This window comes from Ictalurus furcatus, chromosome 24 (genome assembly GCF_023375685.1).
Source record: "Ictalurus furcatus strain D&B chromosome 24, Billie_1.0, whole genome shotgun sequence".
NCBI lineage: Eukaryota > Metazoa > Chordata > Actinopteri > Siluriformes > Ictaluridae > Ictalurus > Ictalurus furcatus.
The window spans coordinates 132,835-200,473 of record NC_071278.1 but is presented as its reverse complement, the minus strand read 5'-3'; the positions used below and the strand labels follow the sequence as shown (position 1 = coordinate 200,473).

Here is a 67,639-nt window from a genome sequence, read left to right as displayed (position 1 = left end):
TCATTCTGCTGCTACCATCATGATATCTATCATCCATTAATTCAACTCGGTTCACTTCAGTGTTATTAGTACAGTGTGTTTAACAGTGGACATTGTCCCAGAGCAGCGTTACAGAAATATATACATTCAGGATATAGATGTTAAATGTATGTATTTATCTCTAATGAGTAGCCTGAGGAGACGGTGGTGAGGAAAAACTCCCCGAGACGATATGAAGAAGAAACCTTGAGAGGAACCAGACTCCCATCCTCATCTGGGTGACACCGGATAGTGTGATTATAAATAAATACACCCCTTCTATAAATGTGCTAATACTACATGCTCTAATAGTGCAGTTGTGTAAGCAGGAAATTCATTACAGTTTCTACATGAAGTCTGTTTTGTTGAACTTCTCCACTGTTCACTGATGGAGATTTGAGAGTAGTCATTGACCGCTGGGATTTTTAAAGCAATTTTACAGGAAAATATGAAGTAAAATTTACCACAAATTTGAGATTGTGGTAATTGTAGTGCTAAAGCTATCTAAATGGTTTCTAAGTGTATCTTTAGGCTGTCCATTTGGGAATATTCACCCAAAGCCCTCTTCAATTCTTGTGCATTGAAAATGAGTACATCAGAAAGGTCTCATTTAACAACAAATATCACTGGAAAAGACCGGGCCAAACAATTTTATGCTATTGCGATTACACCAGTTTACATAGTTCGTGCTTCGGCAACTCCGCAAGTTGCATCACAAATTTTGAAAAAAGCCACAGCAAAATCAAACATTTTTGTCTGCAACAATCACACAAAAACTCGACGAAATCCTGTACGGACTGGTCAATAGCAGTATTTAATAATCAATGCAAAAATCGTTCCCTTAATGCCAACAACATTTTCTAGTCTATCAAGGAGAATAGTGTGATCTATAGTATCATAAACTGCACTAAGGTCCAGTAACACAAGCAATGAGACACAACCCTGATCAGAGGTCAGTAGAAGGTCATTTACTACTTTAACTAACGCTGTCTCTGTGCTATGATGAGGTCTAAATCCTGACTGATACATTTCATGAATGTTGTTCCTATGTAAGTACGAGCATAGCTGCTTTGCTACAAACTTTTCTAAGATCTTAGAGATGAAGGAGAGATTTGATATTGGTCTATAGCTGGACAGTTGAGAGGGGTCGAGGTCAGCGTTTTAAATCAGGGGTTTAATAACTGCTAGTTTAAATGATTTAGGTACATAGCCAGTGCTAAGGGAAGAATTGATTATATTTAGAAGAGGTTTCATTACATGTAGGTAAGGGATCTAATATACAAGTTGATGAGTTTGATGAAGAAATTAATTAGATTAGTTCGGTCTCTCTAAGGGGAGTAAATCGTTGATCTGATATTGTTTTATTATTATCTGCAGGGCCAGGATTAGTTATAAAACTGACACCAAAAAGGAAGTAAGGCTGTATCTCAGCAACAGCCTTGCACACTGACACAAATGTTGGTAGGCATCTTCATGACCATGCCCTGAGTCTATGCATCAGATTTTGTGCCAGTGCCACCTACTAGTCAAAAGTTACAACAACATGCCAAAAATGTTTCCATCTAAGTGCCATTTTTGCTACTCCTCTAAAATTTGTCCAATCTTTTCCATCATCTTGAGACCTGTCTGAACAAAAGTTATCAAAAGAAATCATATTCAGGACCGTTCTCACTTAATGGACAAATACGTTAAGCTACAAATCAATCTTGAATCCCTTTGAATGCTTATGCAATGATTGTAGCACATCCCTGAAAGTGCAGCTCACCGTGTGTTTGCCCCAAAATACTACTTGCAGCTTTTATTATTATTATTTTTATTATGATATTTATTATTATCTTTATTATTATTATTATTATTATTATTATTATTATTATTATTATCTTTGCTATTTGATTTATTCTGTTTATTGGATGATGGTTGACATGTGATGTTGACGGTGATTCATATTTAGAGATTTGAATTTTTCCTCATATTTAAAAAAAATAATAATTTCATTATTACCAAACTGTCACACAAATGCCAGAATCCACCAGAAACTCCACCTCCCAGAACCCACCTACAAACATGGCTGCCACAGACTACAGTCCCCAGCCCAACACTCCACCTGCACCAGTGACGTGCGGTCAGGGGAGGCAGGGGAGGCAGTGCCTCCCGTGTGTCATCATGAAGTGTTAAAAACAAATAATGATTAAAAAAATAAATAAATATTTGTCCACTGATCTGTGATAGAAATGTAATTATTGTATGATTCCAATCATTTCAATGATTTTTATAGTCAATATTGCTGAATTTGTGTATTTTTCTGTTCAAATACGGGGGAAAGATGCGAAGGGAGGCAGCGACGAGCTGAGCCTACTCTTGGATTGCGCAATCCCTCACAAACTGGATTGAACTGCTCTTTTTTTTTTTTTGCTCAACTTGAGCACGTGCAATTGATGTCTCTGTATGTCACTAATGTAATGTTTGTACACAATTTTATTATATGTCCTCACATTCCATAGCCTAGGTCATTTATTTCCCATTTGTGTATAACTTGGTCTTGCTGATCTGACAGGAGGGGAGTAGGAAGGGAGCTAGCCAATACCTCTGCCTCACTGAAGGGGGCGTGTGTGAGCATACAGGCTTGTTTGCTATTGTTCTTCTTCACATATTACAGACAAATGGCACTGTGGGTAATATGCTTTTTTATTGTAATATTGCCCTGACTGCAAAAATGGAAGATTATATAGATAAGCTAAAACATTTCTCAAAACTGGACTTTCAATTTAAACTGGAAGTGATAAATAATGGAAGACCGATGCCGGAGCTAAAAGATTAGCTCCAAACGAAGGGACAGAAGATAACGCTCTTTTCAGACGGAGTGGTACACTCGAAAACACTGTCTGTGTGCTTGTGCTTCGAGAAGCCGCCTTTTCTGCTTTCCCTGCCTTTTGTTCTCAATGAGTCACAATGTCTGGACTACAACGGGAAAAATATACCAAGAATCCTCAGCAGACATGAACTTCAACTACTCATATTCAAAGCCAAATTGCTTAAAAAACTTTTGGAGGCGCAAGGATAGATTTGGCTTTGAACGAACAGCGGAGACTAAACAGTAGCGCCCACGATGCTAAGGTAAAGGAAAACCTAAATATTTTAAAAGACCTCATTAATGCAACTTTCTTCCTAGCCGAACAGCAATTAGCATTTCGTGCTAATGATGAGAGTACGAGCTCGTCTAATCCAGTCAGCTCTGTAGAACTATTACATGCTTTTGCTGAGAAAGATGATGGGTTAGCTAGACATTTGGAGAAATCCACTGTGTTTTCTGGCTTATCAAACAGAATTCAGAACGATTTAATTGAAGCAATAAGTGATGTGATTAGAAATTCTATAAAAAAAAAGGAGATTAATGCAGCTCTATTTGTTGCTGTAGAAGTAGATGAGACAACGGATGTCACAAACAAAGCCCAGATCTGTCATTTTGTGTTCTGTGGCATGAAGTGAGGTGTCCTGTGAGGTGAAGTGTACTGTGAAGTGAGGTGTACTGTGAGGTGTCCTGGGAGGTGAGGTGTCCTGTGAGGTGAGCTGTCCTGTGAGGTGAGGTGAGGTGCCCGGTGAGGTGACGTGAGGTGTCCTGTGAGGTGAGGGAGGCGTTTTTGGGATTTGATGATGTGAGTAATGACAGACGAGTAAAGGTAAGACCATGCATACACTGTTGTACAGTCCACGACTAAAATAAAAGACCAGCCCTTTTTGTAATAATAACTAAAAAAATTATATAAAACAAGATAAGAAAAAATTAAGTTATTTTAAAGAATAAAACTACATTTGTCTTTTTGATGTGGACTGTATATACTTTCATTTGTATTGAATGAACATGAATTGTGGAATTGTGATGGCAAATTAAGAACACACGAAGGGTGCAGAGCAAATGCGCTCTCTCCGAGCCGCTATAAATTTAACGTTCTACCTTGGCCAAATATGTACCTTACCTATGTGTGTGTAAAGCATGCTGATATGGGATATGAAACATAGCCATTAGTAGGGATGTCATGATACCAAAAATCTAGTAGTCGGTACCGATACCAACAAAAGTACACGATACTCGATACCAAAGTTGATACCACAGTGTGTACAAATAAATAAATAAATAATACTTAAACATTAATTCCTTTATTTAAACATTTGAGCATTATATAAAGCAATAGTGGCAACAGTCACATAATATAAAAAAATCAATTACAAAATAGATATATAATAAATATGTAGGCATAAAATGTTTTTTCTCTGAGATGTTCAGAAATGAGGTCTCTGGTTTCGGTGTATAGTTTGGGGATCTCTGTATACATGAAGTAATTTCTGCTTGGTAGCTGGTATCTGGGGTTGAACTGCTGAAGCATTTGCTGGAATCCATGTTTTTTCTAACTTGGTCCATGCATATGCATTCAGCAACTGCCCTATCCAGTTTCCTTTCTCCGTTTGAGTTTTTGTCATATTTTCTGTGTCTTTTATAAGCTTCTCTTAAGGTTGGCTGTGTTAATGTTTGCTGACTTTGCTGACTCTCCTGGTGGACATCCTCCTCTGGCTGATACTGGAGAGAGAGGGAGAGAGAGAGAGAGAGAGGGGGAGAGAGAGATTTTAGTTATCAAACACTGTCTGACAGTGACTGAAACAGTGGAGTCTACAGGTGCTAAGATGCAATCCTAAACACACACCTTATACACTGAATGCAAGCATTAGTTTAAATTCACTGACATGGTCTCAGGCCGAAAAGATTTATTAAAACCATTAAAATTAAAATAACTATTTAATCTAGTGACATTAGGCTACATTTAGCTGACAGGACACGGGCTGAATGGTGATGCATGGTGGCCCGTTGGGAGGTAGTTTATAACATTGCAACGCGTTAGCATCGTTAACAAATAACTGGCTATCGCTAACATTACATGGAGCATAACGTTAGCTGTTTTCACAGCAACAATGCAGCTGCCTCAAACAAACATAATATAGGACCGTCTTTCAGGATAAGGATTAGAAGTTTTACAGTTTGTTTGACGTTAATATAACTTGAAACTCACCCACCTTGAATTGTTTGAAGAGATCGGGGTGCCTGTCTTTCAGGTGCTTTGCCAAATTCGAGGTGTTTCCTCCCTTTGTTTGAAGTGTACGATGGCATCGTTTGAAGTTGTTTGCATAGAAAAACTTTTAGAAAAACATAGATACAAACAGGAAAAACTTTTGTAAATTTTCCCGGGTGCGTAGTTCTTCTTCTTTACCACTTGTGGACTGACTAAAACACTTGCGCATATTTGCTGCCTCCATCAGGTTCGGAAGAATCACAACCTCGTTACTTTCTGTACTTTCGTTACAGTCGGTACCAATGGAACTGCAGAAAAACAAGTACCGTCATATTTTAAGAATGTTGGTACCGAAGTATCAGTTCTCGTGACATCCCTAACCAGTAGTCAATGTGCAAGCAGCCAGTTGAATGGTGAATTTATGCTACTCTATTGTATTCATATATTTGTAAATCTGACTTTGAAAGAGTCAGTGCCTCCCCAGCCACGAACCTCACCGCATGTCACTAACCTGCACCCTCACAGTCTCCTGAGTTCTAATCAGGCACACCTGTTCCCAGTTACACTCACATCCTATATAAACAGACCTTGGACAGTTACCAAATTGTGAAGCTCAGTATGCTCGTACCGGAACACATCAACTCTTGTGTTCTGTGATGCAGTATTCTGGTTTTGCTCTCTGGTTGTTGGTTTTTTGCCCTTGCAGTGTTGTTTGTAGGTTGCCTGACTTCTTGATTGTCTCAGTTTATAATTTTTGCTGCACGTTTTGGATCTGTTTGGCAGTGTTTCAAGAAAATCTCTAAACTGCATTCATCTCCAGCTCCACTGCATGAACAACCAAATTATACACAAATATAAAATGAAATCAAAATTCAACACTAATATTTGTGAAGACTTGCTGTTTAACTCACCAGTAAATAATCTAAAGTGCTAAAACATTGCAGTACTGTAGAAAATAAAGAAATATTCTATTTAAGGTTATAGAAGTTTATCTACAGAGACCCTGACATTTACTTCTGCTCTCAGTGTCAACATGAAGGTGTCAATAAAGTTTATCAAAAATATTTGTTAAATATAGGTGTGCAACAATTATTGGCACCCTTTTAAATTGTTGAACAATTTCCTGTTCCTAGTCACCCAGGTGTACCAAAGATTTAAAAATATCAATGGGAATATACTTCAAATATATTTTCTCATATAAATGCACAGGGGTGCCAATAATTGTTGCATATCTATATTTAACAAAAATTTGTTTTTGGATAAACCTGTGTTGTGTTTGCTATTGTTTGATATCCATGAGAGCAGAATGTTTTTGTCAATTGTTTAAACCAAATTTCAAAAGGTAATAGAGAGGAGAGAGAAAGAACACTGCAACAGAGATTCATCAGAAATGAGAGAAAAAGGGGAAGAGAAAGGAGACTTGGGGAAAGAGCCATTGATTCAGGGCTGAGTGGATGAAAGTTGTTATCAAAATCTGAAAGCATTCATGAAATGTTTATGATAATAAATGTATAACCATTACCCATATAGAATGCCACAATGTATCATCCATCCATCCATTTTTGCTTATCTTACTGGGTCGTGGGGAACCTGGAGACTGTCCCAGGGAGCATGTGGCACTAGGAGGGGTACACCCTGGATGGGGTGCTAATCCATCACAGGGCAAAATCACACATTCTCACACATTACGGACAATTTGGACATGCCAATCAGCCTACCATGCATGTCTTTGGACTGGGGGAGGAAACCGGAGAACCTGGAGGAACCCCCGTAGCACGGGGAGAACATGCAAACTCCACACACAGAGGTGGGAATCGAACCTCCGACCCTGGAGGTGTGAGGCAAATATGCTAACCATTAAGCCATATTATTATTATTATTATTATTATTATTATTATTATTATTAGTAGTAGTAGTAGTAGTAGTAGTAGTAGTAGTAGTAGTAGTAGTAGTGATGTTGATAAGGATCATGTTTTAACTGTTAAAAATTACTAGGTTTTTAAAAAAAATATTTCTACTGAAATGATGACAAAAGGAAATAAGGACGTCTTCTGTAAAGGAACTTAATGTGACCCTCAGATAAGAAGATCAAGTGGCATGAATTCACACATTTCATAATTGCACAAGGGCTTTCTAATGATGACTTTTAAAAGATGATAGCTTAAGATTAGCTACAGTAAGGATGATTGAGTGTTTTTATTCTCACAGCCATATCCATGGCTAAAATGGTCTATTGGCCCATTTTAGGAATAAGATCCCAAGATACATAAACTCCTCCAGCAGGAGTAAGGTGTCTCCTCTCACCTGAATGGACCATCCTGTACTATTCCTGGACAGACCGATGGTCTCAGATCATCGGAAGGTGCTGATTTTCATCAAAGCTGCTTCACACTTGGCAGTGAAACGGTCGAGTGTGTGTCGGAGGTCCAGTTCAGATTGTGCCAAGAGGAAACCATCATTTGTAGAATGAGGGACGTTACCTCTAGCCTCCAATTCTTGACACCTCTCCATCCTTGACTCTCTCAACTCTCTTCACCTGAGTGTCCAGAACACACAGCCTCAAACCTGATGATGCGATCATAAAATCAGTCATTGACCTTTGACCCAAGGTTCTCCAGTACCAAGTACACAGTTTCAGATCCTCACAATCATGTCTATTCTAGTAAATAGTGTGAATGAAAAACTTATCTAATTGTTCCTTGGAAAATCCTTTTGTTTGTTCTTTTAAAATAATACAGTGCTCCAGGAGCTCAATGAGTGTATACTGGATTTTATAATTATATTTATAATGATTATTATTATTATTATTATTATTATTATTATTGAAAATATACACTAATTTCAAATCTGATGACTGCAACACACTCCAAAAAAGTTGGGACAGTCGACTGTTTACCGCTGTGTAACATCAGCTTTTCTTTTAATAACACTTATTAAGCGTTTGGACACTGAGTGAAGACTCCAGTTGGTTAAATTTAGCGAGCGGAATTTTCCCTCATTCATCCATTATACATTTCATCAGCTGTGCAACTGTACAGGGCCACACGTTCTCAATGGGAGACAGGTCAGGACTGCAGTAGGCCATGCTCACACCCACACTCTCTGTTTACACAACCATGCGCTTGTAATCTGGGCAGAATGTGGTTTGGCGTTGTCCTGCTCTGGATGGCAGCGTATGTTGCTTCACAATGTGTACATATCTTTCTGCATTAACACTGACACGCCTCCAAACCATGGGCACTGACACACCCCAATACCATGACAGATGCTGCCTTTTGGACCTGACTCTGATAACAGCTCGGACGGTCCTTTTCCTCTTGTCCGGAGAACATGATGACTGTTTTGTCCAAAAACTATTTGAAATGTCGTCTTGTCGGATTCCACTGTGCTACTGTCCATCTCAGATGAGACCGAGCCCAGAGAAGTGGGTGGAGCTTCTGGACAGTGTTGATATACGGCCTCTGCTTTGCATAGTAAAGCCTTAACCTGCATCTGTGGATGCAGCGGCGAATGGTGTCGACTGACAAAGGTTTACAAAAGTATTCCCGAGCCCATGTCAGGATCTCCATTACAGACTCGTGACAGTTTTTAAGACGGTGACGTCTGAGGGATTGGCAATCACGCACATTCAGAAGTGGTTTTCGGCCTCGCCTTTTATGCACTGAGATTTGACCGGATTCCTTGAATCTTTAATTATATTGTGCGCTGTAGAAGGTGCAATGCCCAAAATCCTACCGATTTGTCTTTGGGGAATGTTCTTCTCAAAGTGTTGGATTATTCACTGTTCTGTTGTCAGATCGGCGAGCCTCGACCCGTCCTTGCTCTTGAAGGACTCGGCCTTTTTGGAGGCTCCTTATATACTATGATTAGACAATTGCCTCACCTGTTTCACAGCACCTTCTTATTTCAACTCGTCACATCGGGATTAGTCCTAAATTGCCACTGTCCCAACTTTTTTGGAACGCGTTGCATGCATCAATTTCAAAATAAATGTTTATCTTCAATAAACGATGCAGTTGATTAGTTAACATATCAAATACCTTACCTTTATACATTTTTATTTAAATACAAGTCAAAGTACTTTTACACATCACTCCTCTTTTAGCATTTTCCATACTGTCCCAACTTTTTTGGAATAGGGGTTGTCGGTTTTGCATAATTTGAAGCAGTGCTTTGGGACACTGTCCTGTTGTAGGATGAAATTGTCTGGGTATGGCATGCAGTTGCAAAATGGACTGATAACCTTTCATGTTTAAGATTCCTTTTACCCTGTAAAATTTTTTCCCCTTTTCCAGCACCAAGCACCCCCAGACCATGACATGTCCTCCACCATGCTTGAAAGATGCCTTCAAGCATTCTTCCAGCATCTATTCATTTGTTCTGTGCCTTACAAATGTTCTTCTCTGTGATCCATTCACATCATACCTAGATCCGTCTGTCCATAATACTCTTTTCCAGTCATCTGTCTGTGTTCTTTTTCCCCATTTTAAACTTTTCCATTTATTGGCCAGCTGAAAATGTGGCTATTTCTTTGAAAGTGCCTAGAAGGCCAGCATCTCTGAGTCGCCTCTCCCAGTGCATTGATTCCCACTTCTTTTTCTATCCTTGTTAGAGCAAGTGTGCACTGTTCTATAAAGGGAGTAGTATTGTACACACCTTTGTAAGATATCTCGGCAATTTTAGACAGGGAATAGTCTTCATTTTTCAAAACATCAATACAACTGACAAGTATCTGAGGAAAGCTCCTTCTTCTTCTTCTTCTTCTTCTTCTTCTTTTTCTCCTTCTTCTTTTTCGTCTACTTCTTCTTCCTCCTCTGCTTCTTCTTCTTCTTCTTATTGTTGTAATGTTTTAAGCTGTTAGAAGTTGAGAGTTTTTTTTTTTTTTTTTTTTTTTAATATTTCTACTGAAATGATGAGAATAAGAAATGACTTCTTCTGTAAAGGAACTTAATGTGACCCTAAGATAAGAAGATTAAGTGGCATGAATTCACACATTTCATAATTGCACAAGAGATTTCTAATGATGACTTTCCTTTTAAAAGATGATAACCTAAGAGTAGCTGCAGTAAGTATGATTAAGTGTTTTTTTCTCACAACCTTTCAAGATCTGTCAAGTTTTTAGAAACTTTATAACCATAAGATCCTTTGGCACAGAAGGGGGTGGGCCGGAGGTGGGCAGAAAGTGGGCCAAGTGGAGGCCTCCATGATGTACCAGTCCATCTTGGGAATAAGATCCCAAGATGCATAAACTCCTCCAGCAGGAGTAAATAGTCTCTATTATGAGGTGTGTTTAATATATATATATATATATATATATATATATATATATATATATATATATAATTTCTACTAAATGTTGACAGTAAGAAATAATATAATCTACTAGGAAGAACTTAATGTGACCCTTAGATGAGAAAAGAAGGAAATGTACTTTTCCTGTAAAACATCTCAGTGTTAGAGGAAATGTGTAGTTTCAGTGAGAGTTCATGTTGACTTTGGTTAGCCGATTTAACCACAATGATTATTGTGTAATTCAATCTGAGAGGATGAATTCAGCAGCATCACGTCCTCACAGGAGACTGGGCCTCATTGTGTGTGTAAATGTTGTTGTGGCCAAAGTAAAGCTTTCTTTCAGTTTGATTTTCTTTGTACTCATGTGCATATATTTCTAATGAATGCTAATCACCTGTAAAGTGCAAAACTCGTTCATGCCAATGTTCATGTACATGTACATTTACATTTATTCATTTAGCAGACGCTTTTATCCAAAACGACTTACAACTCTCTTACTTACTTACTTTAACTCTCTTTAACTTTTTCACCTCTTTTTGACGTTCTATTGTTCAGGTTTAAGGCTAGACTTTTATTTTACTTTTATTGTCTATATGTGTGTCCGTACTTTTTCATGTTGAAGTTGATTTTGTTTGTTTGTGTGTGTGTTCATTGTGTTCATGTGTATTTTTTTGGACCCAGTAAGATTATTCGGACAATGCTCCTGAAGTGCCATCCTAGAGTTTGTTTATTTGGTACAAAGTAAAGAACTGTGAGCGTCCTCTACGTGTGGTGATTCAATGATTTGGGCCAGGGGTAGTAATACATTAAACAATCCAGATTAGCGCGTTATCTTGTAAAACACTGGTGTAATTATCCCAATGTGTGCGAAATCCCCCAAAACCAACAAGCAAATGGTCATCAAGGGGAAATGATCATGATCACGTTCAGACCCTTAAAAATGAAAGTTTCAGATAAAATGAGCCGAATATATTCCAGTTAAAAGTTCTGCATCATGAACTGACTTTAATCCGGTATTTAGATTTTTCCTCTCATCAAACCTGGACATGTTACATTCATATTGCACAAAGCTATAAATATTGTTGTTTTAACTAAAATCAAAGTGGAGAGTGTGTGTAGCTTTGATCAGTGGATCTCTGAGGGGGAGAATACATGATTTCAGTTTTTACAACTTTTTAATTTGAATAAGATGAGGGCTTAATAAAAATATATATTTAAGATTTGATGAAAGTGTCACATTATTATATACATCTGAATATACAGTAATGTTTATTATTTTAGAAATGTCCACTATGTGGTTTTGTAAAAATAAGATTATTTGAATATTTTCTAATTCAACAGTTTTGTAATTGTAGTTTCACTTTTACAGAAATGAATGAAAGAATTAAACCGTGATTTTTATTTACAGAATCTTATTATAACATTAAATATTACATTATTATGTGTAAATCATGTTATAATGTGAAAGCATCAGGTTATTGAATGAAAATACGGTTTTATTAGCAGAACATTGCATTATTACATTATTACATGTCCTGGACACAGCTGAGGAATCCAGTTCTCTAGCCGGTGGTGATCAGGTGAGAGCTCCACCACTCTCTTCACCTGAGTGTCCAGAACATACAGCCCCAAGTCTGATAATACAATCACAACATCCATCATTGACCTTCTCCCAAGGTTCTCTGGTACCAAGTACATCAAGTTCAGATCCAGGAAGTCGTTCCTCCCAATCCTGCCTAACCCTAAGATTCCTCAGAAAATCATTTTATTCTGCCTTATCTTATCTTATCTTATATTATCACACTTTCCTCAGAAAATGCGTGTGTGTGTATGTGTGTGCGTGTGCGCGTGTGCGTGTGTGTAATTTCCAAAGAAATGTCATGATACTGCATCACTGTGACAGTATAAATGTTGACTTTACACTGAATCTAATACGAGTCAATCTGACTACCTGCTGAAATATTATGTAAATTGTGTAAATGATTGTGTAAATGCGTAAGTTTTCAGATTTTCAATGTGAACCTCAAAAAGCCAGCATAGATAAACTGTGCCCAAAATCCATATCTTTCGTTCAGATGGTCATCTGTAAAAAGACAAGGCAGGATTGTGTCTGTCCCTAAAACTTCTTTCCCTTCGAAGTGCCCTTCTTAATATTTTTGCTCTGCGCTACACGGGATTGTCCACAAACGGTGAAACCTTTGCTACAAACACTAAAGGGTTAAATTGTAAATAGTCTGCACTTATGTAGCACCTTTTAACCTTTAGTGGTTTTACAAAGTGCTTTACACTGTTTCTCATTCTCTCATTCACACACACACTCACACAAATGCAAGGCGCTAACCTGCCATTGGGAGCAACTTGGGTTTCAGATGACAAGAATGTAAATATAGTATAAATTACATAATAAAATATAATATAAATATAAACATATAAAAATAAATATAATCATAAAATGTAGCCAGGTTTTAAAACTGCTAGAAACCAGTCCACCTTGTTGAGACTGAAAACACAGAGTTTGCTGTGTTGCTTATGGGGCAGCTGTGGCTCAGGTGGTAGAGCGGGTTGTCCACTAATTGTAGGGTTGGCGTTTCGATTCCTGGCCCGCATGACTCCACATGCCGAAGTGTCCTTGGGCAAGACACTTAGCCCCAATTTGCTCCAGATGGCAAGTTAGCACCTTGAATGGCAGCTCTGCTGCCGTGAGTGTGTGTGTGAATGGGTGAATGAGACACAGTGTGAAGCGCTTTGTATAATATATAAGTTTGTATGCTACATAAGTGCGCCATTTACCATTTGCTCAAACTTACCTGGTTGCCACCGAAACCAGCTTCATGCCACAGGCCTCAGAGTGTCTACTTTCATATGAGCCACACTGTTGAGTCTGACATCTCAAATAAATTAAATGCTAAACATGGGCACTTCAGAACTGATGGAAATTCCATTGTTTAGCCTTTGGTAAAACAGTTAATCATATAATAATAATAATAATAATAATAATATAAAGTTTGCTCTTAGCCCTTAGTTACAGGAAACCAGTAGAGGGATCACAGCATGTGGGAGAACTTGGGGAAGTTGAAAAAAATGTCATGAAGCTGCATTCTCAATCAGTTGCAGGAGTTGGATGGCATGCAGATGAAGACCTGCCAGGATCGAGGTGCAGAAGTCCAGTTTCAAAATGACAAGGGACTGAACAAGCACCTGAGTGGCCTGTGTGGATAGAAATCGATTAATCCTGATGTTGTAAAGAAGAAATTGGAATGAATGCATGAGTTTAGAGATGAAAAGCGAGAAAGACAGTTGGTTGTCTTGGAGAAATGTCCATCGAGATCACAAGATCTCGATATGTGGGTGCATCTCTGGGGATCTACAGCAACTCAGTAGGGATTTATTTTCAGATGGTGAGCTGACATCCATGAAGACATCTGCTAGATATTCTGAGATTCATGCAGAAACATGAGTGTCTGAGGGAGGAAAGGACATGATGAGTTGAGTGTCATCAGCAAAGCAGTTCAGTTCAGTGTTATTAGTACAGCGTGTTTAACGGTGGACATTGTCCCAGAGCAGGTGTACAGAAATATATAAATTCAGAATATTGATTTTAAATATATAAATATATCCCTAATGTGCAGCCAGAGGCGGCGGTGGTGAGGAAAAACTCCCTGAGACGATATGAGGAAGAAACCTTGAGAGGAAGTGTAAGGGTGTTGTGTATAAAAAAATGAAGGAAATAAAACACAAGGGTAATAAAATAAGGAGAATGAAAATTTAGTGAGAATATAGGAAAGAACAGAGTCATGCTCTCTTCCTTATAGACAATGTCTCTTAAAAGATAATTATAGCAAGGCATAGGGCCTGACCAAAAAGAGGAAGTGCAACAAAGCACACACACCCAAGAGCATGAACTCACTCATACACAGACCCAGAGTAGTCAGAATAGCAAAGTAATGGCTAATGATAATTTTACTAAATCATACAGCACATATGCTAATAACAATGCAGAAAAAGCATTCACTTACCCATGATAAAGGAGAAAAAGCACACAAGTGATAAATGTCCTCACTCAAAACAGCTCAGACATGCCATAAAAAGCAGAAGTTGGTCTTAAAAAACAAAGCATTTAAAAGTGCAAATGCAACAGGTCTCGAGATGTCTGAGGCGAAAAATAACCCCAGATAGGACATCACCCAGACATCACATGTAATGGTATTTTGGACAAACCAGGGGTGTTTCAACAGTATAAAAAGAGAGCCCCATTTCAGGGGACTTTCAGGTCACTCTGGGACGTCCCTCTGTGTGGATCTCCTGTGGTGAGCAGCAATAAACCCTTGCTTTTCCCATTCACGGCTCTCTGTGATTTTGTCATCCTCAAACTGATGTAAGTACTTGATAACTTATGTGTTTAACTTTCTGGAAAATTAGAAACAACAGTGAGTGTGTGTGTGTGTGTGTGTGTGTGTGTGTGTGTGTGTGTGAGAGAGTAAGGGTGTGTGTGTGTGTGTGTGTGTGAGTAAGGGTGTGTGTGTGTGTGTGTCTGTGAGTGTAAGGTTGTGTGTGTGTGTGTGTGTGTGTTTGTGTGTAAGGGTGTGTGTTTGTGTGTATATCTGTGTGAGTGTAAGGGTGTGTGTGTGTGTGTGTGTGTGCGCGTTTTCTCCAACAGGAAATAGACTTCATTAAAAATTCATCATGATGCAGAGTTGTGAGAGTATAAATATGTGGACTTTACAGTGAATCTCGTACGAGTTTGGGCTGAAATATTCTCACTGCAGAACTCTTGAGAAACTCGTCTGAATCACCTGAAACATCATGTCTACTTGCATACCTGGAGGCTGGACTGAATGGAGGATAACTGATGATGATGTGAAGAAAATCTGCGAGTTGGTAAACACCTGTTTATATTAGCTGTTACCTTAATAATACTAATGGGGCGGCTGTGGATCAGGTGGTAGAGTGGGTTGTCCACTAATCGTAGGGTTGGTGGTTTGATTCTCAGCCCGGGTGACTCCACATGTCGAAGTGTCCTTGGGCAAGACACTGAACCCCACATTGCTCCCGATGGTAAGCTAGCGCCTTGCATGGCAGCTCCTGCTACCATTGGTGTGTGAGTGTGTGTTTGAATGAGACACAGTGTAAAGCGCTTTGGATAAAAGCGCTATATAAGTACGCCATTTACCATTAATAACAACAACAACACCAACATTATTATTATTATTATTATTGTTGTTGTTGTTGTTGTTATCAGCAGTGTGCTTTGTGTGATTTTAATTACATTTATTTACATTTAATTTCAGGTGAAACCTGAAGCTGAGGAGAGGGAAAAAACAAAGTTTACTGTTTACGTCCCCCTGAACTACCGCAGCCAGGTTGTAGCAGGAATAAACTACGAAATGAAGGTGTGTGTGTTTTCATTTTACTTGACCGGTGTATATGTGTTAGTCTATAACATGTGCTCTTTACTTAATATATTTTAGAGGTTAATGTTCATTAAAAGAAAAGATTTAAAAAAATAAATAATGACAATATAAAGGAAACCTGAGATTAAAGATACTATGAAACCAAAAGTTTAAATAAAATTAAATCACCATGTCAAGGATTACATGTTTTTAAATCTGTTTATGTGGATCATCCACTGTACACATCCCTGTGAATGAGATGTTATGGTGGAAACGATAACATATTAGAACAAGCACATTACAGTTTCTCAATTGCTTAAGCACAAATGTAAACATTTGCACATTTTTTATTCCTTAAATAAAATTATTCTGCCCCAACATCCCATCTTTGGTCTGGGACAGGCCAGAGACTCTCGTCAACATCACAGGCTATATCGGCCCAAGCTTCTTCCATGGCCTGGAGGAGGTGAACATGTGGATGTGAGGTTGTCGGTCATACACTTTCCAAAAAAAAAAAAAAACCCCTCCTCTATCAGGTTTAGAAAGGGAGAATATGCAGGCAGAAAGATGGTGGAAAACCTCTCAAAGCAGCTTTACAGAAATATATAAACATAGGAAACAGATTTTAAATTTGTGAGTTTATCCCTATTGAGCAATCCGGTGGCGACGGTGGTGAGGAAAAACTTCCTAAGATGATATGAGGAAGAAACCTTGAGAGGAACCAGACTCAGAAGGGAACCCGTCCTCATCTGGGTAACAACGGATAGTGTGAAAGTAAAGGAAAGTTCATTATGGTTTTAACATGAAGTCTATGTTGAACTAGTCCACTGAAGCGGTACCATCCTCAGCAATCTCCAGGCTGTAGCCTCCAGTTGATGAGAGCTCCATTCATCAGGATGGATCAGGCTGGTCTGGAGAGGTCAGAAAGGGTCAGGATCACCGGCATCTCCATAAAATCATGTGTGACTCGACAGAAGACCGGTGGCACAAGACCGTGTTGTATCAAAATTTGCCTATTACCCAAAGACAACTGATATTTAACATAGAAACAGATACTCACATACATTAACCAGTTGAAGGACGAAAGTAAGACACTGGGCCCGTGAGTGAGGAGAGGCAAAAGGTTCAAGTTTATTGTTGCGTGAGATCACACAGTTGAGACGTCCCAAGGGTGATCCCAAAAACCCAGAGCTGAAGCTCTTCTATTTATACAGTTTTCTTAGGGTCAGGATGACCCAGACACCAATATGTTTAGAGTTAGCTGTCCCGGAACACCATTACATACATCAATTGGCACTGTTGAGCGATCCTTATCAAGCAGGTGCAGTTCCGGCTCCAAAATATATTTTGTCTTGTTTCACTCTTTAAAGATAACTTGACCTTGTCTGTGTCGCTTCCTGACTGGATTTTCGTCGAGAAAGGACACTTTCAAACACACCATCTCTACATTACGAGTAAATTTTATGTTTGTTCGACATTTCTTTTTTTTTTTATGGTGCTTGCATGTACATTACCCTATAATAGTTTTTCATGAAACAGAATATGAAACAGAATAATTTCTGTTTTCTGCATACACACCAGGCCTCTGTGTGTGTATTTCTTAGTTGACCTTCTGCCTGCGTGCAGTCGTACTCCACCTACGCTCTGAGGCCTGCCGCACTAATCAAATACATGTATTGTTATCCCCCTGTGCATTGCTTATCTGTGTGTTGTGTCTTAGGTGAACATCCGTTCTCACAGTCCACCAGCCCAGTGAATTCTCAATAAGATTACATATTACTCATACTAGGTCTCCCTCGTGTTTATTTCATGTATATTTTATATACAACAACCGTTTAGTGCTTTATAGGTTAATAGTAGTATTTTATAATCAATGCGAAATTTTACTGCTGTTATGGTTGTTAAATTTTAGTTCAAAAGCCTGGTTATAGTGTTTAAGCAATCGAGAAAAACTGTAATATAAACCTGTGATGTGCAGCTTCACTACTGTCAGAGCTGCTGCTATAGAAGATTAATCAACACCTTCTGACCAATCATTGTGTTTATCTCTTCCTCTCTCTCCCTCTCTCTCCCTCTCTTTCTCTCTCTGTCTCTCTTTTTCAGGTGTTTGTGGGAAATGACTCCTGTAATGACTTGTGTCTTCTTCTGAGAGTTTTCCAGGGACTCGGTCCTGATCCTGAACTTGTGCTTCAGAAAACTACATTGGTTCCACTTCCCAGCATCATTACCCATTAAAATCCCTGAATAATGATCTGTGTGTAATGAAATGTTCTTTACCATTGCTTCATGTTTGTGGTAAAGAGACAACTTAAAGACAATAATAAATTTCTTCAAATGATCAGTACAAATGTTGGTTTGAGTGTTTCATGTTCACACTTTGTTTTCACAATATGTTGTTGATGATGACCTTTACAGCATTTGGCAGACGCCCTTATCCAGATCGATTTACATTTAGCTAATTTATACAGCTGAGCATATGAGTATTAAGGGCCTCTCTCAAAGGCCCAACAATGGTGGCTTATTGTATAAATATGTATAGACATAAGTGCAAACTCTATATACATTATATAATTCTGTTTAATTCTGAGATGCTTTTCTGCTCACCACAATTGTACAGAGTGGTTATCTGAGTTACTGTAGCCTTTCTGTCAGCTCAAACTAGTCTGGCCCGTACGAGCTCTCTCATCATCAAGGTGTGTTGATCTACAGAACTGCCCCTCACTGGATGTTTTTTATTTATTGCACCATTCTGAGTAAACTCTAGAGACTATTGTGTGTGAGAATCCCAGGAGATCGGCAGTTAGAGAAATACTCAAACCAGCTCATCTGGCTCCAACAATCACAGCACACTATAGTCCGAGGTTATTAGATCACTGCATGAATGAGTAGGTGTACAGGTGTTTCTAATAAAGTGCTCTGTGAGTGTATGTCTATGTAAGAGGCTGTGCTACACTGCTGGCAGCCAGCAGAGGGCAGCAGATGCACACAGTGAGAGCAGCATTCCAGAGAACTCAGTTGCCCAGAATCCTCCAGGCTGATTAACCTGGATTGTGTACATCTGCCAGGCAGGATATTTAAGGTCAGTCTATCGCGCTGTTCTTGGTTGCACCTTTGTAGAGGGGTGACTGGTATGGCAATGTATGGCGTGGCATTGTTTGTAATTGAGCAATGACTCAAATAAGAGGAGAAACTGGAAAGAGAAAAAGATAAAGGGGTGTAAAAAGAGAAACAAGATGGAAATGGAATGAAGGAAAAACAAACAGATAAAAATATCCCAGGTTATATATATATATATATATATATATATATATATAAATATATACAAAAACTATCAATCCTGAAGAGCTCCAAGTTTTGATGGCCTGTTTCCCTCTATACTATTTTATTTCTCCTGATTCAGTAAAGGAGAGTCTTTTGTTTGAGTCTGCGGTTGGGTCCACAATTGACTGTCAGGTTACACTTGAAGGTTTATTTCAGTTATAAAGAAACAAAAAGGTGTCTATGAAAGGACAGGACATATTTCACTGCTGAGTTTTTACTGCCAAGCAGAATCCTTCTGATGGAACCTGTGAACTTCCCAAAGCTAGCCAACTCCTTATCACCTCATTTTTCATCAATGGAGGCACATTTTAGATTGCGGATTTGGGTAGCAGGTGTTAATAAAGGTGAAACTGGTACTATGTCATTCACCCCTATGAACACCACCATAGACTTGTTCATATGGGAGGTAGAATATATATTCTTACAACTGACCTGCTCTCCCACCACCACCATCCTCCACCTGTATTCCACTCTCTGGTACACACCTGTCACATCTCTCCACCAACCTCAGAGGCCATTTCATCTGCTCACAATCACTGTTTTAACATCAGTTTACTGTCTTTATAAGTAATTTTGCTCTTCTCTCAGGAAAAAGAAAAAAATAGAAAAGTTGGCCAAGTGCCACAAAGCTTTCTGTGTGTTTCCTTTATACTCAAAGCATGTGCATATCTTTGATATTTATGTGTGGAATATATAACGATAGATTTTGACAGTTGAATGGACTATTGTGCATGAGGTGATTTGGAGAGTACGACTCTGAGAAGCAATGCATTTAGTTTTGATCAGCGAGACATATGCATTTGGTAATTGTGCAAATTGTAGACTGTTGTGCTTATTTCTTAGCATAGATGTGCTAAAACTTGTGAAATTTGCTTATAGGAATAAGAAATTAAAATCTGTTGTGAACAAGTGACCATCAGTGTAGAGGTTTAAACAAGTGAAGATGTCAACACGCATGTAACACCCGTCCCATTCACAAAGCGCCAGATTTCTCGGGATAAAATTACATCATGAGGAAACAGTTATTGGTTAATTCAAGATGAGGAGAAAACAGAAAAAATGAATAATTCATGGCCGCTTAGGCTCTTGATTTAAATCAAAGAACAATTTAATGTTTGAGGCAGTCACCTCCAGGACGCCAGGGGGTGCAAACTCACCTGCCGCTGATATGAACCGCGCATGCGCGTTTCAGTCTGCAGGAGGAGCGAGGAAAAGGCCGAACTGTTTATGTGAAACTGTGAGTTTAAACTTTTTATTGTGATTTTTATTCTTTATAAACTGTTACACTGGGAGCTGATAGCGCGCGCTGCAGATTAGTTATTAATAATTATATGAATAAAGTAAATATTGTTATGCTGTTTGTTATCGGCTGTTTAATGATGCTATTGACCTAGCTTAACATGTATTAGCCTCCTGGGCAATCGATTAATAACAACAACTATTATTATTATTATTATTATTATTATTATTATTATTATTATTAGTCCTGGATGTTTTCTGTCGCAAAGAGGGGTTTGTGAGTTGCTGGAGAAAATCACTATGAATATGCTTTTTTTTTTTTTTTTTTTTTTTTTTTTTTTTAAAAAAACACATTTATAATATTTTAGTATTGTTTACAACATTGTGTTTAAGTAAAACTCACTGAAACGGTTGTGTTACAGCTGTAATTGTTAAGAATCAGAAATGATTTAGACTAGTTTAAAAAAAATAATCGTGGCAAGTTAAAAAGCACAAATTTTAATTAATACTTTATTAAATAAAACGTATAACACAGCCAGAGTAAACACTTTAATTATAGTAACTTATTCATGAGCTTATTCATGCATGTTAATATCAGAAGTAATGTATTTGTTTTTAATCATTTGAGTGTGTGAGTAAATATTAGATACTGAAACTGTGAGTATCCCCTGATTCTCAAACCCATCTGATCTTTTTTTTTTCACTCTTTAAAGACTAAATAAGATTTAAATGCTTTTTAATGGAAACATTTCATGTAAAAGATACAAAGAAAAATGTGTAGCTAAAAAAGTGACGTAGAAATCAGCAGCTTTTTAACGTTTTGTTAAACTAAAAAATAGAAATACACAAATCTCTTACATGGCAAAAAATAATTTCATATAATAAACTATAAAATACAATACATAATAAAATCAATAACAAAAAGGCAATGTTATGTTACAGGATTAGAGCAGCTCAGTGCTGTCTGTGGTAAATACTGTATGACCACAAGTATGTGGACACCTGACCGTCATACCTGTTGATTTGTCTGTGTATGCTGTAGCATATTATTTATTTATTTATTTATTTATTTATTTATTTTGGTAATTCTATAAAGCTTGAAAGTATCTTGATAACTTGATCAGTGTAGATTAATATCTTTCCCTGATACCCACGATCTCTCAGTCAGGACAGTACTGTATCTATCAGCCACAGATTTAAGGTAGACTTTAAATGACCAAGAAAACCTTTTTGTTTACTTTTTAATAATATTCAGTCATTTATCTTATTACTCAAAGCTGAATAAACACTTCCTACCATGAAATGTGTGTTGAGGAGCAACAGATGAATAACTTTACCAGGAGAGGATTGAAGAGTCCCAGTGAAGAAGGTTAAGATTAAAATGTAAATGTAATGAGAGAGAGACTTTCTCAGTCTCACCTGCTGGAAAGCTTTTTGTCTCTTTTTTTTAATGCTGCTGCTGTTGTCGTCGTCCTTCAGTTTTACTCAGAACCTGAATTCCTCCAATTAGTCCCCTATTAAAATAACTTGAGAAACAAAGTTCCAACAACAAACTTGACAATTTGTCTAAGAACTAAGAGGAACCCAAACACTGTTCCAGCACGACACACCGTGCACAAAGTGAGCTCCATGAAGTCGTGGTGTGTGAAGGTTGGAAGAAGGTAGAAGATCTTGAGTGTCCTGCACAGAACCCTGACCTCAACCCCACAGAAGACCTTTGGGATGAACTGGAGTCTCCTCACATCATCAGCACCTGACCTCAACCTCACTAATGCTCTTGTAGCTGAATGATCACTAATCCCCACAGCCACGCCCCCAAATCTAGTGGAAAGCCTTCCCAGAAGAGCGGAGCACATTATAACAATAAAGGGGAATAAATCTGTAATGAGATGTTCAACAAAGAAGGATATATGGGTGTGATGGTCAGGGGTGCACATACTTTTGGCCTATTTAGTGTATGAGGGATACACTGATCTGAAACCAGCCTCAAACACTGGATCAGCGTCCAACACATTTTCCAGTCCAATACTGATTCTCTCTAATTTAGTCATGGCCAGTTTCCACCCATCAGGCAGCTCTCCCTCATCACATGACCGATATTAACCAATCAGGGTGAAGGCTAAGGTGTGCTTCCTCCTAGACGTGCGAAGCTGATTGGATCTTTTCGAACTGTCAGGGGGTGGTGTAACACACACGAAGGAAAGCGTTGTTCCCCCAATTCTGCCTGCATGAACTCACGGATGCCTATGATTGGCTGTAGATGCAGGAGAGACCGTAAACTCCTCCCACCTTGAGAGCACACCCAGTTTTGCTCTATTGGACTCCTGGCTAAGGAGATTTCTGTGGCACCATCGGGATTCGAACTTGTGGTCTCAGGATGGTGGATTTTTAAGTGATTCTGTAGTACCATAAACATAAATAAACCAACTCATAACAGTATATTATTTTTATATAATCCTTTTAGAATTCGTTTGTCCCGTATCCACATGTGACATCTGCGGCTGCTTATAACGGTGAGAAGGAGAGTGCTGATCAATACCAAAACAAAAATATATTTAATCACTTTTTGTGTCATCTTTAGATAAAAATGTGTACAGTGTGTGTAATGTTAGCCAAGTCCAATATACTGATGGATTCAGTCCAGAGCGTGGGATGTGAGGAAGGGGGCAGGGCTCCCAGGTAGTGTCAGATAGTATCTGAGAGTTCAGAATACCTATGCAGGTGATTCCATACTCACATGTTGACTGGCTGTTCTGTTTTATTGGAGAGAGAATACTGCTCTGGAATATTTTTGAGTGAAACTCTGGACCTGCATTAGTCGCTCTTATGTTTAATAATATGAAGATTCTCCACAGGAGGATGCTGTCATCACAATCACATCACTACCTCTGTATGTGTGTGTGTCTGGATTTTATTTCCAGATGCGCTCTTCTGTGAATATCTGAGTGTCTCTCACACTCGCACACGCTGCAGGATGCCGATCCCTCCCCCACCTCCGCCCCCCACCTTCAGCCAGGTGAGCATGTGCATAACTAGAAAATTAGCAGCTAGTACATTAGTAATGTAGGTTAGCTCCACATGCTGTGAGGTTGCACTATGTTCAGTGGTTCATTTTTACCTCTCAACAACTTCTGACAAACACCAACGAGGGTCTCGGATTCTAACCTGTCAGCGGGCACCTTTTTATCATCACAGCACAGGTTTATGAATATTTATCAACATAATGCTATGAACATATCCACACACACACAAGTAACAACACTTTTTCTTTTTTTTTTTATATAAAGGGAAGATAAATTTAATTGGCTTCATCTAAAGCAGAAATAAAAATGTACGTCTAAATCTAAGTGATTTGCTTACATTGGTAAATGACTCCTTGTGTGATTCACTTACCGAGTGTGACCGACTCTTGTAGACATGTGCTTACATTTGTATATGACTGAAAATATCCATCCATCCATCCATCCGAGTCGAGTCCACTTACATTTGTTATTGACACACAATGGGAGCTTCAGTCTGACTGGAACAGTCCCCCAAACTCCTTTTGGTTTTTTGTGGTTTTATTCTTAGAGTTTTCTATAATCTGTTTGAAGAAACATGTAGGTAAGGGATCTAGTACACAAGTTCATGATATTTCTTAATCTTTTATTCACCTCTTTGTTTTTTTAACCTGTGTGTATTTATTTATAAGGCGAATACAACTCCGCCTAAATTGTCTCAGGATGAGGCGAAAGGCAGAGGAGAGCTACTCTCCGATATCTGTAAGGGGACCAAACTGAAGAAAGTGGGCGTGATTAATGACCGCAGCGCTCCCATGATCGAGAGTAAGAGAGTGAGCGTGTTTAATGAGTTCAATAACACATGAACACAGAATGATCACTCTTATATTCTCTCATAGAACCCAAAGGGGTCGGAGCTTGCAGTGGAAGTGGACCCAATGCTGGGGGTGGGGCTAATGGTGGAGGTGTGTCCACAGGAGTGCAGCAGCCAATGGGAGGCTTGTTTCAAGGTGGAGTGCCTAAACTGCGACCTGTGGGAGGTACAAGAAAAATGCAGACAGTTCTTTATTAAAGAGTTTATTTATTAATGTTTATTACAGTGTTAGATTTGTTTATGTATTTGTTCAGAGTAATTTATTTTGTCACTGCTATTTATCTCTGTTTTACATTCTGTAACGTTCAAACTGATATCTTGAACAGCTTCCTATTCACTATATATGCTCACTACATGCAAGAACGTAGTGCTGCACTGGACTCTACACCATGCACTACATGACATCAGTCACACAGAAAATTGCTGCTTTATTACATTTGGTCGTGTGTGTGTGTGTGTGTGTGTGTGTGTGTGTGTGTGTGTGTGTGTGTGTGTGTTAGATGGTTCCGTGGGCAGATCTTCACTCCAGCCCCCGTCGTCTCGCTCCGTGGCGCCCCGCCCTCCTGGTTGCCCAGACGACAGTGAGAGCCCAGCCCACCAGCCATCTCCCCCTCCCCCTCCTCCTGCAAGTCGGCGTGGCAATGCTCCGCCCACTCCTTCTCAGAAATGTGCCACACCTACTTATAACCGTGACAAGCCCCTCCCACCCACACCAGCTCCGCCTCCACCTCCGGTGAAACCGCCTCCTTCTCCGGCCAGCAGTCGCTCTTCCTCATCTTCGTCCACTTTAGCTCCTCCCCCTCCCCCACCCCCATATCGCCAGCAGCTGTCTGTGTCTAATGGATCGTCCAGTCCGGTGAACGAACTTGCCCCTGAACTGCCACAGAGGCACAACTCGTTAAGCAAGAAACCCACAGCAGGAGGCCACGCCCCCACACGAGCTCACGCCCCGCCCCCTCCACCACCAAGCCCCTGCCCCTCCCCAGCCACCGCCCGTCCTCCTCCTCCAGTACGAGACCCCCCCGGTCGTGGAGCAGGTGAGCCTGTTTGTTTTGTTTGTTTGTTTCTTTGTTTATTTTATTAATGCTGATTAAACTTGTTGTAGCTCCTCCAGTACCTGCACAGATGCCGCGGAACACTCGTGAACCTCCGCCCCCTCCACCATATCGGACACACTCTGACGCCCCCAGTAGGGGTAAACCCCCACCTCCCCCCTCAAGATCTCCTGCTGCAGCTCCGCCCCCTCCACCCCCTACTCGCAACGGCCACGCCCACAACAGCCACAATTCCCGCTCCTTTGCAGGTGAGTGTCCGGCGCGTAACTGTTCTCTAATTACCTGACAGCAGTCATGATGATAAGTGTACCGAGGTTACATTTCGGCAGCCGCTCCTGAATCATGTGACATCAAGGTTTTACATGTACATTTACATTTAGTCATTTAGCAGACGCTTTTATCCAAAGCAACTTACAAATGAGAAAATACAAGCAAAGCGATATATCAAGCAGAGAACAAAACGAGTAGTGCTACCATACAAGATCCGTTAATTGAGTTCCAGAAGAAGCAAAGTGCGCAGAGTAAAGGTGTGAAGTGCAAATTTTTTATTTATTGTTTTTTTTTTTTTATTGTATTTTTTTATTATGAATTGGTTAGGTGTTCACAGAAGAGGTGGGTCCTTTAGCTGTTTTTTGAAGATGGTGAGAGATTCTGTGGTCCAGATTCTTGAAAGGGACCTTGAGCCACCCTGAGTAGGAACTGCTAAGCGTCGGTCGCTAATCGATCGCAGATTGTGTGAGGGAACATAAGCCTTCAGGAGAGAGTTGAGGTAGGAGGGTGCTGTTCCAGACAAGGTCTTGTAGGTGAGCATCAAGGCCTTGAACTTGATGCGGGCAGCTACAGGAAGCCAGTGGAGGGAGATGAAGAGGGGTGTGACATGGGTTCTCTTGGGCTGGTTGAAGACGAGGCGTGCTGCAGCATTCTGAATCATCTGAAGGGGTTTGATGGAGCTGGCCGGGAGGCCCGAGAGTAGTGAGTTACAGTAGTCCAGTTTTAAGATAACAAGAGCCTGGACTAGTATCTGTGTAGCCTGTTCGGTGAGGTAGGGTCTGATTTTCTTGATGTTGTACAGGATGAACCTACAGGACTGTGCAGTTGTTGAGATGTGGTCTGTAAAGGTCAAGCTGTCCTCAAGAGTCACCTCAAGAGTCCTGGATGGCTTGAGTGTGGTTCAGCTGAGCTGTACAGTGAGGTTGTGGTTGATTGAGGAATAGGCTGGGATGACGAGAAGCTCAGATTTTGCCAGGTTGAGCTTAAGGTGGTGTTCCCTCATCCAGACCGAGATGTCCGACAGGCAATCAGAGATCCGTGCAGAGACGGTTGGATCGTCAGGCTGGCAGGACAAATAGAGCTGGGTGTCATCAGCATAGCAATGATATGGGAATCCATGAGACTAATCACCTGCCCTAGAGATGTAGTGTAGATAGAAAAGAGGAGTGGACCCAGAACTGACCCCTGTGGAACACCAGTAGTGAGTTGCTGAGTTTCAGAAATACCTCCCCTCCATGATACCTTGAAGGCTCTGTCAGAGAGATAGGATTCCACCCAGCGAAGAACCGTTCCAGTGATGCCCAGGTTGGAGAGAGTTGACAGGAGGATCTGAGTAGGATGAGGATAGATGATCTAGAGGTTGCTCTTGCCCGTCTGTTGGGACGTGAGGTATGGGAGAAGTTGAAGTGGGAGGCTAGGGCAGCAGGTGTGGCAGTGTTCTCAGCATGGATCCAGGTCTCAGTCAGAGCCAGCACACTGAGGTTGGAGTGGGTTGCAAAGGCAGGAATGAAATCTGCCTTGTTGACAGCAGATTGGCAGTTCCAAAGTCCTATAGAGAATGAGAGGGAATCTGCAGAGGCCACATTCACAATGCATAGGTTGTCCAAGTTGCGTACTTTTCTGTCAGTATGCCTCAGTCTGCGCCTGTGGCAAATAACAGTGATAAGCTGATGACACATGTTAGTGTTAGTACCTGTGTAAACAAGTAAACAGCAAGAGGAATAAAGGGAGAAAAAAGTATTCTTAGCAGCACGTGTGGTGTCTTATCGGTGGACTCGCGCAGGTAGATTCGCAGGTCTTTACACGAGCTCGGTCTTTACACGAGCTCGGTCTTTACACGAGCTCGGTCTTTACACGAGCTCGGTCTTTACACGAGCTCGGTCTTTACACGAGCTCGGTCTTCACACGACAAGGGCTGACGCTTCCGCCTCAGTGTTTCTCAATTATTAAATACTGTGGTGTTTCACAGCTGAGCACGCCTCTTTAATTAGCAAAGGAAAGAGTAGTCGCGTGAACGAGCGACTCCCGACCGAAACCGAATATGAATACCAGAATTAGCTTTAATCTAGCAACGTGTATACAGCTCGTACCAACAAGGAAGCGCAGTTACAGCTTCTATCTGACAATCGGTGCTAAAACTAGTTTCAACTAAAAAATCCAGAAAGAAACACTTACCAGTTACTGCTCGCCTGGGTCAATAATTGTTTTAGTTACACAGTATAATAATTAGCCCAATTCTAGCAATATTGGTTAGCTTACCAGGCAGCTCGATCACATGGTTACACACACTTATCATTACAATGATAATATATAGTGTTTATAATTTTGTTGTTTCGTCTCAAGGGATTAGACTGAGAGAACACAGTATATCCACACAGGGGCGCTTTCAGTTTTGGAAATACAGCTTTGAATCTGGTATTAAGACTTTATAACTGGTCTGGACTTATTATCTATAGGTCTGTAAAATTGACTTGGCCTTCCATTTCTTTCCCCTGATGAAGTTCTTTAATGTGTTGGCAGTGTAATGAAGCATATTAATTTTTGATCTCCAATCCAAATGTCTTCAGTGTATAGCAGTACACTGCTAATAGAATTGGCCGTGCTGTTCCAATACTTTTGGAGAGGACCGTGTATGTATACTGTACAATTTATCAAATTATTGATTTCATTTCGTAGATTCAGTAGATTTCTCACTGACAGGAATCCATAAAATAATAACCTTTCTGTCATCTGGAATCTAGTACTATTTTGAAGAAGTAATATGATGAAAAATACACTGAAAAGGATTCATATCACTCCCTCAACTTTAAGAAGAAAACATGATTCAGTGAACCATTAGGATAGGCACATTCTCTAAGTACATTACTTTCAGTAATACTAATTATACTTATACTAACTAATTCATATTACACTCATATGGTTAGAGTGGAACACCACCATCACGCATCTGTCTATTATAATGCTTCGTAGGTACAGTGCTCTGAAAAAGTATTCTATTTCTACTGTATTTGTATATCTCTCATACTAAATAGTTTTAGATTTTCAAATAAAATACAACATAAAACCAAGGCAACCCGAGTAAACAAACAATAGTTTTATCTACTTTAAAACAAAGTTATCCAAAACCTATCACCCATGTGAAAAACTAATTGCCCCCTTAAACTTAAAATTTGTTTGTGCTACATTTAGCAGCAACAACTGCAACCAAACACTTCCGATAACTGGAGATCAGTCTCTCACGTACTTCTAGGACTAGGACTTACTCCTACACTTTGGATCATTTGTCTCGCTGCATAATCCAGTCGCGCTCAAGTTTCAGTTTACGGACTGAAGACCGGACATTCTCCTTTAGGATTTTCTGGTAGAGAGCAGAATGTTTCCCTCAATTACTGCAAGTTGCCCAGACCCTGAAGCAGCAAAGCATCCCCACACCATCTCACTGCCTGCACCATGCTTGACTGTAGGTATGATGTTTTTTGTGGAATTCGGTGTTTGGTTTACGCCAGATGTAACAGGACTCCTGTCTTCCAAACAGTTCCACTTTCCACTCACTAGTCCACAGAACATTCTCCCAAAAGGTTTGAGGATCACCAAGGTGTGTTTTGGTGAAATTCAGTCGAGTCTTAATGTTCATCTGGGTTAGCAGTGGTTTTCACCTCACCTCTCTTCCATGGAGCTATTTTTGCCCCGTGTCTTTCTGATAGTGGAGTCATGAACAGTGACTTTTATTGATGCAGGAGAGGCCTGTTGGACCTTTTGATGTTCTCCTTGGCTCTTTTGTGACTTCCTGGATGGGTCGTCGCTGTGCCCTTGGATGAATTTTGGAAGGTCGGACACTTCTGGGAAGGTTTACTATTGTGCTGAGTTTTTCCATTTGGAGATAACGACTCTCGCTGTGGTTCTTTGGAGTCCCAGAAGCCTTTGAAATGGCTTTGTAACCCTTCCCAGACTGATGTATTTCAATCTCCTTCTTCATCATCATTTCTGGAATCTCTTTCAGCTTTGGCACAGTGTGTTACTGGGTAAGATCTTTTAACCAACTCCATGCTGCTGAAAAAGTTCTATTTAAGTGTAGATGTGATTGAACAGGGTTTGCAGTAATCAGGCCTGGTTGTGTCTCGTCCAGCTGAACCCCATTATCAATGCACTTTCATAGATTTGGGGAATTAGTAACTACAGCGGACAAATACATTTTCACACTGGCCCAGTTGGTATTGGGTAACTTTTTTACATCAATAAATAGCATTACCATTTAAAAACTGTATTGTGTTTACTCAGGTCTTTGTTTTATCTTGGATTTAGTTTTAATTTCTGAAACAATTTAGTATGAGATATACACAAACGCAGAAGAGATCCAGATGGGAGCAAATAGTTTTTCACAGCACTGTATGATAGTATAAGCACATTTAATGTGTCAGTGTCTGGGTACTATGCATATTTATAAAGGATTCTTGCTTGAAGTTGAAGCATTACAGTATTTCTAAAAGTAAAACATGATAAACACATCTCCATTATATACTCACAATCTCAGACGTTACCAAAGACCTTAGTTAGTAAAGTAGTACTGCAGGCTGCCTGGACCACACACACCCTTTACAATGAAAACCCCATCTCTTTATACCATTACTTCAACTTATGTCCGTATTCTGCACGACTGTACAAACCACTTCAAATAAGAAAATGTCCGAGACCACATTCCCATATTTGAAAGTGTTCATTGGCTGCTGAGTCACAGGGAAACTCCTCCTACTCATCCATACAGCAAGCTTTATGCTCATGTCCTCCTTTTTTTCCCTCTTTCTTCAAGTATAGATCAGAAATTGTGTTCCGTGATCGTGTCCCTTGTTTCTCCGTTTTTATAGCTCAGGAACCAGCTATGAGGTGTAGAGGTCAGAGACGACTGCACAGGAATCAGTATGATGATGGCAGGAGGAATAGTTTCACAAAGTCCTTTTTCTTGATCACAACATGTCTCTTTGTTCTGAAAACTTCAGGCAGTGCAACCTGCACATCTGAGGGAGGGACATGATGACATATAGCCTGAGGGGTATCAGTAGTAAAAGACCGTGATGTTGACCATTCTTGGCCCGAATCCACAACAGGAGGAATGGGTGAAGCTTGTCAAAGGCTACTTGAGTTTGATTCATGCTCGAGCAATTAAAAGGCAATGCCTATAAATATTAACAAAGTGTATATAAACTTCTGACCCACTGAAAAACTGAGATATAAGCTTAAATAAACCCGTTTCTTAGCTATTTTCATAAAACATCTCCTATGGAAATAGAATAAATTACAATAGGTGTGTGTAAACATTTGGCCTCGACTATAGGTAGCTGTTTAGCTTAGAAATGTTATAATTTATAATTGCAACTAGACTTGTATGCTGAATTACGTGCTTCATCAAGATGGAGAAATAATAATAATAATAATAATAAAAAGGTTTAGAGGTGATGTCACATGATCATGTTTGTGATTGGCTGATTGATCTTAAGCTCCACCCCTGCTGATTCATAGATGCAGCTGATGGAGTCAATATTAGAACTTATTTATTTATTTTTTTTTATTAATGAACAAAACTCCAAAACGTGATGAATCTATATTGTCTTTTATGTAGTTTATTTAGACCTTTTTTTTTTTTTTAATGATTTTTGATTTTCCTCCAGATGATTTTGAATCAAAGTACTCTTTCCACCCGCTGGACGATTTCCCACCACCAGATGAGTACAGACACTTCACTAAGATTTACCCCAGTAAAGCCACCAGAGGTGAGAAAACGTCTCAGTTTGACCAGGGGAAGGACTTTCTCAGGCCAGCATGCGTCTGAATTTATTTGGGTTTGTTTTGGTGTGATGTATTAATTATATTTTGGTCAGACATTCAAGGTATTTAAAAGCTTTGAACTTGATTTAAAAAATAAATAAATGCTGTGTGTGTGTCTTGCAGTAATGAGAGGAGCTCCTCCACTTCCTCCTGTGGGCCGGTGAACACTGTGAGCAGTCACACGCATACACACACGAGGTACACAAATCCTGCACCTTATTTGCCACGTCGCGCTGAGCTGCATTCCCCATCGTGTGACTCCATCTGTCCATTTGAGAGCGACCCAACTCCGAGTGATTGTCTTCTTCACCCACAGGGAACATCTTTTATTTTCATGTAGAGATGATGAACACGTTAAACTGTAATGCCATGTTTTCATCAAATCTCCAGAGTAGTATGAAAGATTAAATTTGTAACGCACAATTATTAGTCAGCCTTGTCCTCTAAACGACAGTATACTGTGTATGTGTGTAATTGTTATTTTTATATATATATATATATATATATATATATATATACACACACACACACACACATAATGTATGTATGTATGTATGTATGTTTCTGTTAACTGGTAAAAACTCTGCTGCATGACCGGCAAATTAAGATACTGCTGGACACAGTGTCTATACATTTCAAAACAGTGCAACATTATAGGAATTAAAATGGGATTCATGTAGTTTGCTAAATGGTCCCCAACTCTCATTAACATCTGTTTTTATTTGAGACGATGATACAGCTAGGAAAGTACACATCTTGGCTGAATAACGCTCACACCAGTGGTAATCTGGGTTTGTATGATGGACGGACTCTCAGGGTGCTCCTGTAGGTGGAACTTTCTGCAGACATGCACCGAAAATCCAGAAACCTTACTCAAGTCCAGAATTAAAATGTCCTCTTACTTGTGGTTGTGTTTCAGTGTGGTGTTTATCTCTGTAATCTCAGCACTGGAGTTTAAAAGTATTAGATTTTTGAGATGTGATCATGTATGTCCTGTCAGTCTGCGCTCTGAGAGTGATGTTACACTACATTAAATTCAACAAGAAATGGAACTGAATTACTTGTTTATTTGTTTGTTTATGTAGTTTTTTTTTTTTAGTTCAGTCACTCGGCCACTGACTTGCATCTACGGTATAATATCTCTCACGAATGAACATGATTTTATTTAATTTCTTTTCAGTTCAGGTGCATTTATTAACATTATAAACTTTATTTGTTTTATGTTTACGGACTTTTTTTTTTTTGTATAATTGTGTCTTTTTGTATTTGTTGTCATTTATACCTGCAATTTCTCCCTGTGTTCATCCTCCATGTTACCTTTTGGAAAAGAAGTTATGAACCTTTTTTATTTATTCATTTATTTATTTATTTATTTTGCATTAACACGTTTTCACACCTGCTGAGAGAACCCACAGTTCTCCGTAGGACCGACTCGCTCCGTTAGAACACTGTATCAAACGCATGTGAAGTGTTTGGGACTGACTAGGACCAGCGCTGGGATTTTCTGCATGGTGAAGCTGCTGTGTGCATTTCACTCTAAATCTAATGTTCGACATCACTTCCTGTTTAAAGGTCTTGTAAAGTGAACAGTAAAAAAAAAAGTCAAATGTATTAATTGTGAAAATGTTGATTTTGTAAATCTGCAGTACAAATTTTTGCGTTAATAATTCTTATTCACATTTTATGCCTCAGTGCATTTACACACTTGTTACATGTCATCTACCTGGCCCCGCCCCTTTAGTTGCCTGGAGTGTCCATATGGCTCCGCTCTCTCAGACCCCTGGGGACCATCTACCTGTCCTGCCCCTTCTGTTTTGTAGATCCATCACCTGGTCCCACCTCTTCAGCGCTCTAGCCATCACTTGGCTCCACCCTCTGATTGCTCTGGAGACATTCTCCTGGTGCCTAACTACATCACCATAATATTCTTGAGCTATTCTCCTAGCCCCAGCCTCATAGCCCTGACTGACAGTTCAGTTCTCTTTACCTTCAGCCTTGATGTACCTTGTACTTTTTAATAGTGTAATAATCATCTGTGTATCTGAAGAGGTTTTCAGTGGTCAGCTTTCCAAGGAGCTAACACTAGTGCTAGTTAGCAGGTTGCACACATCTCCTGTCCGGTCGTGCCAGGTCATGCTGCATTATCAGAGTAAATATTAACGTTAATTATAATTAAAGATGGGCTGAACTCGTCTGTGAAGGAGTTCCTCAGTATCGGCTTTCTTGAAGCATGCCTAGTTTCAAGTATGACATAATTAAGTGCTTGCTGGTAAGAACATTGTGTGTTGAATATTGTGATCAGTTGTATAACTGATTATTTGCACATGACGGCACCAGATCCTCCTGGAAAAAAAGTATATTGTGTGTTTATGCATCTGGAGTTTTACATTAAATGGAGCTGAGAAATCACCTTGAACATGTCCATCCAAGTACTTTGTACATTTTAAATGATTGTTTTTCGGGGGGGGACATGAATTGTTTTGTTTCCAACTGCTGTTCACATGATGACTTCATATGCATTTCTAGTCATGAACTCATCAGCACACAGTGTACCCTTGCAGAGAAAATAGTAGTTATAGGCATTAATGTACTTTAAAGTTGTAAACATGTTGTTATAGAAAATGTGAATAAACAGCCTCTGACTCATCTGTATGTGTTAGTAAAGAAATATTCTGAATAAGGTTTCCTATATTTACTCTCCTGTCACTGCCTTTTTCAGATGGAAGGAGGGTGTGCATACTTATAAACACCACCACAATGGTTATCATTATATGGAAAAAGTCTGGATTTGTTTGTGAATTCCAAATAAACACTTTAATCTATTAACATATAGTCAGGAATGTGAAAGTGAACTTAAATGAATTTATAGGAACTGTAAAAGATATAGACACCTAAATACACTCAAGCATTAAAGAGTAAAAAGTAAATATTTACATAAACTGATGATAAAAGCTGACTACACGTTCGGTTCTGACCCTGTGTGACTCACTACTTCACCTAGTAATCAGTCATAAGGAAAATATGCTAACTCAGAGAAACCTAGAATCTGGCTTTCTGGCTAGCTAATGTTATTTAACAACCCTGTTGGAGTGAATGCTAAAGCAAACAACTAGCAAGATATTTTAACAAGCTAAAAAACAACACTTAAACTACTTTAGATTTCATGGCTTGATGTAATTGACAAAAGAAAAAAAAGACAGATTTTGTCAAAGTGAAATGGACGAGTACTTGAGTAAGAGTACAAGTGTTCAATTTAAATACTTTGGTATGGTACTTTAAGTATTATTTAAGTATTTTCCACCCCTGAAAAGTCATCTTTTCAATACATAAATCATAAACTGTCAACTGTATGCTACTCAACTTCAAATCTGTGCAGTAAAGAAGCTCAAACCACACATCAGTTAACAGTTTTTTTGAGGATCAGTAGCCTTGTCCATGTGTCTATAGTTTGGTCTTATAATGATTCTCACAGAAAAAAAAAAAAAATTGAGCTGCAAAGTGGTTCAGATGTCAGATACGTAGCAAAAATATTTATTATTTAAATTTAATAGTAATGATATGTTGTAGATATGACACATTTGACCAAATTATATGTAATATGTAATACAGTATTTACCAAAATGGTATACTGACCTTATGATATAATGGCCATTACAGTCACAATGGAAAAAAGTCATATTTAGCTCCAATTCTAAAGAGAAAGCATGTAGAGAAAGAGAAAATTCTACTTCTAAAAAGAAACTTGTGCCCATTTTTCCAATGAAATTAATCCCCTTATATTATTAAAAATCTCTTGCAGTTTTAATCCATATATTATAGGATTAATTAGAGGAGTAATAACAGAATGACTAACTGACAGGATCATGTCAATAATGTGGGGAATTTGAACTGATTCTAGTCTGTTATTTATAATTTCAAAACTTATGTTAACAGAAAAAAAAATATTAAACAAAGATGATGTGGTAAACAGGTCTGTAGAACTTTTTTTCTGAAATGTTTAGAATTCTTTATACACACAGCGAGTATACTGATGTAAAAGGAGATTATGAAGATCACTGGAGGAAATACAGTAATGCTGAACGTTATAAGACCATATAAGTTATTAACAAATGTTTCCCTGCAGTTTAATTTAACAACTGAGTAATTATCACAATATATTCTGTTCAATTTAAATTTACACAGCTGAAGTCGGGATGTTAGTATAACCGCGATTCCAACTTTACAAGGCAAAAACCATGATAACAATAAGAGATTTCTGACAGTGGACGTTTTTAGAAGAGATGCATAAAGGTAAAGGTTTACAGATGGACACATATCTGTCATAGGCCATAACAGATAACAGCATGAACTCTGATGCACCATATGTGTATATGCAAAATGCCTGAAATAAACAAGCTCCAAAAGAGATTATTTGTTTTTCAGAAAGTAAATCAATGAGCAGTTTAGGATAAAGAGCAGTCGCTCCAAAGAGAGCATTACAAAGCAAAGCAGCAGTGAAAATGTACATGGGCTCATGAAGGCATTTGTTTTTGTATATGACAGAAATTATAACTGTATTAAAGCAGATAATCATTATGTTGGTAGTGAGAGCAATTAAAAAATAAAGATATCTGTAATGCTCTAAATCCACATGTCCCTCCAGCATTAGATATGTAATGTTATCAGTATTTTCCATTAATTTCTGAAAGGTAATTCATGTGATTTTCTGGTAGTCATTCAGAGAGCAGATTGTAGACAAAGATAAACTACAGCTGTGGTGAGGACATTTATACTCTCTCTTCCAGACACATAGTCCTTAGTGATTTGCTGAGAGCAACTAGAAGAAATGTCCAGTCTGCTTCCTGACCTCCGTCATCAACTTCCGGGTTGTAGTTGTTCCTGTTACCAACTGCGTTATAGTAGCTCTATACAAATGTGACTCATAATGTTGTTTATAACGTTACTGAGAAACAGGAAGGAGCAAACTCCCCTGTCTTGAACACGTTCTTGATGATGTTACAAATGTTAATTCAATTCAGTTCAGTTTTATTTGTATAACGCTTTTAACAGTGGACATTGTCCCAAAGCAGCGTTACAGAAATATATAAATTCAGGATATAGCTTTCCCTGCTTTCACTCACGCAAAGTACATTTCCTTAACCATTACGGCGCGATAAGCATACCTAATAATCTCTCTCTCTCTCTCTCTTTCTCTTTCTGTTGAGCTACACATGATACTCCTGAGATGCCAGTGATCCTGACCCCTTCTGCTCTCCAGACCTGCCTGATCCATCCTGATGTCCTACTTCTGTTTGGAGTTCTCATCATTTGGAAGTCATGAGGATGGGTTCCATGAGGATGGTTTCCCTTCTGAGTCTGGTTCCTCTCAAGGTTTCTTCCTCTTAAAACATCTTAGGGAGTTTTTCCTTGACACCGTCGCCACTCAGTGGCTTGCTCAGTTGGGATAAATTCGCACTTTTAATATCTGTATACCGTGTTGATATTTCTGTAAAGCTGCTTTGAGACAATGTCTATTGTAAAAAGCGCTATACAAATAAAACTGAATTGAATTGAAATTGAATTGAACATGCTGCTGCTGAGGATGTCCCCACATGGTGCAGTCTATAGATCATTGAGATTACTGAGGATGGTTCCACTTAAACACCATAAAGATGCTTTGGGTCTCAGTTCATATGAACAGTTATGCTGTGATAGCTTTAACACTACAATTACCACAAGCAGTTCTGCACTCGAGTCTCCATCAGTGAACAGTGGAGACGTTCAACAAAACAGACTTCATTTAGAAACTGTAATGAGTTTCCTGCTTACACAGCCTCACTATTTGAGCATGTAGTATTAGCACATTTAAAGAAGGGGTGTATTTATTTATGAGCGCACTATCTGCTGTCACCCAGATGAGGACGGGTTTCTTTTGAGTCTGGTTCCTCTCAAGGTTTCTTCCTCATATCGTCTCAGGGAGTTTTTCCTCACCACCGTCTCCTCTGGCTGCTCATTAGAGATAAATTCATACATTTAACATCTATATCCTGAGTTTATATATTTCTGTAACGCTGCTCTGGGACAACGTCCACTGTTAAACACGCTGTACTAATAACACTGAACTGAATTGAATTTTGGGCTTGGCTCTTTTTTTGTACATGAAGAGCATTTTCTTTAAAATGAGATTTTTTTTTGCACACGTATGAGAGATTTGTTTCACAAAACACTTTGTGGCCTGATTTAGTGACAGATTTTATTAAAATGATATTCAGTACTGTACACCACAACCAAGGTTAAATATTGTTGTTTATGGTAGTTACACCAAATTTCTTTCATTAACATCACTCTAATACAATCACAATCATTCTGTTAAAACATCTGAAATGTTTCTCTTTTGAAACTCATAAGAGTAAAAGAAGAATCTACATCCTAAAATGAAATCTGAGTCCTCTTTTTCCATGAAATCAGCCTTTTAATACCATTGAAAATCTCCTGCAGTTTTAATCCATATATTATGGGATTGAATAAAGGAGGAATGAGTAAATATTCAACTGACAGGATCATGGTAAAAATGTGGGGAATTTGCTTTGATTCTAGTCTGTTATTTATAATTTCAAAACACATGTCGACAGAAAAAATAATGAAAATGAGCAGATGCGGTAAACAGGTCTGTAGAGCTTTTCTTCTGAAATCTTTAGAATTCTTTAAACACACAGTGAGTATCCTGATATACGTGTAGACTATGAAGAACTGCGGAGGAAATACAGTAATGATGAAAGCAAAAAGTCCGTAAATGTTATTAACAGAAGTTCCTGTACAACTTAATTTCGCAATAGAATAAATATCACAGTATATTCTGTTCAATATAAATTTACATGGCTGAAGTCGGGCTGCTAGTAGAGCTGCTACACCAATTGTACAACAAGGCAAAAACCATGATAACAATAAGAGATTTCTGACAATGTGCATTTTTACAAGAGTTGAATAATGTAATGGTTTACAGATGGACACATATCTGTCATAGGCCATAGCTGATAACAGTGCAAATTCTGAAGAAGCATACAAGTACACACAAAATGCCTGAACTATACACACTTCATAAGAGGCAGTTTGTTTTTCAGAAAGTAAATCAATGAGCAGTTTAGGATAAAGAGCAGTCGCTCCAAAGAGAGCATTACAAAGCAAAGCAGCAATGAAAATGTACATGGGCTCATGAAGATGTTTGTTTCTGTATATAACAGAAATGATAACAGTGTTAAAACAGATAATCATTATATAGACGTTCAGAGTAATCATAAAATAAATATATTTGTATTGAAGTAAATCCACATGTCCTGCCAGAGTGAAATATGTAAAATTAGTGGAATAATCCATTAATGTATGAAAATTAAGCCTTGTGATTACATGCCAGTTATTCCTGCATTATGATGTAGATGAAGTTCCTGGAGGTGTGGCGGAGAACTCATCTCTGTGTACATTTATATTATCTTACTGGCTCAGATTCCATAGTGATCTTCTGACAGTAACTAGCTGAGTCCTGCCCTCATTTCTGAACTGCTGAGATTTATCCTGGTGTAGTAACAACAACAAACTCCAGGGTGAATGCATTTTAATAGTCACATCTGAAATATCGAATACTTCCTTAAACATACTGTATAATGGCACAGTGGTGTGTGAGCATGGAGTAGAGTCAGGTGTCACATTAAAAAAAAAAGTCAGGAAAGGCACAACTCTAATTTTCCATAAATGTCATGCCTATCCACAATTTTTACACCATGACTTTTATGGGCTGCAATTTTTCTTCAATTTTTGCATAATTTTACGCTGAGAACTAAAAGAAGCAATATTTTACGGACTGAAAGAAAACTCATTCAGTCTTTGTTTTAAATAACGTAACTCTATAACACAATAAAATGTGCAAAAACTGAACAAGACAGATGGGATTTACTGCACTATACATCTAGGGCACAGTGGTGGGCATTCAGATTTCTATTACAGGTGTTAGTGCACAGTGGTGGGCATTCAGATTTCTATTACAGGTGTTAGTGCAGAGCATCCAGGGACAAACAGCAGTGTAGCATAAATGAAATATACCACATGTTAAAAGAAGGCATTATCCACCCCTCCACTTCTCCCTGGGCATCAACCCAACTGACACTATTTCCTAAAAGGATGGAAGAATTTAGTTCTGTTCTGTTCTGTTCTTCATGAGGTTCTAGTTTACCCCTTTCATACTGCCCAAGGTCTAAGATTGAAGTTTTTGTTTGTTTCGGTGGCTGTTGGTTTAATGAACTCTTCATAGGTAGATTTCTGATATGAACTATGATTTGTGTGATGCATATTATATATTGTTTATATATTGTCTGTATGTCTGTTACCTTTTGCTGCAAAACTAAGGGGGGCAATAAAAAGTAAACAACAAACAATAACGACAACAGGAACACAAAAGCATAATCTGTTTCACCTGTTTTTCATCTCTATCCCATGACTTCCCAAGAAACAACTGAGGAGTCCATCCTGCCACAGTCATGTTTCATAGGACCTCTGACCTGGAGAAATAGTGATCACTGACATCCCAGCACAGTGGGTGCCCAGTCTATTTCCTGCCAGCAAGACATGTGGCAGAACCTTTCGGAGATAAACTTATCACATCATCACATACTACCTTGGCAACTGGACACCTGGGAACCCATAAAAGCCACCAGCTCCTACAATGTATGTGCTGGTGTCCCAACATGCTTCCTGAGATGTGTAACATGCCCCTATTTAAGGATAAGGATAACATTTATTGATCCCACACTGGGGAAATTCCCTCCTTACAGCAGCTCAGTTACACGAAAAACAGATAGGAAAGAATACACATTAAATAGGAATAGAATCGAAATAAAGTGTGTGTGTGTATATATGTGTGTATATATATATATTATATATATACATATATATACACACACACACACACACACAATAGGAATAGAAAAATAAGAATTAGAGTAGTAAAAATATAATAATAATGGTAATATGTACACTATGGACACCTCAATGTATGTGCAGATGAATACAAATTTGAATATATACAGATGTGTAACACCTTGTTTATTTACATGAGTGGATAAATGGATTATTGCGCAGTTAACAATAGAGGAGTGAGCAACTAATAATAATAATGTGTGGGTTGATGATGCAAAAAACAGCTAGCAGTGCTACATTATGTTGTTGCATTAAAGAGTCTGACTACCACAGTGTCATAGAAAGATTTAAGCAGGGTCCTGCACACACCAAAAGACCTCAGTCTCCTAGGCAGGTGGAGACAACGTTGGCACTTTTTGTACAGGACATCTGTGTTTGTGGACCAGTCCAGTTTATTGTTCAGGTGAACACCCAGGAATTTATGTCTCCACCCTCTCGATGTCCATACCCTGGATGCTCACCGGCATATACTGGGTTTGCCTCCTGCAGAGGTCAACTACCATCTCTGTCTTGCTGGCGTTGAGGCAGAGGTGGTATAATTCACACCCTTGACAAAGTCAGCAATCGGTGACCTCCCGGAATTCCTGATCGTTCTCTGATACTCGTCCAACAATAACCGTATCATCAGAGAACTTCTGCATGTGGCAGCTGTTAGTGTTATGCCTGAAGTCCGCTGTGTACAGGATGAAGAGAAATGGAGTAAGCACTGTACCCTGCGGTGCTGCCGTGCTGCTGACCACCACATCAGACATACAGTCCTGGAGCCTCACATACTGTGGTCTGTCAGTGAGATAGTTGGTGATCCATGCAACCAGGTGGCGATCAACTCCAACTCCCAAGAGCTTCCCCCTAAGTAGTGATGGCTGAATTGTGTTGAAAGCACTGGAAAAATAAAAAAAAAACCTGTTCCTCACAGTGCTCCCAGTATTCTCCAGGTGTAGAAGTGATCTGTGCATCAGATAAATAATGGCGTCCTCAACCCCCATGCCTGGTCGGTAAGCAAACTGTAGGGGCTCTAGCTCTGAGCTCACTAGCTGTCACTATGCTACCAAGTTCACCCAATTCAGTTACCAACCTCCCTTATTCCCCTGAAATGCCAACCCCCCAACTCACTGTGATAGTACATATTGTACTGTATTCTTCTTTTGTTTCCTGGTTAATGATTTTGCTCTTGTCTACCCTAGCCTGCTTGCTCATCCTGGACCACAAAGCACCTTTACATAAATCTGATTAAAGGTTTAGGTCCCTAATGAGCAAATTAGAGGTCACAGTGGCAAGCATAATCTTGTCAATGTTTCACTGATTACTTTCAGAGGTTTCATCCTCAGATGAAACCCCCGACTATTCAGTCACCACTGAAATGGTCTCATGTGCAATAGGCCCAACGGTATGACGTTGGCTGCTGCTGCCATAAGGCTCAACAGTCTCTCCTAGAGACTGGAGGGGATGCCCAGACCTAGCTTTATCTTGCTCAAAGTTGATAGGATCAATCCTATGCGTGTTGGGGATAGAAACGCCCTCATTGTAGTAGAATCCCATATAACCCTTAGAAAAGTTGTCCTCTGCAGTGGAGAAAGCATACTTTTCTTGAGGTTCAACCTGAGCCCCAAGCTCCTCCTGTGGGCAAGAACAACATCTCGATGTTCCCTGGATCGTGCTAGAATTAACTAGTTGTCCAGGTAGTTTAGTACACGGATGCCCTGTGTCACGTACTGTAGGGAGCACGGAAGCAGAAGCGGGCGGCAGGATGAATACGTAGGCAAAGGGGTGATCAAAGTTCGTAGTCATAAGGCAGGCAGAGGTCAGGCGATCGGCGAACAACACAATAGGGGTAAGGCAGAATACGTAGTCAGAACGGAAGATAAGGTCAATGAAACTAAGCAAACAAACACGGGGAATCAACGACTTGGAAAACGACAGAGAACAAGTCTACTGAACGTATACTTCGCAATGACATTGTGTTCTAAAAGTCTCTATATACTGTGGTGTGAGTGTGTGTGAGATTGGTGACAGGTGTGTGTGATTAGAACTCCGGGGAAGGTGAGCGCATGCGTGTGTAAGGGGTGTGTGTTGCTTCTTGGGAAATTGAGTCATGGCTGGGCTGGGATATGACACCCTGGAGTCGCAAGGTAGCCAGAGCTGCATTCATGCACTTTGTGAAGGTGCGAGGGGATAAAGCTAGCCCGAAGGGAAGAACCCGAAATTGGTATGTGTTGTCTCCAAACGCAAACCTCAGGAACTTCCTGTGGCTGGGCGATATTCCTACGTGGAAATATGCATCTTTCAGATCTATTGTCACAAACCAGTCCTCGAACTGAATCTGTGGCACGATAAGTTTGAGTGTCAGCATCTTGAACCTGTATGTCCGAAGAGTACGGTTCAGATGACGCAGATCTAAAATTGGCTGCATGCTCCCAACTTTTTTGCGGACCAGGAAATAACGGCCGTAAGAACCTCCCTCCCTTAGGGAACGGGGTACATGTTCTATGGCCCCTTTGTCCAAAAGGGAACTTACTTCCTGTGCTAACGTCGGGCTCTAGTCTGTGCTGACTACTGTGGTGAGCACACCTCTGAACCGGGGGGGGGTCGAGCTATAAACTGGACCCAGTAACCCTTTTCTACGGTAGACAGAACCCATGGAGACACATTTGGCAGTAGTATCCACGCTGCCCAATGTTCTTTTAGTGACGTTAATTATTCCACATTCTATTGGAGGGAAAGCATCAGATTTTTGTTGCCCTGTGACAACTCGCTGACCAGAGAACACAGAAAACTTGGGGACCACCTTGGCGAGGGGAGGCCCTACAGTAGCACTGGGGGATACCTGCCCTAACAACCTCATTTCCCCTGATACGTCCCTCCACAGCCCCTCAGGACCGTTCTTTTTTGCCTGCTTGGCCTTTATGACCATTCTCAGATCAGGCCTAGTAGTAGACCGCGACTGTGGCCCCCCGGCTGTCTGCGGGGGTTGGCGGGCTGCCATACTCGCCTTCTGGGTCTCCCTCGCACTAGTGCTGGCCCGGGCTCCACTCGTGGATGCCCGGGAGAGCTCGAGACAACAGGGAAGGAATTGGCTTTTTTGAATGCCGCTATATGTCAAGCTCACTCAGCAGGTCTGCTTGGTAGGCCTGCAACACTGTCATTGTCTGTAGTGACCCACAAGCAAGACTACTACTGCATAGGCTTGCCCACCAATGCCACGGTGACCTTACACAGTGGTTTGGATGGCAAAGCCGGCCCCCCTAATTACCTGCCATCGATGGAGAGAGGTAGCTTCCAAGCACCTCCTCCACCTTCAGCATAGCTAAATAGCCATGCCGTTCATTCCCCACAGTGGCCAAATAATCCAACATCGTGGGGTTATAAATTTGGCTTATGCATGGTTTTCCCCCAGAAGCCTGATACTTTGTCATGCACTTCTGGAAGAAAGGGGAGTTTCTGCAGTGTGAGGGATTTACTTTCACTGGGGAGAAAAAGGCTCATCTAGCCTTAGTAATCACTTCAAGCAGCTCTTTATATGCTGCTCTCAGTTTTTAGCACATCCTTCTGGCTCCTCGGAGTCAGAGAGGAATTATTACTATTATTTTTGTCACACAAACAACAGACATGCAGTCTCGCTGAAGATAATAAGGCTGGCGGCGTGGTTCACAGGTACCATATATATATCATGTGACGTGCTTAATTGCCACGTCACCTGATCATGGCAGGCCTATAAGTAGAGGCATGATTTTACACAAGCTTCAGATACCGGTCACCACGCTTCCCATACTGTTATGCTAAATGCAACATCGAAGTTCCCTTTGAAAGGGAGTGTTGTGGATAAAAAATGTCATAAAATAAACATAAGGGAGACCTAGCATCCAGCAAAGGGGAGAGGAAGAAAAGACGGGCACCAAGACACACAGAAGTAGTGTGAGGCGCATATTGACTGATATTGAATATTGAATTGGAATTACACTTTAAAGATCTTTAAGAGCAGTAGTAGTCAAAAAAGTCAAAAAGAGATATACGAGCTGAGCTGAGGAGTGCTAATACACACACACACACACACACACACACACACGCTCGTACAGTCAAGGGCGGGCAAGTAGACATAACACACACACACACACACACTCTCCCTCTCACACACATGCTACAATAACTGTATAAGAATAATAAAAAGGAATATTAAGATATTTTAAGGGTAATATCTTATAATAATAATATATATACTCTTTATAAAAACCAGAATAATAGGATATGTGGGACAGTAGAAGGGTAATATAATGATATTATGAAGTAGGAAGTACCGTAAGCCGTGTATTCAAGCAGTATAACTATGTATAAAATAGAGATATAGAGCTAATATGAAAATAAATTATAAACTAGAAATGCAGGCTCGCAAGGAAGGCCTTAATTTTAAGAAAGAACCATGAGGAGTCATTTATAAGGGTGGCTGAGTCAAGCTGCCCCCCCGCGAGATAACAATAAGACCAAGGTCACTCTAGATTGTTTAGTCTTGTCCACTTTCTATTTTACGGGTTATTCAAATTCTCTGGTTTCGATTCTCTGGGTAATTCAACACTCTGGTTTCTGATTCTCTGTGTAATTCAAAACTCTGGTTTCTGATTCTCTGAGTAACTAAAAACTCTGGGTTTTTATTTTCTGGGTTATTAGAAATGCCTGGGTTCTGATTTTATGTGTAAGTGAAATAGCCCTTTTCTGGAACATAAGAGTAAGGTAAATGAGCTCTTTTTTAACCCTATTGGTAGTGAGATCATAGTCTTCTTGAAACATATGGGTTATTTAGTGTGTAAATACAGTATAAATACTGGAGCTTAAGCTCAGGGTATTGGGATCACCTCTGAGAATTCTCATCGGTGTGGATCTCGTGTGGTGGAACGGAACAATAAAGCTGGACCCTTGCTTCTTCTCACTCATGGCTGGTGTATTTTTTCTATCTCCAACTGGGCTCAGAGGTAGATGTGAGTATTGGCTTCTATGTTGAATTTTAAGTGTTTTTGGGTAATAGGCTAAATTTGAGCCAACAGGAGCCTCTTCTGGTTGACACTGGCTAGTACAATTACAGAGTGTGAGTAAATAAGTATTTGGACACTTTTATTTCATATACTTCATCCATCCATCCATCCATCCATCCATTTCTTCCGCTTATGCAGGTCAGGGTCGTGGGGGCAACAGTCTAAGCAGAAATTCCCAGAGCTGCTTCTCCCTAGCCACCTCTTCTAGCTCCTCCACTTAGATACATAGGCACTCCTAGGCCAGATGAGTAATATAATCTCTCCATCCAGTCCTTCGTCTGCCCTCAGGTCTTCTCCCTGATGGGCATCCAGAAGGAATCCTCCCAGGGAGGTGTCCAGGAGGAATCCTAGCCAGATGTCTGAACCACCTCAGCTGGCTCCTTCCAATGCAGTGGAGCAGTGACTATACTTTACGCTCCCCCCATATGTCTGAGCTCCTCACCCAATCTCTAAGGCTGAGCCCAGCCACCCTGCGAAGGAAGCTCATTTCCACCGTGTATATGCGACCCATTCTTTCGGCCAATGCCCAAAGCTTGTGACCATGGGTGAGGGTTGGCTCGTAGATTGACCATTAAATTGACAGCTTTGCCTTTTGGGTCAGCTCCCTCTTCACCATGATGGACCAGTACAACATCCGCATAACTGCTGACACTGCGCTGATCCATCTATCAAACTCCTGATCCACAAAGGGCAGCCTTGGTGGAGCCCAACATGTCTGAACAAGTCTGACCTGATGTTGGAAATATGGAGAGTGATGTAACCAGCTCAGGCCGGAAGTGAAGGCGAACCATATATGGTTTAGGGTGTATCTGGTCTTATTAGAGTCACGCCACCTATAGTTTTGTAGAGTAATTTAATTTTGTTAGATGTAATATGAGCTATTTTAACATGGATTTTGATCTAATTTACATGTTCAATATTTAATAGCAATTAATGATTGACTAAAAAGACGTAATCTGAATATTTATTGAGATTAATTTTGATCAATGTATTTAACCAATGTAATATCGTTGCATAGTATATTTCATTTGTCTGTAGGCTATTCTGAGATTTAGTTTGTTCATTTTTAAATAAACACTTAAAGACACAGAGAATGGGCATTTAATGTCAAATATCTTTATATTTTAAAATTCAAAATACACATTAAAGAAAAAAGTGCAACATGTACTCATAAAAAGACATTTCAACAACAAAAATAGAACAAATTATCATTTAAAACTTAACATTTAAATTTTATGCTTAAAATTTTAACAGAAATAATACATAGCAAATTATCAACATAATACTCTTTGAAAGTAAACTGTTCTTTTAGTCTCATTTTGTCATGGCAAGACTCCATGTCTTCCTTGAATGAAAAGCAAAATGTAAATGGCTCTCTGTAACCTTCCATTTGTTTGAGGAGATTTTGGATGGCCATTTCCTTGTCCTCCTTTTCTATTTGGAGGAAAAGGTGTTCTTCCACGTTTCCAGATTCACCTTGCCTTGAAAGCTCTCTGGAGGTTCTTCAATATCACTTACTAAAAAAAACAAAAAAAAAACAAAAAACAAAGTATATTCCACTAGGACAATAACACATGTCAAAAGAAGATTTTAAAAAGTAACTGATTACAATAAACATACCAGAAAACTGGAAAACACCCTTTTTGTGTAGACCCATTATCACACCAGGGTGATAATCACCACAGGTAGCACATGAATACTTGTACTCATGTTCTGTAAGGGCTTCAGAATGTAAGTAGGCATGTAGTACCGTATCTGCTGGTGGAAACTTCAAACTTGTCAAATCTTGTAAAAAATCAACTGCTCTGCTCACAGCAGTATGGACCTGAAATAAACAAAATGTATTTAAAATAACATATACACACAAACACATAAAAACATACCCAGAGTGACGGGAGCTCTGACTTCTATGTCGAGGAAACAGTGTCTTTGCGAAGTATTCACTGTGCCAAGCCTTTGTCATGGTTTTTGATCTTGCATCTAGTTTCTTGTTTTGTGTTTTGCCTTGTCTAGTTTATGCCCATTTGCCAATCGCCTGACCTTTTGCCCAGTTTTTGGACCAAGCTTTTGAATACCGATTTGGATTTGTCTGCCTGCCACTCTTTTAAAGCTCTTATCTGCGATTGCATCCGTCCTAGCCTCCATTACGTGACAGAAGACTTCGCCGCAACATGGAAGCAGCAGGAGAGCAATGAGAGCATCATACTGGTATTTGTATACCAGCCTTTGATTCTGTGCGTTTTCCCCAGTGGTTCCCCCTGGGAGTTCCAGCTTGGAGAAGACTTCATAGAGTGTTTCGCCTCTTCTGTGGCTATTGATGGAAATAAAAGTTGTCACGTTGCACAAGGTTGTCAAAATAATGGCACGATGAATGCACACTGTTATCAAAGCAAAAGTTTTGAGTGTGCGACTCTTGAGTTTGTTTGGCAGTGTGTGTGTGTGTGTGTAATATATATAATCTCTAAATCACTAAATCACAAATCATAGACTTTCAGCTGTTTGCAACACAACGGATGCTTCAAATGGTTTCCCCAAATTGAACTGAAAACACAACTAACTTCTCCAGTTTCAAAATTATTCAACCCCTGAAGAAAACCCCTCGCAACAGCACAAAAATGTAAAACAGGTGTTGTCTCAAGCACACCTGATGCAAATAATCAAGGGCTTCATAAGTTGCACTGTGTGCTTGAGCTGGAACACATGAAATACCTGAACGGGGAAGAAAAAGGAAGAAACGGGGAAGAAAAAGGACTATATATATATATAGTCCTTATACTATTACAAGTCTCCTGTAATTAAAGAAAACTCTGTGTGTGTGTGAGATATAATATATATATATATATATATATATATATATATATATATATATATATATATATATATATATATATATATATATATATATATATATACACACAGTGAGGGAAAGAAGTATTTGATCCCCTGCTGATTTTGTACGTTTGCCCACTGACAAAGAAATGATCATTCTATAATTTTAATGGTAGATTTATTTGAACAGTGAGAGACAGAATAACAACAAGAAAGTCCAGAAAAATGCATGTCAAAAATGTTATAAATTGATTTGCATTTTAATGAGGGAAATATGTATTTGACCCCCTCTCAATCAGAAAGATTTCTGGCTCCCAGGTGTCTTTTATACATGTAACGATCTGACATTAGGAGCACACTCTTAAAGGGAGTGCTCCTAATCTCAGCTTGTTACCTGTATAAAAGACACCTGTCCACAGAAGCAATCAATCAATCAGATTTTTGTTGTTATTCTGTCTCTCACTGTTCAAATAAATCTACCATTAAAATTATAGAATGATCATTTCTTTGTCAGTGGGCAAACATACAAAATCAGCAGGGGTTCAAGTACTTTTTTCCCTCACTGTATATGTATGTGTGTGTGTGTGTGTGTGTGTGTATATATATATATATATATATATATATATATATATATATATATATATATATATATATATATATATATATATATATATACATACACACACACACAATATATCTTGTGAGGGAAATTACTCATTTTTACTTTGTAATAATATTGTTCTGTTCATGTTAATCTGAGGATAACACTTAAGAAGGCCATGTCATGTCACTGAGATCAGTACAGAATGTTTATCTGCTTACAGAGACACAAGCATGTTCTTCTGTTCAAGGTTCGTCTGCACATCTTCTGAGACCATAAAACAAAGCCTGTTTGAACTGCCTCAAACCGCTTCTTATCAGAAGTGTGTCATGCTCTGTGTTTCATATATAGTAGTGGTTTAATACAAGCGCTTTAGAGCGCTCTCATTATGCTATCCTGCTTTATTCTATCCTGTATTAACCATCTTTCTGTAATAAACCTTTTTTTACCTTCAGAGGACGAGTCTGCGAGTGTCGTTTAATTTCCACGACTATATATATATATATAAAATGTGTGTGTGTATATATATGTATATAACTGACAGGCTCGCTCATTACAACGTGCGGAATTTGTTTTGATGATCATTTATTACTTCAAAACATGCATTGGCAGAATAGTTAGATTCAGAATAGAAGATGTCCTAAACAGGTCTGAAGAGCTTCTCTTCTGAAATCTTTAGAATTCTTTAAACAGACAGTGAGTTTCCTGATATACAGTTAGATTATGAAAATCACTAGAGGAAATACAGTAATGCTGAAAATAAAAATCCAAATGGGTTATTCAGAGATTTCCCCCACAATTTAACAATTGAGTAATTATGACAACATATTCTGTTTCATTTGTAAATTTAGACAGCTGAAGTCAGGATGTTAGTGTAACGGATTTGCCAGCTTCAAACTTTGTTTATTATAGTTACATCAGACTAATACAATAACATATAGTTAATAATCATTCTGATACTTTTTTAAATTTCAAAAAAGATGAAAGGAAGTATCTAAAAAAAAACTTGTACTCTTGTTTGACATTTAAATATTTTCTTAATATCATTATAAATCTCCTGCAGTTTTAATCCATATATTATAGGATTGAATAAAGGAGGAATAACTAAATATTCCACTGACAGGATCATGGTAATAATTTGGGGAATTTGATTTGATTCAAGTCTAGAATTTATAATTTCAAAACTTGCGTTGATGGAAAAATTGATGAAAATGAGAAGATGTGGTAAACAGGTCTGTAGAGCTTTTCTTCTGAAATCTTTAGAATTCTTTAAACACAAAGTGAGTATCCTGACATAAGAGTAGATTATGAAGAACACTGGAGGAAATACAGTAATGCTGAAAATAAAAAGTCCATATAAGTTATTAACAAATGTTTCTTTACAGCTTAACTTCACAACTGAATAATTATCACAGTATATTCTGTTCAATTTAAATTTACACAGCTGAAGTCGGGATGCTAGAATAACACCAACACCAATTTCACAACAAGGCAAAAAGTATGATAAAAATAAGAGATTTCTGACAGTGGACATTTTTACAAGAGATGCATAATGTAAAGGTTTACAGATGGACACATATCTGTCATAGGCCATAACTGATAACAGTGTGAACTCTGATGCACCATATGTGTATATGCAAAATGCCTGAAATAAACAAGCTCCAAAAGAGATTATTTGTTTTTCAGAAAGTAAATCAATGAGCAGTTTAGGATAAAGAGCAGTCGCTCCAAAGAGAGCATTACAAAGCAAAGCAGCAATGAAAATGTACATGGGCTCATGAAGATGTTTCTTTTTGAATATGACACAAATGATAACCGTGTTAAAGCAGATAATCATTATATAGGCAGTGAGCGTAAATATAAAATAAACATATCTGTAATGCTCTAATTCTACATGTCCCTCCAGTGTTAAATATGTAATATTGGTAGAATAATCCATTAATTTCTGAAAAGATATCCATGTGATTTTCTGGTAGTCATTCAGAGAGCAGATTATAGACAAAGATAAACCACAGCTGTGGTGAGGACATTTATACTCTCTCTTCCAGACACGTAGTCCTTAGTGATTTGCTGAGAGCAACTAGAAAAAAATTCCTGCCTTCATGAACAAATCAAACAAAAGCAATTGAAATAGTTCAACACAACGAATGCTTCAAGTGGTTTCCCTGAATTCACTTGAAAATAAAAAAAATTATAATGACTTCTCCAATTTCAAAATTATTTTATATAACCCCCTGAATAAAACCCCTCACAACACCACAAATATGCAAAACAGGTGTTGTCTCCTTCCAGACTTAATGTCAATGGTTTAAATTAGAAAAACATTATTTTAATATAATTTTCCTAAAGAAACTGAAGAGTAAACACACACTGAATGTCTTATTGAATTCTAGTTTATGTCAAGAACCATTTTAAAAATGTAATATTGGAATTAAAGTTTCTTCCTCATATTGTCTCAGGGAGTTTCTCATTGCCACCATCGCCTCTGGCTGCTCAATGGGGACAAATTCATGCATTTAAAATTCATATCCTGAATTTATTTATTATTGTAAAGGTGCTTTGTGACAGTGTCCATTGTTAAAAGTGCTATGCAAAAAAAAAAAAGAAGTAATAATTGAGTTGAACTTATGTCAGTGCTCCCCACTGTTCCTGATTGCCCCTCCCCAACGTGCTTCGTTATTCCTATAGCACTTTATTTATGTCCTGTCAGCACAGTGTAAGTCATTTATGTATATACATGACATACAGTGTGGAAGTTCAGCAGTAGTTGACCAGACCAATCTACTCAAGGACTCTGGGTAGTAGGAGGGGCACCCAAAAGTCGTGGGGTTGGGCTGACCTGTTGTAGCCTCATTGTTGCTCCACCTGTGCCTCCTCCAAATGCTGCTTTATTATTGGGACCACTTGTTTGATTCGCTCCTGCATGTCCTGGACATATTCCCAGTTCCTTCCCTCTTCATCTACCACCTGTTACAGCATGAGGACCCTATGAGGTCCATGCCTAGCCTCTCAAAGGGCACACTGATGCTGGAGAGCGGATGAACGGGGCGGGCACAGTCTTATGGGAGGTACACTGGCACTGGGGACACCATTGACAAATGTTCCACACCTCTGCTTCCATGCCTGGCCAATGGAAGCAGTTCTTCAATGTTTTCAGAGTTTTGCAGGTCCCCAGATGGTCGCCTAGCCGGTTTGAGTGAGCCAGGTGCATTAACAGGTTGACTTTGGAATGCGGGACCACTAGGAGGTTGCACACTTGGCCCCGATATTTAGTGTGGTAGTGTAGGAGCCTTCCTCTTATCAGGAAGTATGAGGTGGGTAACACCAGGTCAGCCAACTGATTTCCCCCAGTATGCATTTCGGGCAAGGTTCTGCTGTGCTCGTCTTCAGCATCTCCTGGTCCCAGTGGCTTTTGTGGGTGTGGGTGGATCTGTGGGGAACCCTGGACAGTCTCTTGAAGTAGAGGCATAGGTAGCTCAGGTACCACCCTAATTACCAGTGGCCACACATCTGTGCGGTTCCTGAACTTGGACCTTGGTGGCAGGGACCTCCCAGATATCCCCATTTACACAGATGCTCCCACACGCCTTAGTGGACCAGGGCAGGCCACTGGCCGTGCTTCCTGAGTCCAACAGGGTGAAATGGATGCTTAACATAGTTAGGAGTGGGTGTGGAGGGCACAGTCAGCTAGCCAGTGTTTGTTGGCATGGTTGCTGTTGAACTCACTGGTGGGGGATAGTCCACAGCACGCTAGGACTTCTTTGAGTGTGTCATAGGCAGCTGCCTCCCCAGGCAGGAGGGTGTAGTAGGCCAACTGGGACTCCCCTGTGAGGAAGGGCATGATGGTGTGGGTCCAGTCTCCCTTAGAACATTCCTCATGGGTGGAGAGTCACTCGACAGTGTGGAGGAATGCTTCGGCATCCACATTTATCTTGGCGAGGAAGCACTGGGCATCTTGGCAGGGAAAGGAGTGTCACGGGTTCCTGGGTGCCAGGGAATATGACCATATTTTCCAGACACACTGAAACCTTTTGTATTATAGCAAACATGTATAATTGACCAATTATTCACATTAAAACATGTTATGTAATGCATACAGACATTGGGTGTGTAGGGTGATCTTGACACAGAGAGAGAAGGGTGTGAGGAGAGAGGAGGAAGGAAACAATGTAGTGAGGACTGCACCACTCAGCTGCACAACTCCTCAATCAGGACTGAATCTTTATTTATTAGCACTAACATGAATCCACATCTAATCATTTTAACCCCAAAATAGACCACTACGACTACTGTTAATATAGTAATAATAATAATAATAATAATGTATTTTGTTTTCTAATATTAATATTATGAAATTAATCTTAAGTCTATTAAGTCTATTTCACTATGACTAAGAGCTAACAGTAACTCACTGCATGGTACAGTAGCATTGGTGTGTGTGCGTGAATGGGTGAATGAGAACCAGTGTAAAGCGCTTTGTAGAACCACTAAGGTTAAAAAAGTGCAATATAAGTGCAGACCATTTACCATTTACAGTAGGACAGGAGCTTATTAAAATATTCTTATTTTTTCTAAATTTTGGTAATCCATCCATCCATCCATCTTCAACCGCTTACTCCTTTTCAGGGTCGCGGGGGAACCTGGAGCCTATCCCAGGGAGCATCGGGCACAAGGCGGGGTACACCCTGGACAGGGTAATTGTGGTAATATTTAAACATATTTATTTAAAGTAGCACTGAACATGAATCCAAATCTGAATGGCCCACTATCATCATGTGACATTAAACTCATATATGATCATGTCTGCAGAGTTCAGAGGGTTTCATCTGGACAGAGAGAGAATGAACCATGCTGAGAGAGCGAGAGAGGGGGAGAGAGAGAGAGAGAGAGAGAGAGAGAGAGAGAGAGAGAGAGAGAGAGAGAGAGAATGAACCATGCTGAGAGACAGAGAGAGAGAGAATGAACCATGCTGAGAGACAGAGAGAGAGAGAATGAACCATGCTGAGAGACAGAGAGTGAGAGAATGAACCATGCTGAGAGAGAGAGAGAGAGAGAGAGAGAGAGAGAGAGAGAGAGAGAGAATGAACCCTGCTGAGAGAGAGTGAATGAACCATGCTGAGAGAGAGAGAGAGAGAGGGAGAGAGAGAGAGAGAATGATCCATGCTGAGAGAGAGAGAGAGAGAATGATCCATGCTGAGAGAGAGAGAGAGAGAGAGAGAGAGAGAGAGACAGAATGATCCATGCTGAGAGAAAGAGAGAGAGAATGAACCATGCTGAGAGAGAGAGAGAGAGAGAGAGAGCGAGAGAATGAACTATCCTGAGAAACAGAGAGAGAGAATGAACCATACTGAGAGAGAGAGAATGAACCCTGCTGAGAGAGAGAGAGAGAGAGTGAATGAACCATGCTGAGAGAGAGAGAGAGAAAATGATCCATGCTGAGAGAGAGAGAGAGAGAGAGAAAGAGAATGATCCATGCTGAGAGAGAGAAAGAATGATCCATGCTGTGAGAGAGAGAGAAAGAGAGAGAGAGAGAGAGAGAAAGAGAATGATCCATGCTGAGAGAGAGAGAGAGAATGAACCCTGCTGCCTGTCTCATCCTCGCTGTTCTTTGGCTTTGATGCTAGAGCACCGCTGCTTCGCTTAAATTTTGCTCTGTCTGTACACTACACGTGACGTCACCAACATTTGCATGAGTTACTATTTTCTTCCCAAATAATTTCCGCAGATGCGCATCAAAATTGTGGAATAGTCCACTGTAGTACGTACTGGAGGGGATCGCTCAGTTTGGCCGGGCGGCCAGCTATAGGAAGAGTTCTGGTGGTTCCAAACTTCTTCCATTTACGGATGATGGAGGCCACTGTGCTCATTGGGACCTTCAATGCTGCAGAAATATTTCTTTTTTTCATTCTAACATTTCATGTACCTTTTCTGTGGTAGGTCCTAAATCTGGAACAGTCTCTTTTTCCATGTGAGGTTAGCTTCTTCAATAACCACTTTTAAATCTTTGTTGAAAACATTTTTTTATTCTTTCGTGTTCCAATAGGTCCTTTAATAGGTTGAAATGGGTAAATAGTATTATCTATTTATTAATAATTATTATTATTGTTACTATATATTTAAACATAACTCTCTTATCGCTTATTTGTTTGATTTGTACAGCACTTTGGGTCAACTTCTGTTGTTTTAAATGTGCTCTATAAATAAAGGTTGACGACTTGACAATAGAAAAGCGTTTGCCCTGTCATCTGGAGATTGCAAGCTTGAATTCTGATGATGCCACAGTCATCTGAGACCATGAGTAAAAGAGAGAAAAATTGTCTGTGCTCTCCCCATGGAAAGAATTCAGATGTTATTGTAACTTTAGGTTCCTTGCAACATCTGTACCCCTGAAGGCAAATCATTTTTTCTCCATCTGCTTTGGACAGGGGATTTGAAATTACAAACCTTGGCATTAAAACTGTACAATATTTATATATGGTTTTTTTAGTATCTAGTAGAAAATCTAGTCTTTTTTTCTTTTTAATATTTACAAGTATGTAGCCCATTCCCTAACCAATTCGCGATGGCATAGAGATATCCTCCAGTATGCTGGCTTTGAAAACATTCAATGTATTCTAAGAGGCACCATTTCAAACTTTGACAAAATTTGGTAAATAAGGGAGAGTATGGTATACTAAGTAGTAGACCATACCAGTAGTTGTATGCTATTTTCTGTTTTCATGTTCCTGGATTATTTAGCTTAATATTGCTAGAGTACATCTTATAGGGTTTTACATTGCTATTATAGTGTGTTTTTTAGTGCTACCTTTTTTTTAACCTGATTTTGTGATGGAATTACAGTGAAAATGAAAAGTTGATTGCACAAATAAGGTTATACTTCATTATTTATCGTAGTTACACCAAATTTAATTAATTAAATACATTTCAATACAATCACATAGAGTTAACAATCAGTCTGTTGAAAGAGCCATCCATCCATTCATTTTCTGTACTACTTATCCTTACTGGAACACATGGAACCTAGAGCCTATCCCAGGGAGCATAGGGCACAAGGTGGGGGACACCCTGGATGGGGTGCCAATCCATCGCAGAACAGAATCACACACATTCACACACCAATTCACACACTATGGACACTAACACATGCCATCCATTGAAAGAGTTAAAATATTACTTTTTTCAACTCAAATAAGAGTATAGGTAGAATATAGGTCTAAAAAGAAACTCGAGTCCTCTTTTTACAGGAAATTAGTCTCCTGATACTATTGAAAATCTCCTGCAGTTTTAATCCATATATTATGGGATTGAATAGAGGAGGAACAAGTAAATATTCAACTGACAGGATCATGGTAATAATGTGGGGAATTTGATTAGAGTCTATTCGAGAATTTATAATTTCAAAACAAGTGTTGACAGAAAAAATTATGAAAATGAGAAGATGTGGTAAACAGGTCTGTAGAGCTTTTCTTCTGAAATGTTTAGAATTCTTTAAACAGACAGACAGTATCCTAAAATACGAGTAGATTATGAAGAACACTGGAGGAAATACAGTAATGCTGAAAATAAAAAGTCCATATATGTTATTAAGAGATGTTTCTTTACAGCTTAATTTCACAATTGAATAATTATCACAGTATATTCTGTTTAATTTAAATTTACACAGCTGAAGTCTGGATGTTAGTACAACTGTTATACCAATTGTACAACAAGGCAAAAACCATGACAAAAATATTAGCTTTCTAACAATGTTCATTTTTACAAGAGTTGCATAATGTAATGGTTTACAGATGGACACATATCTGTCATAGGCCATAGCTGATAACAGCACAAATTCTGATGAAGCATATGTGTACACACAAAATGCCTGAAATATACAAGTTTCATAAGAAGTGATTTGTTTTTCAGACAGTAAATCAGTGAGCAGTTTAGGATACAGAGCAGCTGTTCCAAAGAGAGCATTACAAAGCAAAGCAGCAATGAAAATGTACATGGGCTCATGTAAGTGTTTGTTTTTGTATATGACAGAAATTATAACAGAATTAAAGCAAATTATCATTATATAGACAGAGAGAGTAAATATAAAATAAAAGTATCTATAATGCTCTAAACTCACATGTCCCTCCAGTGTGAAATATGTAACACTGGTAAAATTATCCATTAATTTCTGAAAATAAATCCAAGTGATATTATGGCAGTCATTAATAATGTAGATACTGGAGGTATGGTGAGGAAATCATCAAATTTATAGTCTCTCAGTGACTCATATTCCTATGTGACAGTAACTAGCTGAAAAGTCTCACCCCTCCTTCCTGACCATTGCTGTAAAACATGCACCAGAAAAATGTCTGATTTATTGTCAAATAAGGCAGGTTGGAGGTGAGTGCAAACAGATGCAAATGCAGTCTTTATTGAGAGACAAGCAGGCAAAAGCAGAATCCAAAAACAGGTGTGGGTCAGGTGATGTACAAAGAATATAAACTAGGCTAAACATGGTTCTCAAAATACGAGGACAAAACAGGATAAAAAATTGGGAAACATGAACTAAAAACAGAGGCTCAGTATGATGCTGGTGGAAAAAACAGAAACAAAACTGGGGGGGTTGATGTTATTCAGGATGCGGCTTACCAATTCCTCTTCGGTGATATCTGCCCTCCATTTTAAGCAGAGTGCGATAATCATAGGCGAAATCTCGTAACTTCTGCCCGGCTGCTGTACCATTGCCCTGAGCTTGTCCTCAGCCTCTGCCAGGTAGTCTTCCAGAAGGAAAGCTGTCATGTAGGCATCCTTGAACATCCTCCAATCATGGACTTTGGCTCTCTCTGCCTTCCACCAGCTCAGCACAGGTACTCTCAACACTGTGCTCATGGTTCCCATGAGCTTGGCGTTTGGTAAGGGCTGAATGTTGAAGTTCTCACATTGTTCTATGAAGTTGAGGACATCAGCTGTCTCTGCATAGTCACCAAAGGAAGGGAAGTCCGGATGTATAGGAGGTCTCGCACAAAATAAGGAAGCACCCAACAAGACATGAGAAGGTACTGTTGTGGGTGTGTGGGTATGTACGGGTTGGCTTACTGGGTATGTGTTGCTCATGATAGTGGAAGGTGGAACACAGGGTGGGGAGTTATCATGTTGGGAGCAGAGACGGTGTATAGAGGGAATATGTGGGGTAGCCAGGGTAAAAGTATGCAGTGTAGCAAGGATAGGTGTGCTAATTTGCTCCTTATTTGACTTTCCCATTTAGCATCCCTTCTAAGTTTGTCCAACGACTGCAAGAAGGAGTCCTTCAATGTCTTCAAAGTAGCCTCAACTGCATCCCTTAATGAAACTTCATCTGTTTAATGTGCTGCTAATTGCCTGTCTATGATCCGCATCTAGAGTTTCAACTTGTGTTTTTAGGGCCAATACATCACTTTTCATATGTTCAAACTCTGTCTGCATTGATTGCATATTACACACATCAGTAAAAGTTACATCAGCATTAACATCATCATTATCATCATCCAAGCTGTACAAAGAATTAAGCATGGATGTAATTTCAGCCACTGGCTTGCGCCTATTCAAAACATGCTCTATGGTGTTAGCCTCAGAAGTACAATCCCCAGTGTTAATAACATCATTAGAGCATTTAATTTTTCTCTCTCTTTTTTTTGCTATAATACATGCTGAAAGAGCCCCTGTATGTGCCACCAATATGAAACTACTCAACTCCGAGAGGCACTGATTACAACTAAGTTCCGGGCTCTAACAGTCAATACGTTTACATGGACGACAATAATCCGATATTAACCCGATTAAGATGATACTCTGATTAAGAAACTACCATGTAAACAGCAATTATTGATGACCTTAATCTGACTCGAAGTAAACACAAATCAAATTAAGATGTGTGGAGTATTCCTGTTTTAGTTGCATTATCGACGTGTGTTACAGACATGTACACACCTTAATCATGCTGTTAACGTCGTGTGGGAGTTTTCACCGCATTTTGCAACAGGACACGTACACACACGGCAGTGCTCAACCGTTTGACGGCAAACAAGAGAGAACGGCTGCATCCAAAACCACGTACTTACCTACTACAGTATAGAGTAGGAGAAATACATGTACAGTATCTCACAAAAGTGAGTACACCCCTCACATTTTTGTAAATATTTGATTATATCTTTTAATGTGACAACACTGAAGAAATGACACTTTGCTACAGTGTAAAGTAGTGAGTGTACAGCTTGTGTAACAGTGTAAATTTGCTGTCTCCTCAAAATAACTCAACACACAGCCATTAATGTCTAAACCGCTGGCAACAAGAGTGAGTACACCCCTAAGTGAAAATGTCCAAATTGGGCCCAATTAGCCATTTTCCCTCCCCGGGGTGTCATGTGACTTGTTAGTGTTACAATGTCTCAGGTGTGAATGGGGAGCAGGTGTGTTAAATTTGGTGTCATAGCTCTCACACTCCCTCATACTGGTCACTGGAAGTTCAACATGGCAACTCATGGCAAAGAACTCTCTGAGGATCTGAAAAAAAGAATTGTTGCTCTACATACAGATGGCCTAGGCTATAAGAAGATTGCCAAGACCCTGACACTGAGCTGCAGCACGGTGGCCAAGACCATACAGCAGTTTAACAGGACAGGTTCCACTCAGAACAGGCCTCGCCTTGGTCGACCAAAGAAGTTGAGTGCACGTGCTCAGGGTCATATCCAGAGGTTGTCTTTGGGAAATAGACATATGAGTGCTGCCAGCATTGCTGCAGAGGTTGAAGGGGTGGGGGGGGGGGGTCAGCCCATCAGTGCTCAGACCATATGCCACACACTGCATCAAATTGGTCTGCATGGCTGTAGTCCCAGAAGGAAGCCTCTTCTAAAGATGATGCACAAGAAAGCCCACAAACAGTTTGCTGAAGACAAGCAGACTAAGGACATGGACTACTGGAACCATGTCCTGTGGTCTGATGAGACCAAGATAAACTTATTTGGTTCAGATGGTGTCAAGCGTGTGTGGCGGCAACCAGGTGAGGAGTACAAAGACAAGTGTGTGTTGCCTACAGTCAAGCATGGTGGTGGGAGTGTCATGGACTGGGGCTGCATGAGTGCTGTCGGCACTGGGGAGCTACAGTTCATTGAGGGAACCATGAATGCCAACATGTACTGTGACATACTGAAGCAAAGCATGATCCCCTCCCTTCGGAGACTGGGCCGCAGGGCAGTATTCCAGCATGATAACGACCCCAAACACACTTCCAAGACAACCACTGCCTTGCTAAAGAAGCTGAGGGTGAAGGTGATGGACTGGCCAAGCATGTCTCCAGATCTAAACCCTATTGAGCATCTGTGGGGCATCCTCAAACGGAAGGTGGAGTTGACATCCGTGATGTCGTCATGGAGGAGTAGAAGAGGACTCCAGTGGCAACCTGTGAAGCTCTGGTGAACTCCATGCCCAAGAGGGTTAAGGCAATGTGGGAAAATAATGGTGGCCACACAAAATATTGACACTTTGGGCCCAATTTGGACATTTTCACAGGGGGACTCAGGGGACAGCAAATTTACACTGTTATACAAGCTGTACACTCATTACTTTACATTGTAGCAAAGTATCATTTCTTCAGTGTTGTCACATTAAAAGATATAATCAAATATTTACAAAAATGTGAGGGGTGTACTCACTTTTGTGAGATACTGTATCTCAGCTACTATATAGGAGGTAAGTACACAGTTTGGGACACAGCCCATGGCTTCAAGCAGTTGTCTGTTTACAGCATGGCAAAAAATTAACTGCACTTGAAGCGTTCGTAAAATTAAAAATGATACACCCAAAACTGTATAACTCTGTTATACTGAGGGTATGGCATGTTACAGAGGCTCCATCAATAGGGGTGTGACAGGCGGAAATGGTGGCCATGTAGACCCTAATTGTAGAAGGAGACAGCCTTACTGAGAAACATTCCTGTAAGAACTCTAGGACTGTAGCCAAAGCTAGGGCTATGACGGTGGCCATGACAACAACACAACAAGACTGTTTTTATTTCATTTAAGCCTATAAAATTATATATATATATTATATTATATTATACTATATTATATTATATATAAGTGACAAAAATTTCATTTCCTCCACCCACCGGAATCTCCCTGGGAATGCCGTCCAGCAGAGATATTATCTCCGAGAACCATATATGAGCTGGCCCATAAGGCCAAACTGTAATACCAAATGACTGTGCAGTGTAGACCACCCTGCCACAGCACACACAGTGGAATGAGCCCCTATGCCCTGAGGCGTATTGAGACCACGAGCCTCATAAGCAATAGAGATTGCTTCCACTGTCCAAATAGATGTGTGCTGCTTTGACGCAACATCACCTCTACTGTCACTACAAAGCAAACCAGCAACTGCTCCGTGGTCTGACACCATGCATACATCTTGAAGTTAGAGGATGTTGCCCCACAGAGGTTCCATTAATAGGGGTGTGGCTGGCCGAAATAATGGCCACATAGATCTTAATTGTAGAAGGAACAGACCCTGCTGGGAAATCTTCCTGTAAGAACTCCAGGTCTGTAGCTATTGCACAGTTACTGGGTCTCACTGGTGTTCCTCACACCATGAGAAAAAAGTTGCCATACAATTTTCTCATGGATGGTGCTCTAGCATTTAATATGGTCTCTTCAACCTCGGTTGAGAGACCAGAATCTATGAGCGGGTGCCCCTCAGGGACCAGACTCACGGTTTCCATAGTTCTGGCAGAGGGTGATGAATCAACCCTCTGGCTTGAGACTGGGAATCTCCCAGGGAGTGCCGTTCAGCAGAGATACTATCGCCGATAACCAAATTTGAGCTGGCCAATTCAGGGCTACTAGCAATGGTCTGCAGTTATATATCACTTTTATCCAAAGTGCTTTATACACTGTCTCATTCACCCATTCACACACACACTCACACAACAATGGTAGCAGAGCTGCCATGCAAGGTGCTAACTTGCCATCGGGAGCAACTTGGGGTTCAGTGTCTTGCCCAAGGACACTTCGGTATGTGGAATCATGTGGACGGGAATCGAACTGCAAACCCTACGATTAGTGGACAACCCACTCTACCACCTGAGCCACAGGTGGTAGAGTAAAGCAGCAAATGTAGTGTGATCTTGGCCAGAATGTACATTGTACTCACTGACAAAACTTTTCTTCTGCCAGAGAAGAATTAGTTAAGCCTGCCTGAACAGGGGGCACAAACATAATCCTCCGTGGTGGTTGATATATGAGACCACCGCTGTATTGTCTAACACATGGTAACCTTTCAACTGAGAAGAAGGAATTTAGTGCTAGGAGTATGGCCCACACTTCTATGTGATTTATATTCCACACTAGATGAGGGTCACTCTAGAGACTGTGAGGGAGGCACCTGACATTACAGTCTTGTGATAAGAGACACCCCTAGAGTGTGAACCAAGGCTATAAACCTGGGGACACCTCCAAGTTCTCAGACCATGTAGGCATCACCACGTGCATGTAGGCATCACCACGTGCATGTAGGCATCACCACATCACATGGATTACATTGATTACTGATCACTTTTTCATCCAAGGATGAAACCTCTGACTATCAGCCACCACTAATCGGTCTCATGTGCAATGGGCTCAATGGTATAATGTTTGCTGCTGCTGCCATAAGCCCCAACAGTCTCTCGTAGAGACTGAAGGGGATGCCCAGACCTAACTTTATCATGCTCACTGTTGATAAGATTGCTCCTATGCATGTTGGGGATAGGCATGCGCTCATCATATTCAAATTCCATATAACCCCTGCAAAAAAGTTGTCCTCTGCCCTGGAGAAAGCATACTTTTCTTGAGGTTCAACCTGAGCCCCAACTCAACTCTGAACTGAGCTCTGAACTGGACCCAGTAAACAGAGCAAGAGATAGAGCAGCACTCCTCTTCCAGATCCCTATGAGATCCCCGGAACCTGAACCAGCTAGCTGCCTTGGCAGCAGCTGGCCCAGATCCGCGAGGCTCTGAAACCCAATTCCCGACATCCGAGAAGAGAGCAAGTCACAAGTGGAGCTGCCTAATTGTAAGGCGTTCACAATGTGCACAGTCAGACCTCTCGAAGGCTGCCCTGGTGTGCTCCAGCCCTAGACACTTCACACAGAAAATGTGTCCGTCCTCCCCTGTAATGAAATGGGAGCAAGGCGTAACACACTTCCTGAATTCTCTCTCACTCATAATTTTCTCTCTCTCTTGTTTTTTTAAGGGACAGAAAAGTAAAGAGATTTTTTTTTTTGTTTTGAAAAGATAGAGATGAAATGAAAAGTCTTTTTGCAAGTGTTACACAAACGACTGACATGCCGTTTTTATATAACACAATGCACTTAATTGCCACATCACCTGATCAGGGCAGGCCTATAAATAGGCACGATGTTACACAAGTATTAGATGCTGGCCACATGCGAGGGTGCTTCCGACAGCGTGAAGCTCACGCAACATTGAGTTCCCTTTGAAAGGGAACAGAAGCAAGTGCTTGATGCTTAGAAAAACTTACCAGACAATTTCCTTATAAAACTGCACAAAAGTGTTTTTGAGACTACTGATCCATTTTTAAGGGTTAAGGGTTGTTACATCAAATATCGAATTTGTTTAGTTTATTAGTGTTTACTGCACCCTATAGTAGTTTTTTTTTTTTTTTACATACTCCTAAGTTTTTTTTGCAAAGTCCATGTGTGGAAAACTTTATGTATGTAAACTAGGGATGCACCGGATGTTTGGCAACCGAAATTATTTGGCCGAAAATATAAAAATAAAGCACTTTCGGTGTTCGGCCGATTAAGTGAAAATGCAGAATAAATTTGACCGAACAATGACGTGTTTGATGACGCGACCAAATAGCCTAGCGATCAGAGTGAGACGCGCAACGAGCTACGTGCTCTTGATGTTTACTGTGCGTTTGTTTTACAGGGACGCGAGCGGTATATATCCCCAATATAATCAGCCGTATATAACCGATAAAACCATTTTTTGCACTCTTATCAATACACTTTTTAATGCACATTTTTGTTGTAGGCTACAGAGTGTTCCATTCTTTCAGCAGTCAGTTATATGCCTAACATAGGCTATTCAAGGGGGGCTCAAAGATGACCACATCAAAATATTTTTATTTTACTAATTTATTTATTTAAAGTTATATTGTGCCTTGTTGGTAGCCTATGCCTGCTGGAATGAAAAAAAAAAATGTTCAGTGTTAAATAAATATTTTGAAATTGTAGTTTTTGTAATTGATTTTTTCTTTGAAAAGCAAGACAAAATAGTAAAAAGCACATTTTGACTATTTAATTTATGCAATGGTGAAAAAAATGGCAAAATAACTGGAAAAAACGCAAAAAAATGTGTTCGGTATTCGGCCTTCGGCTTTCGGCCAAGTTTTTCATTATATTCGGTTTCGGCTTCGGCCAAGAATTTCCATTTCGGTGCATCCCTAATGTAAACTGAACAATGGAATGCACATTGATATTTAAATAAAATAAAATGCACTTAAAAAAACAAAATGCACTAGTTTTATTTCTCCTTACAATAGAAAATATTTTATGACAATAACAAATAAAATGTTTTTTGACAAAGTCTTCAGTTTTAACATTTAATACTGACTAGCTAATGTCATTTTTTATTAAAATGCTGTTGTCAGATTCTATGTAATTTCCTTAGTGTGGCATAAAAATAGCTTTTAATTGTAGTGGTAATGTCAACACACAATCTGTCCATGAACTAAAATGGCAAATGTGAAATCTGTTCTCATTATAGAAACTTTACAAAATCACAAAAGTTTATTATTACAAAATCACTGGTATTTCAGTCAATTAAAATCACAGTGTATTTTATAACATATCTGACTTTGTGATATGCAATCCTGATGAGGTTCACATTAAGAATAGAATTTTACATACAAAATAACATTCTGGTCTTTTTTATTAATTTATTTTTAATTTCAGCATTACAGTCCAAAATAAGGACGATTTCACTTTTTCTGGCCTTTATGTTTGGTAAGCCTTATTGGTAATAAATGTAATATTATTGCAAACATGTAATACAGAAATTTTGCTTCATTAAATTCTGTAAACTACCACTTAATAATAATAATAATAATATAGTATTTCAAAGCAAAACAATCTACACCTAAAAATAAACCTCAGCCCTCTTCTTCCATGAAATCAACCTCTTGATGCTTTTCAAAATCTCCTGCAGTTTTAATCCATATATTATGGGATTGAATAAAGGAGGAATGAGTAAATATTCAACTGACAGGATTATGGTAATAATGTGGGGAATTTGATTTGATTCTAGTCTGTTATTTATAATTTCAAAACAAATGTTGACAGAAAAATTTATGAAAATGAGCAGATGTGGTAAACAGGTCTGTAGAGCTTTTCTTCTGAAATCTTTAGAATTCTTTAAACACACAGCGAGTATCCTGATATACGAGTAGATTATGAAGATCACTGGAGGAAATACAGCAATGCTGAAAATAGCAAGTCCTAAAAGGTTATTAATAGAAGTTACTGTACAACTTAATTTGACAATTGAGTAACCATCACAGTATATTCTATTCATTTTAAATTTACACAATGGAAGCTGGGATAGTAGAAGGTCTGCTATACCAATTGCACAACAAGGTAAAAACCATGAAAAACATATGAGCTTTCTGACAGTGGGCATCTTTACAATATTTGAATAATGTAAAGGTTTACAGATAGACACATAACGGTCATAGGCCATAGCTGATAGCAGCATGAATTCTGATGCAGCATATGTATAAACACAAAAAGCCTGAAATAAACAGCCGTGGTAAGAACTGACTTGTTTTTCAGAAAGTAAATCAGTGAGCAGTTTAGGATAAAGAGCAGTTGCTCCAAAGAGAGCATTACAAAGCAAAGCAGCAATGAAAATGTACATGGGCTCATGGAGACGTTTGTTCATGAATATGACAAAAATTACAACAATATTAAATACAATGATTGATAAGTACACTGTGAGAGTAATTAAGAAATAAACATATCTGTAAGTCTGTAAATCCACATGTCCATTAAGTGTTAAATATGTAAGATTAGTAACATCCATCAATTACAAACAAAATCCATCATAGTTTAGATGAAGAAATTTTACAACTGTGGTGAGAAAACATTCAGTACATATTTATACTATCTCGTCTGGCCACATATTCCTTAGTGACTTTCTGCCAGTAACTTGCATAAAAGTCCCACCCTCTTTCCTGACTACTACTAGTACTACTATTACTACTACTACTACTACTACTACTACTACTACTAATAATAATAATAACAACTATATCTACAAGCAGCAATACCAGGGTCAAGCTAATAATGGGTACCATGAGCAGCAAAAGAAGCTTTGTGACATGTTTTTGGTTAGAGTCCAATGAACAGTGTATGAGGAGTTAGAAAAAGTAAACTGTCAGTGATTAAAAACAAAAACAAAAAACACACATTTATTTAAAAAATAGCTAAAAATAGTTACTTAGAAATTTTGTCCAGTATGTGGTGCTGCTCTAACACCACTCTGGTAGCATCTGGACATGATGGTTGTCATGCAGGAAAACGTTCCAGTGGCTTTTTTGGCTTTCTCCTGACCAGTAGGGGGCAGTGTGCCGAATCTCTGCAGGTAACCTCAGGGCCTAATGATGATGACACCTACCAAGTTTCCCTCAAAGCGCTGTGGAGATAAAGCCTCAAGTTCAGTTTTGAACATTTTTCAAATTTGTTGAGGCACCACTCGAAAACGGTATAGTTTATTAAAATTTTGTGAATAACTTTGTCATGAGTGCCTCTAGATAATGCAGGCAAATTTACGCGTAAATCAGACAAAGGGTCTCGGAGGATTCGAAAAAGTAGGCTTCCAAAACATTTAAAAATACAGGACAGGAAGTTTGCTCGACCATGAGATAATTGGTATCATTGTTCTCGGCATGAACCACAGAATCTATCAAGACCAGTCTCACAACAGTAGGCAAAAGCAGTCAAAAGCTATTCGATTTTTTATAAATAGCATTATAATTTTTGACCGAGGTGGTGATGTCCCAAAACATATTGAGTCCCTTCAGAGCATCGTGCCAAAGACACACACCAAGTTTTGTAATGATACGCTGATATAAAATGATAAGTCTTACATAAAATACAGCATTTTATGACTAAGTTAAAAATGGCTGACATAGTAATTTTTCATATCATTGGACTCGGTATGCCCCTTGAATCTAATGAGACTAATTTTATTATTTCATGACAATTTTTTCAGAGGTTATGAGCAAAAATGTGTTTTTCATATCTTGTGACCACTAGGGGCACTGTTCCGAAACTGAGCAGGCACCCTCAAGTCATGATGGCTATGACAAAAAAAAGTTTGGCATGCATACGCTAAAGCGTTATGGAGATATAACCTCATGTCCATTTTGGCATGCTCTCCATCGAATTTGTTGAAGTGCCATTCGTTTATCAAAATTCTGTGATTTTTTTTTTTTTTTATGGCTTCCTGTATTGCAGTGGCTACTCCAGCTCTCGATAACAGTGTGTGATTTATGCTACATACAGTATCTCACAAAAGTGAGTACACCCTTCACATTTTTGTAAATATTTGATTATATCTTTTCATGTGACAACACTGAAGAAATGACACTTTGCTACAATGTAAAGTAGTGAGTGTACAGCTTGTGTAACAGTGTAAATTTGCTGTCCCCTCAAAATAACTCAACACACAGCCATTAATGTCTAAACCGCTGGCAACAAAAATGAGTACACCCCTAAGTGAAAATGTCCAAATTGGGCCCAATTAGCCATTTCCCCTCCCCGGTGTCATGTGACTTGTTAGTGTTACAAGGTCTGACGTATGAATGGGGAGCAGGTGTGTTAAATTTGGTG

The 67,639-nt window shown here is 39.4% G+C and overlaps 7 protein-coding genes across 13 annotated transcripts; 2 read left to right on the top strand and 5 right to left on the bottom strand.

The window, feature by feature from the left end:
• Window positions 1–14,550: 14,550 nt before the first annotated feature.
• Window positions 14,551–18,132, top strand: LOC128600837 (cystatin-A-like). Of its 2 annotated transcripts, none has more exons than XM_053613549.1 (4): window positions 14,551–14,745; window positions 15,137–15,248; window positions 15,659–15,760; window positions 17,864–18,132. In XM_053613549.1, the coding sequence occupies exons 2-4, from the start codon at window positions 15,174–15,176 to the stop codon at window positions 17,993–17,995; spliced, it is 309 nt and encodes a 102-aa protein (XP_053469524.1). In that variant the 5' UTR covers window positions 14,551–14,745; window positions 15,137–15,173; the 3' UTR covers window positions 17,996–18,132. The 2 variants fall into 2 exon arrangements, with proteins under 2 accessions (XP_053469524.1, XP_053469523.1); XM_053613548.1 differs by having other exon boundaries at window positions 15,096–15,248.
• A 1,706-nt stretch (window positions 18,133–19,838) lies between these two features.
• Window positions 19,839–32,647, top strand: wipf2b (WAS/WASL interacting protein family, member 2b). Of its 6 annotated transcripts, none has more exons than XM_053613201.1 (9): window positions 19,841–20,318; window positions 22,785–22,833; window positions 23,242–23,336; window positions 24,012–24,144; window positions 24,219–24,359; window positions 24,694–25,230; window positions 25,299–25,496; window positions 31,182–31,352; window positions 31,462–32,647. In XM_053613201.1, exons 1-8 carry the CDS (start codon window positions 20,193–20,195, stop codon window positions 31,340–31,342), a joined length of 1,440 nt encoding a protein of 479 aa, XP_053469176.1. In that variant the 5' UTR covers window positions 19,841–20,192; the 3' UTR covers window positions 31,343–31,352; window positions 31,462–32,647. The 6 variants fall into 6 exon arrangements, with proteins under 6 accessions (XP_053469177.1, XP_053469176.1, XP_053469175.1 ...); XM_053613203.1 differs by having other exon boundaries at window positions 19,844–20,318; window positions 31,182–31,283; XM_053613202.1 differs by having other exon boundaries at window positions 19,839–20,318; window positions 25,308–25,496; window positions 31,182–32,647.
• A 2,421-nt stretch (window positions 32,648–35,068) lies between these two features.
• Window positions 35,069–35,969, bottom strand: LOC128600784 (olfactory receptor 10K1-like). The gene is given in 3 exon segments (XM_053613481.1): window positions 35,069–35,237; window positions 35,606–35,625; window positions 35,627–35,969. Coding segments are annotated over 3 exon segments (474 nt in total). The 5' UTR covers window positions 35,912–35,969.
• Window positions 35,970–37,746: 1,777 nt separating this feature from the next.
• Window positions 37,747–38,866, bottom strand: LOC128600783 (putative gustatory receptor clone PTE03). Its single transcript, XM_053613480.1, has one exon. The coding sequence runs from the start codon at window positions 38,689–38,691 to the stop codon at window positions 37,747–37,749; it is 945 nt and encodes a 314-aa protein (XP_053469455.1). The 5' UTR covers window positions 38,692–38,866.
• A 1,975-nt stretch (window positions 38,867–40,841) lies between these two features.
• Window positions 40,842–50,840, bottom strand: LOC128600782 (olfactory receptor 6N2-like). Its single transcript, XM_053613479.1, has 2 exons — window positions 49,759–50,840; window positions 40,842–40,957 (listed from the first exon to the last, which is right to left on the bottom strand). Exons 1-2 carry the CDS (start codon window positions 50,672–50,674, stop codon window positions 40,842–40,844), a joined length of 1,032 nt encoding a protein of 343 aa, XP_053469454.1. The 5' UTR covers window positions 50,675–50,840.
• Window positions 50,841–55,623: 4,783 nt separating this feature from the next.
• Window positions 55,624–56,894, bottom strand: LOC128600703 (putative gustatory receptor clone PTE03). Its single transcript, XM_053613364.1, has one exon. It carries the CDS (start codon window positions 56,891–56,893, stop codon window positions 55,949–55,951), a length of 945 nt encoding a protein of 314 aa, XP_053469339.1. The 5' UTR covers window position 56,894; the 3' UTR covers window positions 55,624–55,948.
• A 7,992-nt stretch (window positions 56,895–64,886) lies between these two features.
• LOC128600778 (olfactory receptor 6N2-like) lies at window positions 64,887–66,071 on the bottom strand. Its single transcript, XM_053613478.1, has one exon. The coding sequence runs from the start codon at window positions 65,826–65,828 to the stop codon at window positions 64,887–64,889; it is 942 nt and encodes a 313-aa protein (XP_053469453.1). The 5' UTR covers window positions 65,829–66,071.
• Window positions 66,072–67,639: the final 1,568 nt, after the last annotated feature.

Bases quoted from the DNA above. Each gene is read 5' to 3' on its own strand.
- LOC128600837 (XM_053613549.1), top strand. From the start codon at position 15,174: ATGTCTACTTGCATACCTGGAGGCTGGACTGAATGGAGGATAACTGAT. The intron at 15,249-15,658 runs GTAAACACCTGT...ATTTAATTTCAG, and splicing joins TGAAGAAAATCTGCGAGTTG to GTGAAACCTGAAGCTGAGGA. The intron at 15,761-17,863 runs GTGTGTGTGTTT...TCTCTTTTTCAG, and splicing joins GAATAAACTACGAAATGAAG to GTGTTTGTGGGAAATGACTC.
- wipf2b (XM_053613201.1), top strand. From the start codon at position 20,193: ATGTTTGAGGCAGTCACCTCCAGGACGCCAGGGGGTGCAAACTCACCT. The intron at 24,145-24,218 runs GTAAGAGAGTGA...ATTCTCTCATAG, and splicing joins CAGCGCTCCCATGATCGAGA to AACCCAAAGGGGTCGGAGCT. The intron at 24,360-24,693 runs GTACAAGAAAAA...TGTGTGTGTTAG, and splicing joins TAAACTGCGACCTGTGGGAG to ATGGTTCCGTGGGCAGATCT.
- LOC128600783 (XM_053613480.1), bottom strand. From the start codon at position 38,691: ATGGATTATTCCACTAATTTTACATATTTCACTCTGGCAGGACATGTG.
- LOC128600782 (XM_053613479.1), bottom strand. From the start codon at position 50,674: ATGGATTATTCTACCAATATTACATATTTAACACTGGAGGGACATGTA. The intron at 40,958-49,758 runs GTCAAACAAGAG...TCCTGTACACAG, and splicing joins TATTAAGAAAATATTTAAAT to CGGACTTCAGGCATAACACT.
- LOC128600703 (XM_053613364.1), bottom strand. From the start codon at position 56,893: ATGGATAATTTTACCAGTGTTACATATTTCACACTGGAGGGACATGTG.
- LOC128600778 (XM_053613478.1), bottom strand. From the start codon at position 65,828: ATGGATGTTACTAATCTTACATATTTAACACTTAATGGACATGTGGAT.